Genomic DNA, 72,089 nt, shown 5'->3' on the forward strand with positions numbered 1-72,089 from the left:
CTCAATCTTTTTATTTGCCATAAAAAGAAAAGAAAATCATGCTTTATTTATAGCTATTTTACGAAATGAATTCCGTGTAATATAAGAACAAGTTGTCTACAAGCTAAAAATAGATCAACGCGTACATGCCTTGTCAAGACGTAAATGTACACAATTGTTTACTATATGACCGCTTTCTATTATGTTGGAACTGAAATGTGTAGCCTATGTATTTGCCACTTAAAACCTATCTAATTCATAAGTTACAATATCGCAAATGTGTTGGTTCGATCGCACTGGATTTAAACATTCAACGGCATTGTGGGTAGGGGATCAGCATGGCGGCATTTGTCAACGGACGAAGAATTCTCACTATGTTTGATATCGATTGCGTATACATGTAGACGTGCATTATTCAATCCTCAAATGGCTTATAAGGAGATTAACATTTCTGATTACGTATATGGAGCATTAGCGTAAAGAAGGATTTATTCTGAGTTTTAAACCAAAGATCTTGTGTGCAATTGCGAGGAAATTCTGACGGCAGAGTATTTGTGTAACGGGTGAGAAAAGAGTTATTAGTGATGTGTTAGTGTCAATGTCATTCCTGTGAAGTATGAACGATTCAAAAAAATTAAGGTTAGATTTTTTGTACATAATTAAATTATTTGGAATATACACAGATTGATAAAATTTGCCAGCTCCCTCATGACATATTACACTGATCAGCTGATGTTATATATCTTTTTTATTGTACAGACTCAAACTGTAAACAGTTTGACATTATCATACTTTTACTACAATAGCTTGTAATGCTTATGAATACTTTATTAGTATTTATTTCACAAAGAATTTGAAATAATTCATGTAAAGTTGTAAAAAGCAGATGGTACAGTTCAGCTGCAATGATAAGATATTAAGAATAAAATAGTGTATGTTACATAGAATATCAAACTTCATTTTCTTTGTGGAGTGTGGTTATGAAATTTATTTTGAGCACAATGTAACGGTATGTTGGGTAGCTAGTACATGAAAAAAATGTAAGTTTGTTAATTGATAGTTTTCACAGGCTGTGTAAATTTCAGTCAATTGGCAGTGAATACTTTGATAACTATAATTGATGATGTCTTAACTATTTGGCAGTGATTTAATAGTTTGCATAACATTTGGTGTTATACGTACCAGCTTGTTAACAGCGAATGACATAATCATGATAATTTTTATAGTATGTGTAAACTACATTAAATTATTTGTTTGTTAGTTGTTTAATGTCCTTCTCAAGAATTTTTCACTTATATGGAAACACCACCGCTTGTCGGTGGAGAGCTGCAGGTTTTGACCTATGCTCGGCACCTAGGGCCATTGAGCATTGAGGCTTTTTTTTCTTTCCAGCACCTACTGGGACACGGGACCTCGGTTTATACGATCTCATCCAAAGGACCTGTTTCCATGTCCCACAATGGCGTTGGAACCTGCGACGTAAGGATCAAGTCCTTACTCTGCGACTCTAAAGCAGACGCTCTTACCACTGCACTAAGCAGGGGACTTACATTGAATTAAGGATACAACAAAAGTTTTTTTCATGATTTTCAACAATTTTGAGATTTTTTTTTGTTTATAAAAGGATTAAGTCACAGCTATATAATGCATTGAAAATTTCTACAAAATGTGTAATGGTTTTCTAATTATTTTACATTATTGAAACATAAACACACACACATGTGAAAGTGCCGTTATTGAAGCTTCTGATTTGGTCTGCGACTACTTGCTGATAAAAGGAGCAATAAATCACTGTGACCACTAGGGGAATTGGGGGTCAATTAATCTGCAGTTAATGCTGCCTGTATAAAGATTAGCATCAGTGGGAGATTGTTAGCACATCAGAAAATTTTCAAGACACCATGTATAATTTTCAAAGTAATGCTGCAACTGAAACAATACCAAGTCCTAATGAATTATGATATTAATATCTGCAGTTAATGCGGCCTTTATAAAGATTAGAGTCATTAATAAATTATTATTTTCTTTAACAAGACACCGTGTATAATTTTCAAAGAAAAGCTGAAAATTGATACAGGATTAATTCCTTATGAATTGTAAGGACTCATCCTTATGATATCATTCTTGTAAAATATTTCACTCTATCAACATTACTACCGTGTACATAATGCCGAAAAATAAGAAACGCAAGAGACCCATGCCTGATGATGCCAGACATTATTTGAAAGCATCTATGAAGGGATCATGGTATAATCAAGAACACAGACAGGAACAGCAAGGAACCAGTGTTTCATCCAGAAAAATTCAAAATGAATCTGAACACTTGAAAGAGGAAAACAAGGGCAGCATCATTGTGGACTTGGACATTTTGAATTCTCAAATAAGTGAGAATACCTGCTGTTCAAAATGTTATGGGAAAATGACCCTTTCTGCAATTCCAAGCAAGCAAAATGGACTGTGTTCAAGTCTTTTGCTGAAGTGTCAAAATGGCCAGTGTAACCAAACCTCTGAGTTTTTCACTTCAAAATTGTGCACAAACAGTTCTCATTCATTTGAAGTAAATAGAAGTGTTGTACTTGGAATGCGGATAATTGGCAAGGGAAGAAATGCTGCATCAAAATTTTGTGCAACTATGAACTTACCACAACCAGTGTCGGCAACACCATACAGTGACCACACAAAGCACATCACAGAAAAAACAAAAACAGTACTTCTGCAGGAATTAGTGAATGCAGCAAAACGGGTACATGCCCTAAAGGAAATTGAAGATGAGAACTTGGGCCCTGAAAGTGTAGTTGACTGTGGAGTGACAATTGATGGATCATGGCTGAATCGTGGTCTATCGTCACGTCATGGATTTGTAACCGTAATATCCATTGATACAGGGGAAGTCTTGGATGTGCATTACATGTGTTCTGTGTGTCCCGAGTGCTCGAAATGGGAGGATAAGACATCTTCCGAGTACCTCGACTGGTTTCTAGGCCATGAACCTGAATGCATTTTTAACCATGATGGCAGTGCTCAGAGCATGGAAACAGAAGGAACCTCCATTCTATTCAATAGGTCAGTCCAGAAGTACAATCTTCGGTACAATCCTTTTATCGGGGATGGGGACAGTAAAGCCTTTCTACGGGTACTGAGGGACAAACCCTATGGAGACATACAGATCCAGAAGGAGGAATGTGTGGGCCACATTCAAAAGAGAATGGGGACCCGACTAAGGAATTTAATTACCAAGTACAAAGGTAACTTTTCTTATTCAGAAAATTATTTTTCAATTATCAAATAAATTTTCTAAAGTTAATTGACAAATACTAAATTTTATACCATATTTTTTAAATATAATTTTTAATATCTTATTATTCATGTACAGAATCCTAAAATTATTCACTATTTTTAGGGCAGAAATTGATGGATGGAAAACCCCTCTCTGGACCAGGCAGACTGACTCTGGCCATGGTAGATTCTTTTCAGGTGTGGTATGGCCAAGCTCTGAGGAAGAATAAAGGTGACACTAGCAGGATGTCTACGGAGACTATGGCCATTCTGCATCATTACTCTGAGGACGCAGATCATTCCTATTGTCCCGAAGGAGTCAACAGTTGGTGCAAATGGAAGATGGATCAAGAAACTTGGGATAATACATATACACCAGTAAGTAATCCACTATCTGCTGCGGTTGTGCAAATTCTAAAACCCAGTGTTTGATTCCCTTTCGGATCCTAATCTGTTACAAGGATGTAAAAACTGTCTGACTCAGAATCAAAATGAAAGTCTTCATCATGTTGTCTGGGGATTTGCTCCAAAGGATCAGTATCATTCTGCACACGAGGTAGACCTTGCCATAACTTTGGGTGTCTTAACATTTAATAGAGGAATTTCGAAATGAATGAATATTATCCTTCCTTCCAGTGGATTGCGTTTCACTGAAAAAATGCAAACCGTGTTCGGAAAAATTGACTGTGTTAGAATTTATGAGGCCAATAGAAGCATCACCGCTGAGCAAAAAGAAAAACGGAAAATTAACCGCTATAAAAAAAGAAGGAAATTAGATGCATTCCGACACAGTGAGGGTACCCTTTATAAATCAGGAAAATTCCATAGCAGCGCAAAATCATCAAGTTCTGTGAGGAAGTGTTCCAAGTGTGGAAAACCTCGTAAAGGGCAGACACGAGGAAAATGTTCTTAAATTGTCTTCACCTTGACATTAAATCAAAGCATATTCATTTATCAACAAGGTATCCATCCATTCATTCAGATTGTGAAATATGGAGAGACACAAATATCATACAGAGATGGATTTATGTTTTATTATTTTACAGGTACATTCTACTGGAGAACAGCAGAGCAGAACTCCTCCATTGGAACTCTGTAAGCATCCTGAAATGTAAAAGAAAAATGTATTTAATATTTAAAAGGGTGTGTAAAACTTCTTAAATACAATTATGTTGATTTTTGATTTCGTTTCTACATAAATCATATTTTAAAACTTACCTCTCTTATTTCTCCCTTGATGTCACAAGGACACAGCATTCTGATTAAGGACAGGACTGAATCTGGGTACTGGTACACATCAGTCACAGATCCAATGTTTTTTCTCTGTGAATAGATTTTTTTTTTGTTTACAATTTATGAAACATGATTAATTAATAAAAAAATTAAATGTATGAAACCAAATTAAATGTTAAAAAAATATACGTTTATATACACGCCTTTAGTGCATGTGCCCAGTGACAGTAGTGAATGTAGCGATTTCTTCTGTCACAAATCCCTTTCCTCTTTCTGCTTTCCACAGATGTTTTCAAGTTTGCAATAAAATTGTTTCCATCATACCTATAAGCAATTATAAGGTATTTATAATACATGCCTTGATTTATTTAGCTGGGACAAGAAACTTTTAAGAATATTTTAATATACTATTCACAGTGTACATGAATGCACATATTCTAGTATATATGCAACTATGTAAGGAGTGTGCTATATTTTTATTTTGCATCTTTAGTAATTATTCTTCTGAATATTACATACACATAATATCTTTAGTAATTATCCATGCATAAGTTGCCAAAATGTAGTATATTAAAATTACCCAGCATCTTGGATTTCTTTTCTAAGCTGCTCTTCCATTGTTCACACTTCTCACAGATGTTATCAGCAATCAAACTACGGGGTTCTGGTTTAGAGAGGGAGACCTAACGGATCACCGATGACCATAAAATAGGGGGCGGAGCTTAACTCATGCCATTTTGCCGGGAAATCTTTCTGAATCAGAACTCAACACGTTTTTCTTAATTAAAAGCATTGAAATACAGAAAAGAACCTCCCATTTTTGTGAATATGCATAGGGAATGTGGTTAAGTGACATGTATCCAAAGCTGGATCTCCAAGGTGTCATATATTCCTAGCTTTGGCAGATTTTGTTGTGTAATGGATTTTTGCCCTCTGCTGTAAAGTAAGAACAGACAGTTGGTGGTATTATTTCAAAGGATTCAGCTCCCTTATTTATTGACCAATTTCTTTGAAAATTGGATGGGTTGCTTCTCAAATGTGTGTTCACAAAACCGCATCTCAGATTTTTGATATCTTGCTTAGTTTGGGAATTATTGAGGGAAATGTTAAATTAGGATACTAAGTTGGTAACTTTGAAGTGCAAATGGGTGTAACTTTTAAATTAAGAGATTTATAAAAAAAAATCTGAGATACGGTTTTTAAGTTCAATCTTTAATCAACCATGAGGCAAAATGACCACTTTCAGGGATGAAATACAAAAAAGTTGATTTATAAAATATTAATGCATTAAAATTTCCATAAAAAATTCAATAATTTTTTAATAAGTTAACAATTAAAGTTTAAGTTAGAATAATTAGATAGTATATTTAACAAGCTTTCAAATGATATATACTTCTATTATGTTATCTTTGATAATGAAAGAATTACATGCAAATTAAATTTTGACATTTGGAAACCTTTGGTGTATCCTTAAGTTAACTAATAAGTTATCCAGATTTATTTTTATAGTTGTTTGTTTTCTTGAAATCTTAGAAATTTTCACTCGTGGTTTCACACTTCCGAGCACCTATGCCAGCACCTACTGAAACATGAGACCTAGTTTTATATGGATTTATCCATAGGATCTGTATCTTTGTCACTCAATGGATTTGAATCCATGAACTGGAAGTATAAAGGGTTATGTCCATTCAGACTAATTATAGCCACAGATTTTATTAGTCAGAATGATGATGTATTAGCCTGAAACTAACGGACTAATGTAAGTGTCGAACCTTGCGCATTAAGGATCAGCTCCTTTTTTCACAACTCCTAGGAATAAAACGAGAAAATACTCTTAACAATTATGCCACTTTATTCTAGAAAACAAAAAGGCATAGGTTCCATAATACACTAGCCAAAATACTTTTAAATATTGCTATATGTCAGAAATTGATATTGTGTAACACATGTAAAAAGTCAGCTTAATTAAATTTCTCAGGTATATTTCATGATTAGTGTATATAAACAGCAAAAAATTGGAAATGTTTTATTTGAAAGTTTGAAATAAATTTTAGGGATGGCAACTCGGGTTAGTCCGAAATTTTTATCACCATGTAACAGGTTATAATCAAACAGACAGGACTTGTTAGAAATTTTGTTATTATTTTTTTTTTTCAGTTCATTTTCTTACATGTATAAAACAATTTGTTTACAAACAATTATAATAATCAGAATTCTTTACTTTCGATCTCTAATAAGCTGTAATATTAGTTATTTGCTTTGTAGCTTGTAGCACGAGCTTTGACTGGTTACAAAGTTGGGTGTAAATTTCCGTACACCCGACTTAATGCAAAGTTTCTCTATGATAAAAAGCAAATAACATGTCACGATCGATGCATTGTAGGAGGTAGTAAATCATATCGATAGCTTGAAACGCAGTTGTTTGGACTTGTTTACAAAGAATTTATTTGGGTACATAGGAAATAAATTTGTTATCCTGGTCCAATCAAGGGTGTATGGGGATTTACCGCGGGTTTTATTCCAGACACCCTGAGGCCGAAGTATCCAGGTCCAATCAGTAGTATCCAGGTCCAATCAGAGGATTTACCCCGGGTTGTATTCCATACACCCTTTGGCCTTCGGCCTCAGAGTGTCTGGAATAAAACCCGGGGTAAATCCCCATACACCTTGATTGGACCTGGATAACTAATATTATCTAGGTTCAATAAAGCGTGTATGTGGATTTCACCCCGGGTTTTATACCATACACTCGAAGGCCATACACCCTATACAAGTTATTTGCTTTTCATGCTAGAGTGTTAAACAATACATTATGACGTCACATTATTTACCCAAGCTGGAGGTGTACAGAAATTTACACTTGGCTTGCTAACCAATTAGAACTTGTATTACAATCTAGATAGGAATAATGAAAGAGATTGATTGTTTGCTGTTTTACATTCCATCGAGAATTTTTTTCACTGATGTAGAGACATCATCACATACCATGAAGGGTTTCACATTTAGACCTCACTTGGCACTCAGGCCATTGAGCAGTGAGGGTTCTTTATCGTGCCAACATCTACTGTGATATGAGGCCTCAGTTCTTCTAATCTGAAAAGCCTGTAAATTTTACTTCTAATACTGGATGTTTGGTGAAGGAACAGTCACTATCGTCTTAGGTTTGATGCAGTGAACGAGAATAAAACCCGGTACTTCCAGATCATGAATTGAACGCCTTACCACTTAAGCTACCATGACAGGCAATGAACTAGAATAAATACCATGTAAAACATTGCTTAGTAGAAAATTAGTTGTTGTTTTAAACTCATCAATTGAAACAGAAAATAAAGGTCATTTTTTTATGACGGGGGTTAATTTGTAAACTTTTGATTAATAATTGGATTATAATGACTAAATAAATGGGACTTGTTTTCACAGTCATATTTGAAAAATATATATGAGGATCGTAACAGGTTACCATCTTTCTTAAGAAATAAATAACAAGTTTAAAAACTTCTCTGGGAAATGAAGTGGGTCGGTCACGTGATCAAATCCTGTGAAGGCCGAAGGCCTTCTCAGAAGATTTGATCACGTACCGACCCACTTCATTTCCCAGTGAAGTTTTTGAACTTGTTATTTATTACTTATATATACATTTGAGACGGAAAATCGAATATAATCGAATATAATTATTGCACTAACTGTTCGTCGATTGCACTAACTGTTCGTCGTAGATTTGGACAAATTACGCAAGGTGTAAATCGCCTTGAAGAGCGGATACGCTTCAAATTCATCTGACAAAGGATTTTGTTTTGAAAGGAATATTCTGTGAAAGGATACTTGTGATCAATGATAGTGAGCATATTGGTGTCTGGAAATTTTTGTATTCAAGAGAATCCATAAAAAAAAAAAAAAAAAAAAAAAAAAAAAAAAAAAAAAACACAAGAAACACGTGCGATGTTTGATAATAAAAAGTTGAAGGAATTTCGGTTGGAAAGGGATGGATGGAGACTCATGTCCGGACCAGTTAACTTGAAATCAAGTATAAAATTTGACCAAAAACATAAAATCTATGATTTCAGGAAGGCATATTTATTATGATGTTGACACGGAGACACTGGCGACAGCTTACATTGTTAACAGACAACGATCTCAATGTTGGAGGTGTGCCTACCGAACTTCCAAAGTGCAGTGTTTGTTAGCTGTTTGTGGCGTGATTGCATTACACTGATATTTTCCAACATATTTTCAAATTTATTGTGAGTAAAGTATAATGAAAAAAATTATATCATTCAGATGCCTACAAGAAAAATAGAGTAACGTTGAGACTATGCAGCTCAGACATGAAACTTATAACACGTAGTTTTCTATTCTCTATGTAAAATCGATCAAGAACTGTATTAATTATTCCTTTACATTGTAAATAAAATGATTATTACTTTACTTTCGTATTTTGTACATTTTTATGCATGAAAAACATGCTATATTGCTAAGTAGAGCAGAAGAGTAAGTATTTTTAGCTCAAGTGAGCTTTTCTGATCACTTTTTGTCCGGCGTCCGTCTGTCTGTCTGTCCGTCTAGCTGTCTGTCTGTCCGTCTGTCTGTCTGCCTCTCTGTAAACTTTTAACATTTTCGACTTCTTCTCAAGAACCACTTGGCCAATTTCAACCAAACTTGCCACAAAGTATCCTTAGGTGAAGGGGAGTCAAATTTGTTCAAATGAAGGGCCACGCCCTCTTTGAAGGGGAGATAATAAAGAATTAGTGAAAAATTAATAGCATCTTTCAAAAATCTTCTTCTCAGGAACCACAGGGTCAGGACAGATGAAACTCATGTGGAAGCATCCTCAGGTAGTGTAGATTCAAATTGGTTCAAATCATGACCCCCGGGGTAGGGCGGGGCCACAGTGGAGGATCAAAGTTTTACATAGAAATACATAGGAAAAATCTTTAAAAATCTTCTTCTCAGGAACAGCAAAGCCATGATAAGTCATATTTATACTGAAGCATCCTCAGATAGTGTAGATTCAAGTTTGTTCAAATCATGACCCCCGGGGGTAGGGCGAGGCCACAATGGAGGATGAAAGTTTTACCTAGAAATATAAAGGAAAAATCTTTAAAAATCTTCTTCTCAAGAACAGCAAAGCCATGATGAGTCATATTTATAAGAAAGCATCTTCAGGTAGTGTAGATTCAAATTTGTTCATCTCATGACCCCTGGGGGCAGGGCGGGGCCACAATGGACTATCAAATCTAACATAGAAATATATAGGAAAAATCTTCTTCTCAAGAACAGCAAAACCATGTGTAATATTTATATGGAAGCATCCTCAGGTAGTGGATTTAAATTTATTCAAATCATGACCCCCGGGGATAGGGCGGGGCCACAATGGAGGAAAGTTTTACATAGAAATATATAGGAAAAATTTTAAAAATCTTCTTCCAAGGAACAGCAAAGCCCTGATTGATCATATTTATGTGGAAGCATCCTCAGGTAGTGTAGATTCTTTTTTTTTTGTTCAAATCATGACCCCCCGGGGGAAGGGTGGGGCTACAAATGAGGATCAAAGTCTTAGATAGAAATATATAGGAACATATCTTCTGAAGAAGAACTGCAAAGCCATGATTAGTCATTTTGATACGGAAGCATCCTCAGGTAGTGTAGATTCATGTTTGTTCAAATGATGACCCCTGGGATTGGGAGGAGCCAGAATGGGGGATTAAATTTTTACAAAAGAATAAATGGGAAAAATTATTTAAAATCTTCTCAAGTACAACAAAGACATTTGTTATATTGACATAGAAGCATCATCATGTAGTTTAAAATTCAAGAACCCCCCCCCCCCTCTTGTGATTTTTTCAATACTGAACTGATTTGTGTTTTTGTCTAGCCAATGTGCTCAGGTGAGCGATGTGCCTATGGGCCTCTTGTTATGTAGATATCACTGCGCTGTGTGATTAGGTCACGTAATGACCTATGTCCTTCGAAAAACTTCATACAGGTATGAAGATATTTCCTCTCGGTATGTTTATATAATAGAGAGATACCACAAATGTATATATTAACCAATTAGTCTATTAACCATTGCATTCACCAATAAATTTTATACATGTACTGCATGTTACATTACATACGTGCATTTCTTCATGTGAAATTATGAAAAAAAAAATTTACATTCGTCCTTTTATTTTTTATTTATTACCATGATTACATCCTCATATGACTGCATGTAAGAACAGTACTTTACCAAATAATGCACAGAAAATGTGACAGGATCTTTGTACTCAAAATGATGGTTTATTATTTATATGTTACACAATATTAATTTCTTCTTTTTTAACTTAAATGATAAATTTCAAATTCCTTTTACATAGGTGTGACTGTCATCTGAAAACTGAATGTGATACCAAGCATGGTCATGATTTGCCAGAAGTGTTGGGAGAGGAAACAGAACATGCAGAATAAGCAGCATAGTAAAATCTAAACAGTCACACAAGGATAAAAGTCCATCTAGGATTTATCATGGACACATTAGACCTTAAATCAATTCATTAAGAACTTGTAATATGTGTAATTTTACAGCTTAATTTAGGGAGAGCTATTTTGACATGTACAATTACAATCGAACCTCATTATCTTGAATTAAATGAGAACAAGAATAAACTTTGAGATATCCGAGGATTCGAGATATCCAGGGTAAAATTCTTAAAGAATAAGTGGTTGGGCCCCCAAATTCACTTCGACATATCCATGGTATTCGAGATATTGATGTTCAAGATACTGAAGTTCAACTGCTGTACTACAAGTGGAAACCTTCTTGCATGTTTTGAATTATTCCAGGACACAGGACATGTACATGTATAAAGTGCAGCTTTCTAGTATAAGACTGAAGAGATGTTCAATCACATTTAAAAGACAACAAAACACTAAATTCTACAAAACTATTAGAGCTGTTGTATACTGTTTAGCTCACCTGAGCAAAAGGCTCACTTGAACTTTTCTGATTGCAGGGTGCCCAGTGTCCGTCTGCCTTATGTCCTTTGTAAACTTTTCAATTTTTAGCTAACCTGAGCCAGTAACTGAACAAAATTTACCCATTATTATCATTGTCTTAAACTTTAAAAATCACAATTTCACAATTTCATTTTCTTCTCAGAACCACTGGGCAAATGTAAATGAAACTTGGCACAGTATATTGATGACTGAAGGGGATTCAAATTTGTTATAATCACTGGAGGGCAACTCTTTCAAGGGGATATAATTAAGAATTATTGAAAACCTAAAGGCATCCTTTAAAAATCTTCTTAAGAACCACTGGCCAGGAAAGATAAAACTTACACATGTGAAAGCTTTATTACAGTGTAGATTCAAGTTTGTTTAAATCATAACCCCTAAGGTTAGGATTGGGCCATGGCAGCAGATCAAGTTTTTTTGTGGCAATATGTAGGAAAAATCTTTAAATATCTTTTTCTCATAAAATACCAAATCCATGAATAAAAGCATACTCAGATAGTGTAGATGCATGACCTCATAGGGTAGAACAGGGCCATTATAGAACATAAAAGTTTTACTGTAAGAAAGGCTTGTAGTGAACATGCTTAATGAATTGATGCTAATTACATTGAAGTGATTTTCATTCCCTGTGACTGAAATATACTGTAAACCTAATAGATCATAATCAATTAGGCTTATATCAAAGCTAAATAGTCCATCCCTGATGCTTTGTTATAAGCAATCCATGTTTTACTATATACATGTATGGATTTAATGAACAGTATTCAGGCCCAAAAGTTTATTCAATATGTAGGAATTATCTTAAGAATTCTTCGGTATCTTTGGTAAAGGGGATTCAAATTTCTACGAATGAAGGGTCACGCCTTCTTTCAAGGGGGAAATAATTACAAATTATTAAGTAATTAATAGCATCTTTTAAACATCTTCATACCAAAAACCTCTGGGCCAGGAAACATGAAACTTTTGTGAAAACATACCCATTGCAGATTCAAATTTGTTTAAATCAGGACTGATGGAGTAGGGTGGGGCCTAATGGACTATAAAAGTTTTACATAGGAATACATATTAAAAATCTTTAAGAATCTGCTTCTCAAGAACATCAAAGTCTTAATTGGTCATATCTGTATTAAAGCATTCTCAGATAGTGTAGATTCAATTTTGTTCAAATCATGACCCCGGGGATAGGGTGGGGCCACAATGGACTATCAAAGTTTTACTGTGGAATCATTTTGATTCGTGGAAATCAATGTTCGTGGACAAGCAAAATTTTATTTGTTCGAGGGGACGTAATTTCGTGGGTTACTCGTTTATACGGTAGATTCAATTAATCAATATGTTTACAAAATAAACGTTCGTTGGGATGTAATTTCGTGGGTAATGGTAACCCACGAAATCCACGAACATTGGTCCCCCAAGAACAAGGATGATTCTACAGTATATAGGAGTCCATAGGAGAAAAAAATCATTAAAAAATTCTTCTCAAGAACAGCAAAGCAATGATTGGGTATACCTATATGGAAGCATCTTCAGATAGTGTAGATTCAAATGGTAAAATGGTTTTAAGTGTGTTCAATTTGAGGACCAAGCCCTTTTTAGCTCACCTGAGCTGAAAGCTTAAGTGAGCTTTTCTGATCACCTGTTGTCAGTCGTCTGTCTGTCTGTCCGTCTCTAAACTTTTCACATTATCAACTTCTTCTCAAGAACCACTGAGCCAATTTCAACTAAAGTTGGAACAGAGCATCTTTGGGTAAAGGGGAGTTTAAATTGTTAAAATGAAGGGCCAATCCCCCTTATAAGGGGAGATAATCAAGAAAAGACAAAAATAGGGTGGGGTCATAAAAAATCTTCTTCTCAAGAACCACTGGGCCAGAAAAGCTGAAACTTATGTGGAAGCATCCTTGGGTAGTGTAGATTCTAAATTGTTCAACTCATGGCCTCCAGGGGTAGGGCAGGGCCACTATAGGGAATCAATGTTTTACATTGAAATACATGTATATAGGAAAATCTTTAAAAATATTCTTCTCAAGAACCACTGGGCCAGAAAAGCTGACACTTATGTGAAAGCATCCTTGGGTAGTGAAGATTCTTAATTGTTCAAATCATAGCCCCCAGGGGTAGGGCGGGGCCACACACACACAACAGGGAATCAAAGTTTTACATTGAAATATATAGGCAACATTTTTGAAAAAAATTCTTCTTAAGAACCACTGGGCCAGAAAAACTGAAACTTATGTTGAAGTTCCTTGGGTAGTGAGATTCTAAATTGTTCAAATCATGGCCCCCAGGGATAGGGTGGGGCCACAAAAGGGAATCAAAGTTTTACATTGATATATATAGGAAAATCTTTGAAAATCTTCTTCTCAAGAACCACTGGGCCAGAAAAGCTGAAACTTATGTTGAATTATCCTTGGGTAGTGAGATTCTAAATTGTTCAAATCATGGCCCCCAGGGGTAGGGCGGGGCCACAAAAGGGAATCAAAGTTTAACATTGAAATAATAGGCAAAATCTTTGAAAATCTTCTCAAGAACCACTGGGCCAGAAAAGCTGACACTTATGTGGAAGCATCCTTGGGTAGTATAGATCTAAATTGGTCAAATCATTCCCATGGGGATAGGACCGGGCTGCAATAAGTATTACAGGGGGGGGGGTGAAAAACAGTAGGGCCAAAGTAATTCAGGTGAGCATTGTGGCACATGGGCCTCTGGTTTCAAATGGAGATAATAAAGAAATAATGTAAAATTAATGTGGTCATTTCATAATCTTCTTAAAAGCTAATGGGCCAGAAAAAAAGAAACTTGAGTGAAAGTTTCCTGACAAATTTTAAAATCAATGTTTGTTAAAATCATAGCCTCTAAGGTAGGGTGGGGCCCCAAAAGGGGATCAAAGCTTCAGGGGAATGTATTAGAAATATGTTTAAAAATCTTCTTCTTAGGAACAGCAGGGCTTTGTTAATGATATTGATATCAAGGTATGATTATGATTTTTTATCCCAGTGACCTTGAAGTTTGACCTACTTTTCAAATAAAGTTTAATATTGGTGGTAATTATGGAATGAGAGAAGCTAGAGTGTTCTCATAAACTACATGTGACAACTTGTTTCACATGGATCTATCATTTTTTGACTTCATGATCTTGAACAAGAGTTTTTACCTTGGTTAAGAGACACTTTAATTTTGGCTATAATTTTTGCTCCAGAAGAGTCGGGGCTTTCATATTTTTTTCACGTGCACTATTTTTGTGCCTTTTGGATTGTATTATGAAATTTGACTTCATGACCTTGATCTTGAAGTCTGATGCAGTTTTCAGAAACTTCAGTCTTGGTCAGAACTTTTATTAAAATTTATATTTTTTGTACAATAGACAGAAAGGACAGGACACATGGACAAGACAGGTAAAATATGCCATAGATAGTTGTATGTCAAACACTTAGTCTCCAAAAGAATGAGACGAGAATTCTTTGAATTTTGTTACTGTTTCTTAGGTTCACTTGTTCCTTCATGTTATACTGTACTGTATCCACTGCAGTAAACTTCAATGGATTGAGATATTTTAAGTGAATTTTGATAAATTATTTACTTGAATATATTTGTAATATGCATGTGAAAATTATTTAAACATGTTGCAAAATTTAAATATGTATGTTTTTTTCCTTGTAAATTTGAATAAATGAACCCAAGATGTACAGTCAAACCTCATTATCTCGACCTCAACAGAACCAAGATTAAACTTAAAGATATCTGTCGAGTGTTGATTCAAGATAAACAGCAAGGGTAAGAAAAACATGATAAGTGATTGGGACAACAAACTCAGTTTGACATATCCCTGGAATTGAGATATCGGTATTCGAGATAATGAAGTTCAACTGTATGTAAAATGCTAAGAAAGAGGTTGTGTTAAAACATCCACAAGTAACACTGCCTCATACTGATACTTTGGTTTTGTGACTTTGCCTTCTTAATCTTTACTGATTTCCCCCTCTGGTAAAACTACAAATCACCCCTGTGGATTCCTTATAAGAGTATTCTCCACTTGCTGATTTTCAGCACTGGAAATCATCAATCAGTAACACATTTGGATTACTTACTATCTATTAAATATTTTTAAAGCAATTTTTATGACAATGATGTAGCAAAGCACTGATCATGCCATAGTATGTCATTAATCATTTTAGTAACATAATTGCTTCAAGGATGCTACGCAGCTAAGTTAAGGACGCCCATGAAATATACGCCTTGATATATTTAGGGAAAATGAATACAATTTTAATATTTGTTTTAACAGCATTAATTTTAATAAATGTGAATTGTGGTGTTTGCACTTGTATATATCAGGTCTCTGCTAAGTTTGGCCAAAGCGACATTGCTTACATCAGCTGTTTGTCACGTGACAGGTTTGAATTAGAACATATATGTACTACTAAAAAGATCGTAAAAGTTCAACGATATACGGGCATCTTTCCGCTATAAAATTTATTCTGTTTTCTTTGAGACAAATTCCTTAACATGAAAAGTGCTGGGAGCAACTTCCTCATGCTCGGGAAGTGTTTAAAATTTAGCCGTCTTTCTATAAACTCAAGACTAAAATGTAATACGCATTGTAATAATGTTACATTACGGAATAAATAAACAATGCACAACCAGCTCCCAGCATTTTTCAGAATAGTAAGAATAATAGCTATACGTGTTTAAAAATTCAGACTTTATAGTGAAGCGGATATCGTTGAACTTTTGGTATTTTCGAGGGGCTGGACCTGTCATTCTAGCACATTACTGTACAAATGTGCTCCCTACGGCTTCATATAAAAGTCTACACATTATCAGTTTAGTTTGACAATAAAATGTGGATTAATATATTTCAGAATATGTCTTTCATTTGGTCCGACTATGTGTGTTTTGTATTTATTTTTATTTTTACAAGCTACGATAAAAGCTTGATCCACGCCTCAAGTACAGAGAAACTGCGTGTCAAACTGAGAAATGACGTCATCTCAGTAAGTACAGCGAGATCAAGCTGATTTTCATTCTGCATACGTTAAGTGATATTATGGCAAGATAAGTTGCATATCCATTTATCTTTATAATATTTATGAGGAACGAAAGTATTTAGTATGTTTTAATAAGAACATATAGTATTTATTCATCGAGATTCATTTGTATTGCTTTAATGTGACGTAATAATAGCTTTCCCGAACCTCTGCATAGGCTGACGTATATATGGGAGTCCTTAACCTAGCTGCGTAGATTAATTTAGAGAGAAGTCTAGGGATTAAAAATCAGAAGTCCGAAGGTTGAGATATTAAGGATTATAAGTGTTGTGTGTACAATTTACAGATAACTGTTGCAGAGACTACTGTTGGACTATGTAGGCTCATGACCACTTCAGATTCAGAGTTCCTGAAAGGAGGTCGATATTTGGTTAAAGTTTCAAAGGTCAAAGGAGAAAAGAATGTTAGAAAAGTTGACAATGTAAACAGAAACATTTGACCTTTAGAGCTAAAATAAACTAAAAATTAAATAATTTATTTCATCAATTTACAACTAATCGCTAAAAAGGAAGACCCATTCGTTGCTTTGCAAAGAGCTTTGCTCTAGTTATTATTATTATTTTTCCGCCCACCTAATTTTGTGCACGCGATTTCTCAAAGACTACTGGATGGATTTACATGAAATTTGCAGGAACAATATGTTGTAAACTGAAATTATTTCATCCGAGAGGAAATTTGGAAATTTACTTCCGGTGCCAAGTTACGGACCATTTTCTGAATTTAAAAATGACGATTTGTCCGCGGATAATCTCAAGAACGGTAAAAGATATCAATGTGAAACTTTCAGGGATTATAGATCGTGATAAATACTAGCCAGGACGTGACCTTTCGATCGTCGTCAATACTCCCGGTCGTTACCGGATGCAAATTTAAAAAGTCGATTTTTTAAACTTTTTTTGTTTTTCAATATTTTTCCTTGATATCGATTACGTTTATAAAGACACTTTTGAAAGGCTCAATATATAATTTGTTTTGAAATTGATAAATCCAAACTATAGATACTCACATTTTAAAATTTGAACGGGTACCAAAATGGCGGCCGTCTCCGTAAACGCCAACGAGCAGGTCGGAGTTTACGGAGAAAGCCTAGCGTCTGGTTGCATAAGGATCAATGAAATGAAAGGGCATTGTTGGATAAACAACCAATATTTTAAGAAATTATTACGTAGCAAATGCGTGCAGGGCTTGTGTCATATAACATAAATAGAAAGCGACAAAATTAGAAAAATTAGGAAGATTGTTTAATGAAGTTGGTATTAATATTCCTTTCTAGATGCAAGTTACTGAACATAAAAGATTTCAGATTCCTTGACCGTCGTAGGATACGTGTTTTGTAGCGAAACATTCCAGTCTTTTCATGAATGTGTTACTAATTGGAATAGTCCACTTTTGGGGTAAACAGGAATATAAAACATTTAGGAAAAATTACCGAATTCACTGCTTTAGTGTTACTTGCCCATATCGCATATGTTACATGTACAGTATCATGTTGTAAATTTTGAATTTACTAGGGGGAGGTAAATGCAAAATTTACAATTTACATTTACCTCCCCCTAGTAAATTCAAAATTTACAACATGATAACAGTGTGATTAATATACATTCTTAAGCTCGGAAATCAGGCTATAAGAACACATTTTTAAAAATTTCATTGAAGCTATCACATACACTCGCATTCCAAAGATTTACTCATGAAGTTTGGCGTGAAATAATGTATCGTGACCATGCACCTTTTACAATAGACAAATGGACTGATGCAGTAGTGTAGAAGTACAGAAAAAGATTACACGGACATGTCTGTATTTAGAATTGCATGGAATAAAAAGTTGAAAGCATAAAGAATAAAGGAAGTAAACACAATAGTTTTCATCAGTAACAGACTATTTCTTCTGCTAATTGTTATTTTTAAAACTCAAGTAACAAATTCCTATGTGAATATGCTTGAACAAAATTTAGCTGGCTAGCTTCCATCCTAAATTTTCGCACTATGAGAAAAAAAAAGGGAAAAAAAACTTCAATGAATGTAAGGTAAACATTGATGATGTCTTGTATACATTGCGCTAGTGTATAGTGGTTTCAATATTATATTTTCACGCAGGCGATCTGGGTATAATCCCCCCCCCCCCCACTAAATCTTTTTTTTTAAATAAATGGTTCAGTCAAGCCGTAAGCATGGTAAGCGTATTCTAAAGTTTTTAATTTTATTCGATGAGAAACGCTGCCTTATCATGGAACAACATACAAAATACAATAGAGGGAATATGTACATGCCTTCATATAAAGCTTCAACACTTATAGAATGACCATTTGATTCTGAAAGTGGGTGGCAAACTTTTTTCCGAGTCTGATTATTTATTTTCATCCCAATAATAAAGGGATATATTATTTATTTCCAAGTAAAACGATGATAAATTATTTTTCTTCCTCACCAAAAAATAATTACAAGCAAAAACACAACTACACACATACAACAGAACTGTCCAAATGCCAAAACTATTTCGTTAATGTTTGCAGGGGGGGGGGGGGGGGATACAGCAGGCAGGATAAGTTATATTTACATATTTTCTTGTAAGCTGAGGACATATTTTTTATTTTCAACATTTCCGAGGGGAGATTATTTGTTTCAAAATCTGGCAGCACCCCTCTCCTTAATGAAATGGTAGTGCCCTTATCCTGCTCCTTGGACAGAGTGTTTTCTGGTGTTATAACACTTGATCCGATGAAAATATGGAAAGAAAAGAAATCAAATTATTATTATTATTTTTTATTTCTATGAAAATGATACAATGATATTTCAATGTCATCTTGTTCTTCCAGTGCTGAAAAACACGAAGATATGTCTGAAAAATTTAAATGAAAGAAAAATTGTACATGAGAATAATGTCAAGATTTTATGCTCACATTTAGATCGAGCTCGGGATTCAAAAATGATTAGATTGGAATGGCGCCGAAATGTTTATAAATTAAGATAGGGTTTGTTTAGTTGTTACTGTTTTATAGTAAGTACACATAAGAAAAGGTTACCCATTCTGAACTGACCCATCAGATTACGTTTACAGTAAAGTTAAATTCTACTGGAAATTTAGCTTGTGGCAAGAAACAAATATACTCTCGGAATTTACTGTCGAAAACGTGTGAACGTTAGACTCTAACAGGGCCTGTGGCACAGGCACTTGTTTCTGTAATAAATTTTGTAACCCATAGTATAATAATAACACAAGGTATCCAACTCCGAATTACACTGAGTACCCCCTCCCTCAGAATCGCACTCTTTTACAATTTCAGAAGACATGCACTGGCAAACTGTTTATACCTATGTCTTCTACGATAATTTATCTACACAACCATATATGGCAAGCTTGTCTTTATTTTCTTTCATCTCCATAAACAGCGTCAAAACTCTGCTCGCCGAGCGAAAAGTCGAATTCACCCATGGAATGGTATGTGCTAGTCCCGGGCAGAATGCAAAAATTGAAATCAATGAGTAGAGAAATTTAATAATACTTCCCAGATTTTTAGATAAATAAAAGAAATATACTACAAGAAAAATATCGTGAAACTAAAGCTTTGTAACATTTAAAAACAGTCTGAACTCAGCCACTGTAATGTGCTATTTTTATCTGCTCAAAAATCCAAGATTTTTCGTACTTCTCGGGATTTGTCGTGACTTTATAAGATAACCGCTAAAACATACCGGTTGTTGGAATTCACAAACATACTTGGCGGCTTAATTTGAAATTTGTTTAAAAATGGAGCAGCAACAAATTGAGAAAAGATTTTGCTCATGGTATGCATAAATTAACATGATGATAACAATATTTAAATATCAATTATAATAAAAAGGAATTCTTTCAAAGTGCATTGTATGTAAGCACAGAGAATTCATAAATTTCGCAAGCACATGTTCCACCCCCCCCCCCCCCAAAAAAATCGTTTGTACAAACAATAAATAAATTTAAGAAAAAAGAATATAATGTGATAAGAAGTACATGAATTTTTTAAGGGTTATGAATAAAACTAGTAAATTTTAATTCCTCTCTAATGAAAGTAAAGTGTTACAGACATGTAAAAGGGAATTATGGAGCAACGAAACATAAATTCCATGGCAACAAGTTTGTTCAAATCATGACCCCTGGAGTTAGGGTGGGGCCACAATGGGGGATCAAAGTTTCTATAGGAATATATAGGAAAATATCTTAAAAATCTTCTTCTCAAGAACAACAAAGCCATGTTTAGTCACATTGATATGGAAGCATTCTCAGATATTATAGATTCAAGTTTGTTCAAATCATGACCCTCGGGGGTAGGGTGGGGTCATAATGTGGGATCAAAGTTTTACAAAAGAATATAAAGGAAAAAATCTTTCTCTCAAGAACAGCAAAGCCATGTTTAGTCATATTGATATGGAAGCATCCTCGGGTAGTGTAGATTAAAGTTTGTTCAAATGATTACCCCTGGGGGTAGGGAGGGGCCACAATGGGGTATCAAATTTTTGCAAAGGAATATAAATATAGGAAAAAATCTTTAAAAATCTTCTACTCAAGAACATCAAAGACATTTGTTATATTGATATGCAAGCATCCTCAGGTGTTTAAAATTCAACCCCCCCCCCTGTAAATTTTTCAATACTGAATTGATTTGTGCTTTTTCTTAGCCATTATGCTCAGATGAGTGATGCAACCCATGGGCCTTTTGGTTGATTTTGTAGGCTAGCTGAAAATTTGACAGAGGATAAAAGCAAAGTACTGAATTTAAACAACATGTCAATGGACAAAATATTTAATGAAGCATTTCATGTGTTTCCAAACATTAAAGACACATGCAGTTATGACCATTTGTTTAAAATGTTAAAAAAAATGTTTCCCACAATAAAAAAGTCTTCTGTGTGGGAAAACGGAATTAATGGAACAAAAAGAAAACCTGGTGTTAGAGGCTTAGTATTTGAAGTTCTACCTGAAAAAGCTCTCACCTTTGCAGATATATCAACATTTGTTCCAAAGCAGTGGAATGTATTGGAAAGAACAGATGAAAATCTAAAATTAGGATTATTGTCCATTGAAAAATTTAATGGAAATTCTGTCCTCACTGAACTAATAATTAAAAATACAGGTTTTATTGAACTGTTAGTTGCTGGTACATCAGTAGATCTATCCATGTATCTCATTTCCAATTACACAGAGTTTAATGAAACTGCGATTTCAGGCTTGTTCAAAACTTTGCAGACAGTTTCTCTTTGTAATGGAGTCACCTTACAACCTGGTGAAGCTGACTTCTTCTCCAGTGGAAAAAAAACTGTAAAAGAGATTTATGTTTTTAATAAAACAACAAAAACTGTAATCAGGCATGTGGACTGTGTTAGGGTTGTCCCATTAAATTCCAAGTTAGAAAAATGTGCAAAATGTTCAAATTACATAAAATATAAGAAAATATGGCATTCAAGTAAAAAAATTCTAACAGTACCAAGGAAAACATTGATCCAAATTTACACTTACCAACAATTATTCAAGAATTGCAGAAACTGGCACCAAATTTAAGTCAAAACCAACTAATGTTGATAGCTACTCAAATTAAATCATCTGAAAGTAAAAACTCCAGGGGAATGAGATGGCCTAAAGAAATAATTAGTATGTCTCTAACCTTGTACAATAGGAATCCATCTGCTTACAGAGACATTATCAAGAATGGGTGGGTGAATCTTCCATCAGAGAGTATACTGTATCTTTACAAGTCTGCAATTAAACAAAGACCTGGAGTAATTCCTGAGATGATGGAATGGATGAGAAAAGAAGCCATTGACTCAAATATCAGCAAAGAAGGACTGTATGGGGGTATAATTCTTGATGAAATGTCCATTCAAGAGGATCTCCAAATTGTAAATGAAGGCAAAAAGAGTTCCTTGTATGGACTTGTTGAATGTGAACCTGATGTAATGTTAATGCATAATATAAATGAAGGAAAAGTTGAAAATAAACTTGCTAATCATGTTATGCAATATCTGTTTCATGGGGTTACTGGTTTCCGTTGGCCTTTTGCAAACTATCCAACTACACAATCTTCTCCAGTTGATATATTTGTTTCTACATGGAAATGTATTGATGCTTTGTATGAATGGGGATTCAAACCAATATACTGTTGTATGGATGGGTCCAGCAACAATCGCACATTTCTTAAAATGCACTTCCCTGAAAATGACCCTTTGTCTACTGAAATGATTGCTGTGCATTACAAGAACCCTTCAAGGAAAATGATATTTATTATGGATCCATGCCATCTAATCAAAAAACTGCGTAACAGCATACTTAGTAGTGGTATTCAAGAACATCACCAAAGGCTATTAACTGTTGATGGCAAAACAATTCAATGGCAGATGTGGATTGATGCCTTTAACTGGGACCAAGATAATCATACATTTAAAATTCATTACAAGTTATCTCAGGAGCATATTTATCCAAACAATGCACAAAAGATGAGAAATAAATTGGCATTTGAAACCCTGGACTCTGAAATGTTACATTTAATGAAAACTTACAGTAACACTCTTGGTGAAGCTGGGAAAGCTGCACTGTGTGGTGCCATAGAATTTGTGGAGCATACTAGTACACTGGTTTCCTTTTTCCAGGATCAGCGACCTGTTAAGGACATGAGTGATACAAGATTACTACAGCTAATGGAATCATACAACTGGTTTAAGTCATGGGAGAAAGAAGTTTGTCAGAGTGACACAACTGCCAAGCGTTATAAGAGTTTAATCACTATGGAAACCAGAGAGGATCTTGACTTCATGTATTATGGGACCATGTCGCTTATTAAATTCTGTATTGAAAACATTCACACTGAAATTGTCCCTGCAAGATTAAATAGTGACATAATTGAAAATATTTTCTGTCAACAAAGATCTCTATATCATGGACCTACAACAAATCCTACTTACAATTCCTATAGAACTGGTATAAACAGTGTTATAATTGGAGAGACAGTGGTGTCCAGGAAGTCAAATTCTGGGGGAAAACGTGCATCTTCGTTTGTTGCTGAAATGCCCTCAAAAAGAATTAGACTGTAAACGAAGAAGAAATATTGATTGTTAAACATGTCATTTGCTAAATTTGACAGATTAAATGATACATATATTTATTTAGACTAGTAATTAAATATAATAATAATTAGTTGTTATTAATTCTAGGAAGAACTCCAAGGCACTGAAAAAAGAAATCACTTGCATGCACATATAACAGTCCAATAGCAGGAACACTTATAGTGGGGGGGGGGGGTACTTTAAAAATTTTATATTTGGTCAAAAGAGAATTGTGAAAAGGAGTGGATATTATTCAATTTTTTTCTAATAAAAATAAAATTCAAAAGGGGAAATTATAATAAAGCCATTTCTTTAAGGACCCTCTTTACACTGCACACTAAAGAGTTCCAATTCCATGGTATTTTTGCCCAGTAGTTCCTACCACATCCCCCTGTTTTCCAAGGGTCTAAATTATCTAGGTATTAACTTGTTTCATATGTGTTTCTCTTCGGATTTACCTGGTAAGTTTTTTCACAGGATCATTGATCAAATAAACTCCAAACATCACAAGATCAGATATGATGGAAGGTAACATTTATTAGTGGCCATGGAGTGTCAAAAATATCAGACACACCTTCCTGTTTGTCCTAGGAAAAACAGAAAAAAAATTAATGGTGAAATGTACAAAGCTAAAATTAAGAATTGATTGTCAATCAATTATAAACATGTAAACTGCATAAAGAAACTGCAGGGATCTTTCTTATATATAAGTGACATAACTGGAATGTATTTCTATATATATATATATATATATATATATATATATATATATATATATATATATATATATATATATATAGAAATTATAATTATATATTCAGTGCATACTTACTTTTCATTTCATTGAGTCCTGACCTTTATTCACAACACTTCTTACAATACCAGTCTTCATGATCTTTGATTGTTTTAATAGTTTCATCATCTATATTCTGACAAAGTCTATCATACCACTGATCACACTCTAGGTCACACTGAAGCCATTCAACTTCATCATTTCTCACACAGCCACAACTGGAACACACAATTTCATCACCTTTAAGTTCTGCTCCCATAGAATGTGTTTGTTTTTTCTTCTTATTGTAAACTTGCTTGATTTTTCTTTTCCTCCCGGTGGTTTTCCTCTCTGACTGGGTTGGAGCTCTACTAGATGAAACATTTGAAGTATCTTCTTCTACAGGCAAATCTGGTTCTGGGTTGGCACATGTTTCTTCACACTTTGTAAGAGCAGTAACGTTAGGAATACACAGACAGTTAGGAATATGACGAATAAGGCTGTCAATTATTGAAGATTTTGTACTTTTCATTGACTGTGTTAAGTCATAGGCTTTAGCAATATCAAGTAGTTGTTTTTTAGTGAAACTTCTGAAAGTTAAAGCTCCTCTATCAAGTAGTGATGATTGAATTTTCAAATGGGAATGGTGTTTACCTTCAGAGTCATCATTGATCATTTGGGTCATGGAGATTTTGGTACCAGTACTGTCTTTTGATGTACTTGATCCCTCTATCACCCGCTTTCTCAAAGTGTCTGTTTTTTGTTTTTTTAAAGCTCTTAGCACATCTTTCCGAAACTGGTTATCAGCAACACGACAAAATCTCCATATCAAGTCAAAATAAAGTTCTTTTAAACTACTCAGTGCCATATTTTTATCACATTTCAAAAAAGTTTCATTGAATTCAAAGTTTTGTAACAAATGTTCAAACTTGTTGATTAAAGCCTCATTCTTGGAAAGCTCATCTTGTACAGAATTTAAAACATTAGAACCTTCTATATGAAATATCTTTTCATAAAGTTCATGCCTAATCTTGTCCACTTCTATAAAAAAATCTAAAACATTGTCCTTCACATTTGTTAGACTCTGAGAAATGTTTTGGAGTCTTCTCGTCTCTTCAAGAGTTTCTTTATACATACTGTTTTGTGCCAACTCGTCGTATGTAGATGTTAAAAAATCCAACATTTTAACTTTTACAAAACAGGAAGTAACATTCATTAATTTGTCTTTCTTATACATGTTATTTCTCCCTAATTTGATGTAATGATGCTTTGATTTGGCAACACATCTCCCACAGATATATATTTATTATCTCAATTTGCCTACACTTGCCGAGTCAACTTTCAGATAAAGTTGTTTTTGAACTGGTGCAGGAGTAGCTTTTAATGATTTTGCCTTTTCCCCCAAAATAAAGTTTGAAACAATATCAAATACTTTGCTAAAAATCACAAAATCATACTGTTCTGCATTGTGATGAATACATTCTTCAATTAATGCTTTGTACTCACCAGAACTTGTAAACTTATACAATTCACAGTAATATTTGGTCCACATTTTAGAATCAGGATTTTTTCCCTCACTTGCTACACAGTTTTCAAGATATATTACTGTGAGTTTCTCATAAAGTTTCTTCAAAAAAATTTTTGTTCCACTTTCATTTCTTTCAAGAAGATCAGTCAGTCCTGCATGTGTAATTCTCTGTTCATCAGTCTGTACATGCATATTTTGTATACATGATCTTATCTTGTTCATGTCTATGGGACATTCTGTGTGATACTCCTCTGAGGAATCTTCTGGAGTAACATGAAAGGGAACATTTTCTGATGATGGTAGAGTACACATTCTATCAATTTTGCGTATTTCTTCTGCATCAAAGTCTGACATTTCCGACTCAGAATTTAGGAATGGGCTGTCAAATTCAGTATTTAATTCTTCTTCCAGTGAAAATGAAATATTACAACATGCCAGTTGTGGAAGGAAGGGAAATGTTGCTTTATCATAGAAACCAAAAATAGCTGCATCTGGTTTTAGAACATTGCAAGGCTGGAAGTTTATTAATCTCAGACCTTTCTTTTTTCTTGCACGCCCAATTGCAACTCCTAACATGCCCGCTTTGAATATATGTGAACAATCTACTTCCACTCTGTCCAGAGATAATCCTTGAGCTTTGTGTATTGTTATTCCAAAGGACAAAACCAATGGAATCTGTAATCTACTAGCTACAACCTTGTCATCTACAGAACTATAAACAGTGAAAATTTCTTTTCTTATTTCTGTCACAGTGTTATTAAATTTTACAGTCACAGCATTATCTGACATACTTAGAACTCTTCCTTGAAGACCATTGACCAATGTACTGCTCAAATTCTTGACAAGCATAACAGGGCAATTTTTTTTAAGATACAAAATTTTTGGTGCAGGGAGTTTTTCTAGCAAATTAGTGTTACCCTCATCTGTTACTTTAAATATATGCATATCTCCTGGTAGGTCAATTAACAGTGAGGAATTATATATTTCTTTGTCAAAATTTCTAGCGAAAAGTCTTATGGGATATCTTCTCCAGGGGGAAGAGATCTTTGCAGACGCGTAAGTAGATTCAAAGTGTCAATTGGTATCTTGCCTTTAGAAACATCGTTTATGGCTTTGACAAAATCTTGTTCATCTTGTCTAATTACTTTGTCCAAAATAATTTTATGTCTAAATACACTTGAAAAAATGCTGGATTTAAAGCAAAAATCACCAAAGTCTTGTTTTAACACGTCGGGAACAGGGGGGTAACTGGAAAAAGTCGCCACATCCTACAACTTGAATTCCTCCAAAATAATTATCATTTCCTCTCGTCATTCTGCATATATATTCTAATTGGTTGAACAGTTTTAAAGAAAGCATTGAAATTTCATCAATCACTAAAATGTCAGTTTTTAGTATGTTTTCTTTGTACTTGGCAAAATGTTCATCATTGAATATTTTAGTTTGAAGTTTTTCATTAGAAAACCGCCCATCTCCAATGCCTGCATGACCATGAGTGAATAGTCACCCCACCGATGTGCAGCGATGCCACTCCTGTAGTCCCCGTTATTGCAACGAGTTTAGCAGAGTTCTTGAACTTTTCTCTAATTTTCTCGATTAAAAAGCTCTTTCCAGTTCCACTCTGTCCCAGAATTAAAAGATTGTGTCCGTTATTGATGGCGTTAAACGCGTCTTCTTGCTTTGGATCCATTTTGACTTGTTTACTTTCTGTTTGCTATAAATAACCATAAATTTTCCAATGCTATTTAAGAAACATCCTCATAGCCAATCAAAACCGACATTGCATTCTGCCCGGGACTAGCACATACCATTCCATGGGTGAATTCGACTTTTCGCTCGGCGAGCAGAGTTTTGACGCTGTTTATGGAGATGAAAGAAAATAAAGACAAGCTTGCCATATATGGTTGTGTAGATAAATTATCGTAGAAGACATAGGTATAAACAGTTTGCCAGTGCATGTCTTCTGAAATTGTAAAAGAGTGCGATTCTGAGGGAGGGGGGTACTCAGTGTAATTCGGAGTTGGATACCTTGTGTTATTATTATACTATGGGTTAAAAAATTTATTACAGAAACAAGTGCCTGTGGCCTGTGGTTAGAAATATATACCTAGCGTACAGCTATGATGATAAACCATACGAAACGTATACACTCTTAATCAAGTTAATGGGACAATTAAGTAGGTAAAGAATGTGACGTAAACGACTTGTGTTTATAATAAAAATTTTCACAACTTCGTCTTAAAATTAACGACTATTGTCACAACACACCCGTGGGTGAAAGGGATTTAAGTGACTGAGATAATAAACAAATTTATAGTAAATATTAAACGGCATCTTTCGAAAATCTTTTTCTCGAGAATCAAAGTTGAAACATGTGAAAGCTTCGCAATCAGGTCAAGGCAGCCTTTATTTTTGAAGGAGATTATAAGAAAGCGGTCTTGCCACCTACCGGTCTTTTCAAAACAAAGGGCATTTAACTCTTAACCAAACAAAGAACAGAAACTCTTTCATTCAATTATATATATATATATATATATATATATATATATATATATATATATATATATATATATATATATATATATATATATATATATATATATATATATATATATATATATATATAATTCTTTATTTTTGTTGTACACATTCTGCTATTTCATACAAGTTAAACATATATTTAAAAGAATATACAGAATGTGTAGTTTTTTTTTTATTTTAGAGAGAGAGAGAGAGAGAAAGAGAGAGAGAGAGAGAGAGAGTTGGAGGAGGAGAAAAAAAGGGTTGCATGCATTCATAAAATATAAACAAATATATATTTGTATGAGTCATTGAAATAATTGATTCCAACAGTTCCAGCAGGTGTCAAACATATCCTTTCATCTTTGTTATAAGCAATATATTTTTGTGTTTCATAAAATGTATTCATAAGCGATATCGCAGCAGTTACTACATTAAGTGTCTTTCCTGTGCATTCAATTTCTTATGTATCTCAATTCTTGCATAAAGAGCTAAATCAACGAAGGGGCTAAATCGGCCTATTTTTTCAAGAAAATTAAATTGTTTGGAGGAAGAAAATTAACAATTGAAATATTATCCTTGGGTATCAAACTTAAGTACCAGTCCATAGAAAAATCAGACAAAAGGTGATACATGAAGATTCTCAGAATCTGATGATTTTCCACACATAGATTTCTCATGCAATATGATCCATGTATGTAAAATAAAAATATTTTGGTTCATGGTTACTGTGGAAACCTGGCCAAAGAAATTTCCCTGGCAACCAGCCACTTTTTCCAAGTGGTAGGACGAAAAGTCACTTATATTTTAAAACTTGAAATGAAATGTAAATATGAATAAAATTATTCCTCTTTACTGGTATAATAAAGATACACATTTTAAGTGTTTTAACAACCCAACACATAGATATCAGATTAAAAAATAGTTTTGTGATAGACATTGGAAGATATACATGTTTTGCATTTTTTGCTGATTCAGCATTTTTCTTGATTGTGGCAATATTCAAGACCAAATTAAAATTTGCATCTAAAAATTACAGCTTTTGCATGCATTTCACGTAAAAGTAAAGGAATTTCCCTGTTGAAATCCGAATTCAAACACGTGGGTTTTTTGAAAATATGTGCCCGTTGCCTAGCAACAAAAATGGATGTTTTGATAAATAAACAGTGAATAATTGTAAAGTGTTACAAAGAAATATTGCATAAATTGATATCTTAGAGTACCAGAAATAAATTTTAAAGTGACAGAATATAAATCAGACTTCTTAGCAAACTAACGACTATTGTGTAATTACTTATCTCCATGGCAACAGCAAATTCCCCATAGCAACAAGGCGGCAAAGCTTACTTTTGGTAGATGTTCATGTACAGTAGGAAGAAATGTTTCAAATTTAGTCTTAAAATTGCAATTTAGCAAAATTAAAAATGCATTATGGACCTCATTAAAATATTTTTGTTACATAAATTTCCCCATGGAAACGATTTTGAGCACATAACAACCACTTACACTGAGTGTTTGAAAGATTCATTTTCTGTAATTACTTCGACTCTTCTATGTGAGCGGGGAAATACATAGTCACGGAATTTCTTCAAACTTGCTATATGTGTTGTAAAATAATTTAATACCATTAACTCATATAAGGCAAAAACGTGTTGCTATGTAACATGGTTACCATGGCAACGTGCCCTGAATTTTGAAAAATAAAATTTATAAACATGTTCAGAGTTCCATTACATGTATTAACGTGTACAGTAATTCAGAAAAGTGGCAATGACTGTGTCCAAACGTAAAAAAAAAACTTAACTGCTGCCTTGTATGAATAATGAAAAAAAATTGTTAGGAAAACAACTACATTGTATTACAAATATTACCCTGGAAAGAAAGTATGAAAAGCAATAATTTCTTAATATTTCTTTGTTTGGTTAAATTTAACAAATAAAAGCAATTATGATTTGGATTTTGGAAGAAAAAATAAGAAAAAAACTTTGATTAACAGGGTTGCTTTGGCAATAATACTGAAAAACAATTCCTTATTAACTCTGTGCAAGTTTTTATCTGTTGATAATCGCTTCCTGATCGGGAGGCCTGGGTTGGATTCTCGATCGCCGCACCGCGTCAATCCTAAGACATAAACATAGGTAGTGACTGTTCCTTAGCCAAGCGCCCGGCACCAGAAGTGAAAGACAAGGGTCTTTCGGATGAGACCCTAAAAACCGAGGTCCCGTGTCAGGGTAGGCGTTGGCATGGTCAAGAACCCTCACTGCTCAATGACCCTGAGTGCCAAATACAGGTCTTAATTTGAAGCCCTTCAGCGGTATATGGTGACTTCTCTATATGAGTGAAAAAATTCTAGAGTGGGGCGTAAAAAATATACAATCAATTAATCTGTTGATATTCCTTTAATAATGCTCAATTCTATGTAGAAATTCATTTCAATTCATTAAACTACATATAGAAATCATTAACAATAACCCTAGCTTTCAGTTCTGACCCCACACAAGCTAATAATAATTAATTTGTTTTGTTTTGTTGTTTAACGTCCCTCTCGAGAATTTTTCACTCATATGAAGACGCCACCACTTGACGGTGGAGAGCTGCAAATTTTGGCCTATGCTCAGCACTCGGGGCCATTGAGTATTGAGGGATCTTTTTCGTGCCAGCACCTAATGCGACATGGAACCTCGGTTTACGGTCTCACCCGAAGGACCGGTCTCCGAGTCCCACAGTGGGATTCGAACCTGCGACGTATGGATCAACTCCTTACTCAGCAACTCAAGAGCAGACGATCTACCAGTGGGCCACGCTGGCGACTTAATAATAACTAATAAACTATAACATGCGGTAAAATACTACTACTACATGCGGTACTTATACTACTATACGTACATGTATTAGGAAAATTGAACATTTTTCCTTTTCAGTAATCATATCCAATATATGTCCTATTTTTGTGCTCTTTGTGTGAACAGGGTCTAAAAGACTTATTTTTGTAGTTTCAATTCTCCATATCTAATCACTAGATGAATTTTTTTTTTTTATCAAAATCATACCTAGGCAATGAAAATTTGTGCCACTTTGCCATGTTACCATGGCAAAAGAGCATTTACTTTAAGAATGATATTGCTATAATAATAACCTATTTATGTAAAGTGAGCTTTTTTGTTGTTGTTTCTCTTGCCATTAGAAATTGAATTTTGTCATGTAACTCATACGTGATGTAATTATAGTTAACACTGGGCGTTTTAGCAAATGAAATGTATTCCAAGTGTAGGCATGACTACTACCTGATGTAGAGATAAAGTCTAAAATATAGTCTTACATCATAAGTGGCAACTATGTGTAATGTTCTTGTTAAGTTGTCAATTTGGTTCATTTAGTCTTTTTAGGTTTAATCAAAGTAGTTAATAAATCTGAATCCAGTCATCATTAAAAGGAAGACAGCGCTGCATTGGGGGATCTTTTTTCAGTCATTCTACGATAAATAGGACCAATTCAGGGTAAAGAACATGAAAAAAAATTGTTTCTAATAGAAATATGAATATCACAATTCTCTAAAGGACATACATGTATCAGTGAACTTGAAAAAAAAAAGAATTGTCCTCAAATCTGGTATAGTTAAACTTTTTACAACAATTTTAATATACCACTGATTTAAAGGTAATGTTACGGAAGTTAATGCTTGAACAAGTCTTATTATTTTTGAACAAAGCTGAATTTGACCAATTTTTCGTTTCTGATGTTCAGTATAGAACGCTAGAGTATGATTCATGAAATCTCGTATGAATCTGATATTAAGTTAAAATTTCGCGAAAAATATTGTTACGGAAGTTAATTGTTACGGAAGTTAATTCCCAGCAATAAAAGTTATAATTCTCGGCAATAGTTAAAATTAAAGTTTGTTTAAGGATATTGAACAAAAGTATGAAGCATTTCGCTCCCAAAATAATAAAAATCTTTATACCTTTACATGTAATACAAAAACTTTACCAAATTTCGTTACGGAAGTTAAATTTTTAAAAGAGACAACTGTTTTTGTCGAATTAATTTTGTTATGTCGAAAATGTAATCGTCTAAAATAGCTGAGTCGCAACTAGAATCGATGATATTAGGTTTCATGGTCACTTTCAGATAAGTTTCAGTTCTTTTTGAAATCTGCATTCTGTGTATTTTTAGCGATATGCTATAATTTCACATGAAAGAGGATCCATGCATTTCTTTGCGAGAAGTGGTTTGTTTTCTTTTTATATAGGATAAAAACTTTTTTTTTACATTCATTACAATCTATAGGAACGCTTTTACGGCTGAAAATTCCATCTTGAAATTTGTAAATAAATGAATCGACATTGAGCTTTGCAGTGGAATACCTGTTTCAACATTACATTATGTTCATATCAAAACTGTAACTGCATATATATCGGTAAATATTTACAAAACCATGTGTGTATGTTAAGTCTTAGAGTTGAAATCGATCTTTAAATTTATAGTTTAGATATTACAACGTTAAATTTGCAAGCGACTTAAAAAAATCTTAATTGGTCATGTTTTTGTAGAATGGCTGTTTTGCCTGAATGCCTATCATGACATGCGAGCTCTGTCTTGAAGATCTTATCCAAAATATCCATGACTTTTAACTTGTATGCTGGGCTTGTCAAGGGAACTGTCACTGTACCTATGTTAAGGTATGTCACTCGTCAGCTTTTTAGAAAAGTTCAGGCAGAACCTCTTACTTCAAAACTAGTTATCAAAATTCAATTTTTATAACATATTTAAATGAAACAATCTAAATTGTTCAACATTCAATAAAAAAAACTGCTCAAAAATTCATAAAGAAGTAAGATTTATGAGGGACTATTTCTTGTGGTGGAGGGATATTTAGCAGAAAATTCTGCAAATCTGCACATTTATTTAACTTAATATCTTGGAACTTTAGCCTCACATACTTTTATTTAGAGAATATTTTCCGTTATGATATGCTAGGAATATTAAATATAGGTCTCAATTTATATTTTTATAACAAATTTTACACCTTCCCTCAACAAACTTTGCCGAGAAATGAAGATATATTAAAGAAGTCAAGATAAAATTTACACCGTTTTTTGCTTGAAAGTCGCATATTTTGACCAATATTTCCAAATTTACGTCACTGACCCCAACTTTTTCTTTCATTATTTTAAATTACTCGATACTTTAGACTGATCAGCACTTAAGTCGTAAAAAGTTTGATACAAGAAAATATTTTATTGCCTATTTAGATTTTTAATGCCCCAAATATGTTACTTTTTTAGTGCAAAAAGGTCACACAATAATTTATGCGTATTAATTTACAAGATTTGTTCAATGATAAATATTAATCAAACTAATATACGTAAAATAAGATTATATTTATTGCCATGGTTACATCTAATAAAATATGATAAAGGTTAAAGTGATTAACCAAAGAGTTAAAATTTAAGTGCAAAGAGTCAACTTAATTGTACCGTAGCTCAGTAAAATGCACACTGACTCCCTGTTTTCTCTGCGATTTTCAGTCATACTATATGAGTACTTATCCAAAATATACTTCTCAAAAAATCCTTGATATAAGAAATTTCACGAGTGACATACCTTAACGTCTTAGGTTTGACGCGGCGCGACGCGATTTGACGGGACAAGATTCGAACCAAGGGTGAGGGAGAGTATTGGAATACGCTATATTCCAACAGGATTTAAACCCCTCTAGTAAATATATGGGCAAGCAAACAAATTTATACCCCTTATACTTAGTACTTGATAAAAACTCCTTACCCCTGGTAATAGATCTTGTAAAAAAAAAAAAAAAAAAAAAAAAAAAAACACCGGTCACCAGATTATATCATAATCAAGGTCGTAACAACCATTGAGGCAAGTCAAGAAAATACCTACCTCACTAAAAATTTTGCGTATTTGTTTTGAAAAGCATTACTTTGAACTTATATAATTTGTGTCATGCACTTGATGAATACTTTTAACATTATTTCTATTTTTCGGAAATCATACATGTATACGTAAGTGTCATTTCTTCGTAATGATACTATGAGGGTGTGAATGGCAGCAATGCGAGTTTTTGAGTTGTTGGTAAAAAAAAATGATTTGCTGTATGTTGGCTTTTCTGGGGTGAGGGATGTATTTCTATTTGTTTGGTGTATACTTTGACAAGTCGTATACACGTGCATGATTAGAAAGGGATGGGAATACAAAGCATTGGGAAACAATAAATATTCTCTCCACGACCATATTGTTTTATTACATTTTTCAGACCCTATTGGAAAGAAGAGTACCTCAAGGGAGATAAATTCATGTGTCATATTCATTAAATTTTTTAAAACAAACAACAGCTAAAAAAAACAAAACAAAATAACAAAACAAAACAAAACAAGAGGCCCAAGGGCCTGAAAGGTCACCTGAGTATAATACAACAATTTAGAGGATCCATAGAGTATAAAATGAACTGAAAGGTGAAATTTTGTTGCCCAAAAGCAAGAAAAATAGGGTGATCAGGATCAACAAAATAATTAGTCTAGTGTTCATTAACAGTTTATAAATTAGGTTCTGATCTGTTCCCCATTTATCACTTACACCATACAGTATATTAACAAACTATCAGTGCTTCTGTGCTATTTTAATTCCTTGTTGAAATCTCTTACATTGGACTCTCTCGGTCTTTAATGAGCATTGAATATGACAAGTTATTTTTGCCTCATTTTTCTTTAAGAAATAAGGTATCATTTTTAAACATCTATCGGGATATAAATACGGGTTGGTCACGAGATCAAATTCCATAAAGCCCGAAGGGCTTTATGGTAAATTTGATCTCGTACCAACCCGTATTTATATTCCGATAGATGTTTTAAAATGATACCTTATTACTTATATTTACATTTGTGACTTATTCATATTATATATTAGCCTGATTATAACCTTTAACGTGTGAAATGTTTTATTTTTTCAAACTCAACGGCACAACTTTGATCTATTGATTGTGCATCGACCCTTTATGACGTCACTGAGAAATTACGTCAAACGTTTATGATGCGAGGAACCCATGTTTATACGGATATAGATTCGCGTTGCTTTTAATAGTCTTATATAAAAGAAAACATTTGCAAATGTAAATATTTATCTATTACTTACAAGTCTACCTGATCATAAAAAAAAACTATGAAAGTATTTTTTTTATTAAACAATAAAAAATCTTGCATAATCCTCTTATTCTATTAACCTTTCAAGTACATTATTTACAGTGACTAATTATCAAAAGTAAATGGCAAATGGGAATAACTCCTCTCAGTAGAATACAAATTAATAGAGCCTTGGCCAGGACCAGAACACTTGACAAAATTGTCCAGATGTTCAGAAATCTATATAAAACTTTTACTCTTTTTGCCTCTGATATGCCCAGGTGCAGAGAAGATTTTCAAAGAAATAATGCATTTTTCACTACAGATTCACTATATTATCAATAGAGCCCCCCCCCCCCCCCCCGTCCCCACCAAGAAACACCAGAGCCTCTCACCCTGGGACCAGAAGTTTGCTAATCAAACATGTAAGTAATCACTTTGTTTATTTGATTAACACTAAGGAGCAGACAGGATTATTTAACAGAATTAATACATTTTCACTATATAATCAACAGAGCCCCCCCCCCAACACCAGAACCCCTGACCCTGGGGCCATGAAATTCACAATTTTAGAAGAGGCACTCTTGCTCATTATAACTATTTACTTACTTAGTTTATTTAATACACAGGAACAGAGAAGAAGATTTTCAAATAATTAATGCATTTTCACTATATAATTAATAGAACCCCCCCCCCCCCTTCATCAGAACCCTTGACCCTGGGGCCATGAAAATCACAATTTTGAAAGAGGCAATCTTTCGCATCATAACAATGTACTTAGTTTGTTTAAATAATACCCAGGAGCAGAGAAAAAAGATTTTCAAAGAATTAATGCATTTTCACTATATAATCAATAGAGCCCAAGCCTAACACCAGAACCCCTGACCCTGGGGCCATGAAATTCAAAATTTTAGAAGAGGCACTCTTGCTCATTATAACTATGTACTTACTTAGTTTATTTAATACACAGGAGCAGAGAAAAAGATTTTCAAAGAATTAATGCATTTTCACTATATAAACAATAGAGCCCCCCCCCCCCCTTCACCAGAACCCCTGACCCTGGGGCCATGAAATTCACAATTTTGGAAGAGGCACTCTTGCTCATTATAACTATGTACTTAGTTACTTTATTTAATACCCAGGAGCAGAAAAGAAGATTTTCAAAGAATTAATGCACTTTCACTATATGATCTATATAGCCCTGCCCTAGCACCAGAACCCCTCGACCCTGGGGCCATGAATTTCACAATTTTGGTAGAGGGCTCAATGCTTATTACAATTTTGCAAACAGTTTGACTGCTTGATGTCCAGGAGTAAAGAAGATTTTTAAAGATTGCATTAATTTTGGTGGTTTAGCCCCACCCCTCAGGCCCCGGGGGGCAGGGACCCTGAAATTCACAATTTTTGTTCCCCTTCACCCATAGATGCTATATGCCAAATTTGGTTGAAATTGGTTAAGCGGTTTCAGAGAAGAAGCTAAAAATGTTCAAATGTTAACGCACGACGACGGACGAAAACGGATAGCTTAGTGACTCAGGTGACCTAATAACTGTTTTGGAATAAATAAAAAAAGTTTTCTTAAAGTCTGTTCATCTAGTCTCCTTGCACAACAAAATATGCTCTAAATACACCATACAAATACACATATGTACATGTATCTTTGCCCTCAGAGAAATGTCCTGCCCTTGTATTTAAATGTAGTTAATTTGACTAATATCTAGATATGTCTGTACTGTACATACTGTCCTATTACTTTCAAGACTCTCTATATTCACAAGACTCAGTCTGTTGCCTGTATCTAAACATTCAACTGCTTTACATGTCAAGTACTACCTGATGGATACTGTCTAATTAGTGTACATATTGTGTCATAGTCCTTTATCAACAAAAAACTGTTTTCACTTTTACCATGGTCTGTTAATGTTATACACCTTTTCTCAATACTTTCTGTTTAATTATACCTGTCTTTGTCCATAGAGAACTACCTGAATTCTTGCTGTAGTTTTGATCTCTGTTTAGTTATAAGACATACAGTACAGGCAACGCGGCGGTGTGTTAATCCTTTCCGCGTTACACCGTCACAGGTTTCGATCGCGGTACTACCTGCGACCATGTTTACACTGCGGCGGGGCCAGCTACCGTTTTTCTTTAGCTTAGAGTTACCTGTAAAGTGTTTTCGATTTTTAATCGCAACGGAAAAGGGGGGGGGGGGTGTTATTTATCAAAGATCATGGCCTTCATTTTATCAAGAATACCATTAAATGATTTTTAGATTTAATTTTAAGTATTATCAAATTGTATAATAATTATTAATTTCCTATGTTTTTTTTTATCAATAGTCACTCAAAATTAGTTATTTCTCAAATGAAAAAAAAAACGTATATAGCTAGTACGTGCGGTAAAATTGGATAAAATATCGTCAGCTCATTTACCGTATATATTTATTTATAATTTTTTTTTTCTTTATTTACCTCAGATATGCCCAGGTGCGGAGAAGATTTTTAAAGAAATAATGCATTTTTACTACAGATTCACTATATTATCAATAGAGCCCCCCCCCCCAAAAAAAAAAAAAAACACCAGAGCTTCTGACCCTGGGACCATAAGTTTGCTCATCATAACTAATCACTTTGTTTATCTGCTTAACACAAAGGAGCAAACAGGATTATTTAATAGAATTAATGCATTTTCACTATATTATCAAGAGCCCCACCCTCACACCAGCACATCTGACGCAGGGGTCATCAAATTCACTACTCTGAAAGAAGCACTCTTGCTCATCATATCTATACACTTAGCTTCTTTGCTTTTTTAACCAGAAGCAAAAAAGATTATTTTCAAAGAAATTTTGCTTTTTCACTTTATAATCGATAGAAGCCCCCCCCCCCCCCCCCCACCAGAACCCTTTAAACCTGGGGTCATAAAATTCACAATTTTGGAAGAGGCATCCTTGCGTATCATAACAATGTACGTAGTCTGTTTAAACAATACCCAGGGGCAGAAGAAGATTTTCAAAGAAATAATTCACCTTGACTATAGGATTTATATAGCCCCGCCCTAGCACCAGAATTCCTGTCCCCGGGGCCATGAATTTCACAATTTTGGAAGAGACATCCTTGCTTATCATAACAATGTACTTAGTTTGTTTAAATAATACCCAGGTGCAGAGAAAAAGATTTTTAAAGAATTAAAACATTTTCACTTTATAATCAATAGAGCCCCATCCTAACACCAGAACCTCTGATCCAGGGGCCACGAATTTCAAATTTTGGAAAAGGCATCCTTGATTATCATAACTATGTATTTAATGTGTTTCAATAATACCCAGGAGCAGAAAAGAAGATTTTCAAAGAATTAATGCATTTTCACTATATAATCTATAGAGCCCAGCCCTAACACCAGAACCCCTGACCCAGGGGCAATGAAATTCACAATTTTGGAAGAGGCACTCTTGCTCATCCTAACTATGTACTTAGTTGGTTTATTTAATACCCAGGAGCAGAGGAGAAGATTTTCAATGAATTAATGCATTTTCACTATATAATCAATAGAGCCCCGCCCTTACACCAGAACCCCTGCCCCTGGGGCCATAAATTTCACAATTTTGGTAGAGGACTCAATGCTCATTACAAAGTTGCAAACAGTTTGACTGCTTGATGTCCAGGAGTAAAGAAGAAGACTTTTAAAGATTGCATTAATTTTGGTGGTTTTAGCCCCATCCCTCAGGCCCCAGGGGGGCAGGGACCATGAAATTCATAATTTCTGTTCCCCTTCACCCATAGATGCTATATGTCAAATTTGGTTGAAATTGGTTAAGCGGTTTCAGAGAAGAAGCTAAAAATGTTCAAATGTTAACGCACATCGCACGACGCACGCCGACGGACAAAAACGGATAGCAATAGGTCACCTGAGTGACTCAGGTAACCTAACAAAAAACAAAAAACAAAAAAAACAAAAAAAACAAACAAACAAACAAACAAACAAAAACAAAAAACCAAAACAATTTAACCCCCCACCCACCCTAACTTCCGAAAAAATACATAATTAATTTCCAAAAAAGTTTTATTCCGTATTTTGAATACTTTTGATATGAATCAATTTAAATTTATTATACCCGCACTTTCTAAAGAAAGTTTGGGTATATTGTTGTTACTCATGTCTGTCCGTCCGCCCGTCCGTCCGTCCGTCTGTCCGTCCATCCGTCCGTCCGTCTGTCACACTCTTATTTCTCAAACTCCTCTTACATTTTACACAGTAGCCTAATCATCTTTTGGGGGATGTTTGGTGGTGTCATGTAGATGTGCAGTAAAGTTTCGGAATTTTCATTTTCACCCTGGGGGTCAAATGGGGGTCGAAAAATGACGTTTTTTATGCAAAAAGCCCCTGGTTCCCTGAACTCCTCTTACATTTTACACAGTAGCCTAATCATCTTTTGGGAGATGGTTAGTGCTGTCCTGTAGATGTGCAGTAAGGTTTCGGAATTTTCATTTTCACCCTGGGGGTCAAATGGGGGTCGAAAAATGACGTTTTTTATGCAAAAAGCCCCTGGTTCCCTGAACACCTCTTACATTTTACACAGTAGCCTAATCATCTTTTGGGAGATGGTTGGTGGTGTTATGTAGATGTGCAGTAAGGTTTCGGAATTTTCATTTTCACCCTGGGGGTCAAATGGGGGTCGAAAAATGAGGTTTTTTATGCAAAAAGCCCCTGGTTCCCTGAACTCCTCTTACATTTTACACAGTAGCCTAATCATCTTTTGGAGGATGGTTAGTGCTGTCCTGCAGATGTGCAGTAAGGTTTCGGAATTTTCATTTTCACCCTGGGGGTCAAATGGGGGTCGAAAAATGACGTTTTTTATGCAAAAAGCCCCTGGTTCCCTGAACTCCTCTTACATTTTACACAGTAGCCTAATCATCTTGTGGGAGATGGTTGGTGGTGTCATGTAGATGTGCAGTAAGGTTTCGGAATTTTCATTTTCACCCTGGGGGTCAAATGGGGGTCGAAAAATGACGTTTTTTATGCAAAAAGCCCCTGGTTCCCTGAACTCCTCTTACATTTTACACAGTAGCATAATCGTCTTTTGGGAGATGGTTGGTGGTGTCAAGTTGATGTGCAGTAAGGTCTCGGAATTTTCATTTTCACAATGGGGTCAAATAGGGGTCGAAAAATGAGGCTTTTTATGCAAAAAGCCCCTGGTTCCCAGAACTCCTCTTACATTTTACACAGTAGCCTAATCATCTTTTGGGAGATGGTTGGTGGTGTCCTATAGATGTGCAGTAAGGTTTCGGAATTCTTATTTTCCCCCTGGGGGTCAAATGGGGGTCAATTTTTTAAAAAAAAATATTTAACATGTTTAAACATCCTGGTTCCCAGAACTTCCCTTATATTTTATGCACTAGCCTTAAATCATGATCATTTGGAAGATGATTGATTTTGTCCTGTGGATGTGTAAAATGGTTTTAAAATTTGCATTTCCATGTGGATAGCAAATAGGGGCAGGAAAAAAATGGCCCCTCCCTAACCCATGGGGTCATGATTTGTACAAACTTGAATCTACACTTCTTGGGAATGTTTCCATATTAATCATGCTTTTGTTGTTCTTAAAAAAAAGAATTTTGAAGATTTTTTTTCCTTTTAAATCTCTATAAAACTTTGATCCCTTATTGTGGCCTGACCCTATCCTCGGAGGTCATGATTTGAAAACTAGAAATATGTCCATAGGACATAAATGCCCCGCCGAATGTATATTACTAATGCAACATGAAAATTTGTATGAGTGAATGAAGTTTGATGAGAATATCTTGAACAGTTTCTCTAAAATTGAAACTAAAATCTAAAAAAAAAAAATGGGATATAGATGATAAATTCTCACAAAATTATGTATAAGTGCATGCTTACATAAAAATATCTTAGATTGTTTCTTTAAAACTAAGCAAAATACAAATTAAAGAGAAGGGAGGTCAAGGTCACAGGAAAGTGCAAGGTGAAAAGTTTTTGATGCAGTTGTATAGCTCTCACTAATACATATCAGCATATTAGGTTTGATAAAAATATCTTGAATGATTTATTTAAAACTGAGCTTAACACTTATTTGAGAAAAGAGAGGTCAAGGTCAAAGGAAAGGTTGAGGTCAAAATGCTGATGCAGTTGAAAAGCTTATATCAGTATGTATTTACTATTAGCATAGAAGTTCAATAAAAATATCAGAAATGGTTTATTTAAAACGTAGATAAACATTAATTTAAAAAAGTGAGGTCAAGGTCAAAGGAAAAGTCAAGGTCAAAAAAGTTGATGCAATTGATATCTCTCAGCAGTATATATCAGCATACGAAGTTTGATAAATATATCTTGAATTGTTTATTCAAAACTGATCTAGACACTAATTTAAGAAAAGTAAGGTCAAGGTCAAAGGAAAAGTCAAGGTCAAAAATTTTGATGCAGTTGAAAAGCTTACATCAGTATGTATCAGCATATGACGTTTTATTGAAGTCGGACATGACAAACACTATATGCCTCGGCCATATTCATGGCAGGGCATAAAAAACTTGAATCTACACTATATGAGGATGCTTCCATATCAAAATGACTAACAAGCAAATTCAAAGAATTGTGGTCCCCTGCTTTCCGTGTCCTAGTGGATGGGATGCCATTATTTATGACATATTGTTTCAAATATGCAGGCCTTATCATATGTCATTCAAAAGTAATCACCAAAGTTAAAGTTTTTGAAAATTAGGTAAAACATCAAGATCAAGGGGTAAAAAAATCATAGCATGCTTGGAAACATCTTGTTACAGGTAATGTACATGTCAAATATAAAAGTCCTATCTCTTCTCAATCAAAAGTTATAAGGAAATATAACATTTTTGAAAAGTAGGTTAAACTTCAAGGTCAATGTCACAGAGTCAAAAGTCATGATATATTTAGAAAGGTCTTGTCACAGGTAATATACATGTATAATATGAACGCCCTATCTTTTCTCTTTCAAAATGATCATTTAAAATAATGTTAAATTTTTGGAAAAGTAGGTCAAACTTCAAGGTCAAGGTCATGGGTTCAAAAATCATGGTATGTTTAGAAAGTTCTTGTAGGTAATGTACATGTGAAATATGAAAGCACTATCTCTTATTATTCAGAAGTTATGACCAAGGTTAAATTTATTGTGACAGACGGACAGACTGACAAACGGACAGACTAACAGATAAATGAGATTTAATGTCCCCTAGGTCCCTTTTGTGAAAACAGATGACAATAATGCCCTTGCTGTTCATGAGAAGAAGATTTATGATGGAAAAAATCCCCTGCATTTTTCTATGTAAATCATTGGATCCCCATATGTGGCCCCACCCTACCCCAGTGGGTCATAATTTTAACAAATTTGAAGCTACACTAAGTCTATGTAAAGAAAGTTTCAACTTTTTGGGCCCAGTCAGTGGTTCTTGATATTAGACTTTTTTTAAAATGATACCACCAAATTTTCACTAATTCTTGATTATCCCCCCTTGAAAGAGGGTGTGACCCTTCACTTGAACAAACTTGAATCCCCTTTCCCCGACGATGCTTTGTGGCAGGGTTGGTTGAAATTGCCCAGCGGTTCTAGTGAAGAAGACAAAAATGTGAAAAGTTTACAGGCGGACAGATGGATGACAAACAAAATGTGATCAGAAAACCAGAAAAACTCAAGTGAGCTAAAAACTGATGATCACAAGTACTTGGAAAGAGTTACAGTATTTGAAAAGCAGTTTTGTTTTCAGAAGCTGAAAATGTATGACTTGTATCCATGTTGAAAAAATTTCACATTTCAGAAAACAGTATGATTAAAAATAGTTAATCAAGGTGCTTTGAGTAGCAAAATAAGCTAAACTGGTATAGCTAATTCAACCACAGAGCTTAGTGAATTTTAAAATGCACAACCTTTTCAACTCTTAATCATTCTTAAAATATTTATATCATCATTTCTGATTCAAGGGAGAACTAGAGATATGATCAGAAGTATATCTGTTGACTAATAAACATGTACATGTATATTGTGTTTTTTAAGTCATTAATGTTTGTTTGTCGTTAAATGTCCCTCTTGGGAATTTTTCACTCATACGGAGACACCACCACTTAAAAATAATGAAGAGTCTGACGTACAAGTCGGATTTGAGGTTAACATTCATTTTAGGAATTTTCAACAATTAAGACATAAAGAGATAACTCCTTCCCCTTGCCCCTTCCCCTTCCCAGACCCCTGTTTGTTCATGTATGCTAACTAGTCTAATACTTTGGTTTGACATAAAAAAAAATGTGAATATATACAAATAGTTTAATGGTCCATCTCTTTGAATGATTTTCATTCCTAATTCTAGGAGGGTACATGGGTTGACCCAAATTCATGAATGAAATGTCAAGTAATCTTATCATTGATGCACTTTTATTTAATTTGATGTAGTCATATTATGAACATTTCCAGTTCATTAAGAGAGTGGGGATGACCTCCAGGGGTTCATAACCTTAAACCATTAGATGTACATAACATAATAACACAAGAAACAAAATTATGTATAATCAAATGGAAAAGTTTTCTACTATTTAGGAGTCACATGATCATTTGTCATTTCAGGGACAGGGAGCGGCTAGGGAGATTGGACCCCCCCCCCTGGAATTTGCAGAGTTATTTAAAAAGGACTATATACTGATTTGCAGAAGCAAATAAAAAATGACTTTGGATGCCCTCCCCCTTTAAAAACATGGACCCCACCATCATTGTTTTTATTTTGTTCGTTTGTTTTTTTTTTTTTTTTTTTTTTTTGCTCCTCAGGAAATTCTGGGCTGGAATTTTTTTGGACAGAGGTGTGGACCCCCCCCCCCCCCCCGGAAAAAAATTCCCGGATCTGTGCCTGTAACTGAATGTAATGTCGACAACGGGAGATAACTCTTCAGAATGTGAAATTCGTCTATTGTGGCATCCGATGATCCACTCTCTACCATCGGCTCATACATTCAGTGTCAGAGAGAAACGAACGACAACTCTGCATGGGAGATTGCCGATGATCTTTGATCCTTTTTAATCTTTAACCTAACCATTTGCATTTCAGTTTATTTTACCCCAATCTATACTTAAACTTGTACTTACCGACTGTCATAGGTCCTGTCAACTTCATGAAATATAATCCAATTAAAACACAAAATGAATTAATTTCCACTGATATACATGTAACACTGCACCATGTCACATGGCATGTGCAATCTAAAAATGATAATGGTAAAACTAGTACTAGTACTGGTAGGGTGACGCAAGCCCAATGTGATGTAGAAATTTTCAAAAAGGTGTTCACATACATGTACAGTACAGGAACAAATTTTAAATTATCATAACAAACGATGTTTTAACATAACTTTGCCATCTAGGCCTATTTCCAAAAACAGGCAAATTGTGTGTGTGTGTTGAGGGGGGGGGGGGGGTGTGACAAAATTGATTGGGTATGGCTTTTCAAGGAGGTTTTTGCCTAATCAAATACTAAAAAAAGTTTGCACATTTTGATAAATTCATCAAAAACGCTTTGTACTAAAATAATATTTGTTGTTGAGAAAATAAATTTAAAAAGTTCCAATTATGGGCCAAAAATTTATACCCCCCCCCCCTTTTATCAAAACCTAATTTACATCATTAATTAAATTCTGTTATTTCAGACTGGTAATGAATTAAGTATATGAAATGCGTATAAGAGGTTCATGGGTCACATTGTCACCTGAGCATTTTATGCTCGATTTGACGAATACATGTACTGTGTAAATCATAGAATTATTTGGACTTTTTCCTTGGTAAGCCCAATATGAAGGAGTGTGCATTAAGAGGCAAACACCTTAGTGCGGGTATTACTGTCTCATGACAGCATCTAGTTTAGATATTGTTTTGACAAAAAGTGAACATGTTTTGTAAAGTCTTTTGAAACTTTACCTCTAGGTTATTGATACAGATAATTTTTCCTGGACATGAACATGGGTGTTTTATCAGCATTGCTAGTTGAAAGAAAAAAAAATTGCAGTCTTTCAGGTAGAAGATAGGCCAGATTTTTTCTCAAATTCAATTTTTAAAAACTTGGATATTTTTTAGTATACAAACTTTTTCTTCGTATGTAAGATGAAAGTAATTCAGCAATTTTCTTTGCCCACATAGTTTAAAATATGGCCTATCTGACCCCTATAAGAAGACTGTGAAATCAGTCATTTGATTTGGAAATGTTCATTGTTTTAAAAATGACCAATCAATCCTTTGCAACTTGTGTGTGATGCTGTTTATAAAGTTAACTTTTTGTTACTAAAATTCAGTAAAATATATTGATACCAGTATATTTTAGTAAATTGTAATGTATAAAATGAACATACATAGCCTGGGAATTGAAAATTCACATGTAAATATGCTACACTTTAAGTTAAGAAAATAAATAACATAATTATTCAATATTTAAGAAAAAAACAATAGAATGATTGAAATGGAATCATGAGTAAAATGTGTCAAAATGAGGGAAATTGAACCAGCGGTTTAAGATATTTTGGCGATTTAAAAAAATCATAAATGCCAAAAAATTAAAATGAAGGCTTTTGAATGAACAGTATATAGGATGTCTCTAATTTTTATTTTTATTTTACAAAATATGGTGAAAACATTTCACAGCTTATAATATTTCTCATAAAGATCATTGATTTTTGACATTAGAGTGACATTCTTTTTTTCCCAACATACATTATAAGAAATGAGTTCAAAGCTTTCATGGATGTTTTCTACTCCCTTAATAAGTTGAAATATAACTTAAAGCTCCATTTATTAAAGATCTCCCTAATTCGATCAAATCTATTAAATCAGCATTAAAGGACATGTTTCCATAGTAACAAAAATTTCCCATAGTAAATATGTGTCATCTAAAAGTTTAAAGTTAAGATTGCAGATTATTCTAGTGAATATTCAAGATGAGTACATCGAATTCTAATTACAATCTGTGTGCCTTTTACTCTTCTTCAAGACAATGGTTAAATAAAAAATTGCTTTAAATCTTTATCTAAGTTGTTACATGTATGTGTTCAAAATTGTTGCCATGGGATATGTTAATATAAAAATACTTTCATAAGATCAAAATTACACTGTTCATTTGCATACAAGACAGCAAGCTTTTGACTTTTGGACACAGTCATTGCCACTTTTCTGAATTGCTGTACACATTAATAATGGAACTCTGAACATGTTTATAGATTTCATTTTTCAAAATTCAGGGCACGTTGCCATGTTAATCATGTTACATAGCAACACGTTTTTGCCTTATATGAGTTAATGGTATTAAATTCTTTGACAACACATATAGCAAGTTTGAAGAAATTCCGTGACTATGTACTTCCCCGCTCATAAATAAGAGTCGAAGTAATTACAGAGAATGAATCTTTCAAACACTCAGTGTAAGTGGTTGTTATGTGCTCAAAATCGTTTCCATGGGGAAATTTATGTAACAAAAATACTTTAATGAGGTCCATAATGCATTTTTAATTTTGCTAACATGCAATTTTAGGACTAAATTTGAAACATTTCTTCCTACTGTACATGAACATCTACCAAAAGTAAGCTTTGCCGCCTTGTTGCTATGGGGAATTTGCTGTTGCCATGGAGATAAGTAATTGTACAATAGTCGTTAGTTTGCTAAGAAGTCTGATTTATATTCTGTCACTTTAAAATTTATTTCTGGTACTCTAAGATATCAATTTATGCAATATTTTTTTGTAACACTTTACAATTATTCACTGTTTATTTATCAAAACATCCATTTTTGTTGCTAGGCAATGGCACATATTTTCAAAAAACCCACGTGTTTGAATTCGGATTTCAACAGGGTAATTCCTTTACTTTTACGTGAAATGCATGCAGAAGCTGTAATTTTTAGATGCAAATTTTAATTTGGCCTTGAATATTGCCACAATCAAGAAAAATGCTGAATCAGCAAAAACTGCAAAACATGTATATCTTCCAATGTCTATCACAAAACTATCTTTATATCTGATATCTATGTGTTGGGTTGTTAAAACACTTAAAATGTGTATCATTATTATACCAGTAAAGAGGAATAATTTTATTCATATTCACATTTCATTTCAAGTCTTAAATGATAAGTGACTTTTCATCCTACCACTTGGAAAAAGTGGCCGGTTGCTAGGGAAATTTCTTTCGCCCGGTTTCCATACTAACCATGAACCAAAACATTTTTTTTATTTTACATACATGGATCATAGTGCAAGAGAAATCTATGTGTGGAAAATCATTAAATTCTGAGAACCTTCATGTATCACCTTTATACCCATTTTGTCTGATTTTTATATGGACTGGTACTTAAATAGTTTATGCATTTTTTTTTTTATTTGATGACGTCATATTTGTACAGAAAACGACTAAACATGTGCACTTTAATAGTTTTTATCAAAATAAAGCATTTTTTCGTCTTTGGTTCAAATTTTTGTTCTGGCCACACCCTTCATACAAAATAAAATTTATACCATTGAAAAAAGTATTAAAATATGAATAAATAAAGTATATTTTTATTTTGTTCGAGAGGTGTGGCCACGTTCCAGTTTAATACAAAACATAACTAAGGTTGCTTTGTGAGGAATCAGCTTCCCTGATGACAGAGGAGGGACGAAAGACCTTCTTGTTGCGATTTTATTTTTTAAAAAAATAATAGAAATAAAAGGTACTCTGAGCTGAGCTCACAAAATCATACCTCTCTCTACCATATGAATATATCTGCAAAGTCAATTTGTTGCTATGGAAAAGAGCAAACATTTGTCCGATCAAAACATGAAGTAGGAGGTACACAATGCCACTATGTAATAAAGATTTTGTGAAAGTATCATTAAATTTTATGTTGTGGTACAGAAGGATTTGCGGATAAAAATGGGTACCCCTGATATTATAGAAAGAATGACAGTTTCTATGTTTTGCTATGGGAGACCAAGATTTGTGCCCAATTAAAAAGTAAAATAAGAGATGTACAATGACACTGTTAAAAGAAATTCTGTGAAAGTCTTATTAAATTTTATTCATTTGTGATGGAGGAGTTGGAAATAAGAGATCGGTATCCCCGATCTCAGAAAAAGGAATATTGAATATTACGTATTGAAAATTTCTCAGAAGTCGCTCATAATCTGAAGGTTCATTTACATAAACTCACATGTCATGACATGACCGAGAGTAAAACACAATAACAGCAACTTCAATGGTTAAATAATTTATTTGAATTCATAAAATAATTCTAATATCGTCCAGGAAAAACTGACTTGTATAGTCAAAAATACTAATATAAAAACCATTAAAATAGATACAGTAAATATGATTGTATATACGATTATATTGCATTCATGTAAATTGTTGTCAACAGATCTTTCAGGATCAAACTCTGATTATTTCAGAAAATAAGTAAAAGCACTCTATTTCAGTCCTCAAAACCTCATATAAGAGGTCAAAAAGTGACCCCACGGACCAATATTTTTACATTGTACTCTTCTCGTTAAATTCAAAACCAAAAACGGATTAAAAAGTGGTTGAGAAATAAAACAGTTACAAGTAAAGGTCTGTTTTCAACTCTGACATCTAGAGATCCCTAATTTATAAATTTTCATTTTCAGAACCATATCATGTTGGGACAGTATCACAAGTCATTCTATAGAAAAAGACGCTTATAGCGAAGTGCCAAGGATAGACAATTTTGCTTCGTTATAAATGCAGTTCGTTATATCCTTTAAGTTCAAATTATATTTTCAAACCATGTGGAATGAAAATAACTTCGCTATTATCGTAAATTCATTATAAGTGTGTTCCCTGTAAGCATGTTTTACTGTACATGTAAAGTTTCACAAGGGCACCTTGTGCACTTTTAAAGAAAACAGGACAGGAGTGATTTTGATTTAAACTTGGGGACTTCCACTGGCAATATTCAAAGAGTAATAAAACCGGAAGTACTTAACAGATTAATAAAATAATTGAGATGTATTAAGAGTATGCATGCCGTTGAACAATTGTGCAAAGAGAGATAACTCTCGCATGATTATTTTGACAGTCTTCCTAAATGTCATCACGGTGTCAAAAGGTGACCCCACTGACCGTACTTTATTAGATTCCACTCTTTAAGCTTTACCTAGAATCGAAAACTATTTGAAATTTCATTGAAAAATAAAAAAAAGAGTTATAGGGAAAGGTCTGTTTTCAGCATTTGCCCTTTGAAAACACCCTCACCCTTTTTTCTAACTTTTACTTTCAAAACCCCTATAAATCGGGAAAAAATGTCACAGTCATTATATACTTTAAATTTCACAGCAATATCTTGTTCACTTTTGAGAGAAAATGTGACATTTAGGGTTTCAATTTAACATAGAAACTTCCATAGTCAAATTTTCGAAGTCACATAAAAGCGGAGTACTGCTCAGATTGATATGAAACATTCAATGCCTTTTCTGCTAATCAGTGTATACCTTAAGTAAATTTTAGAATTACTTCGCAATTTGTTCCATCCTCTCCCTTCTTTTATGTTTTGAGTCCTGTAACACACAAAAGTGTTTGAGGTACAAAAACGCCGCCATAAAAATTTTTGTTGGTTTTCCTTTCAAGAATCGGTTCCTAAGATTTGGGATAATTTGTACGTAAATAAAGAATAATTTAGCTCCTATATAAATTTCAGTCTTTTGCTTATAAAAACCGGAAGTGACACAACCAGAAAAACAAAACCTAACATATACCAGACATTGGCATTTGCTGTTTAATGGCTATGAGGTTTAATCACTATATTTAAAGGTTTCAGTTAAATCCCCCCCCCCCCCCAAAAAAAAAGCTAAGACAAAAAATAATAATAAAACAAGACGAAAACATTAGGGATTTTTGCCTGGAAACGAAAAGCCCTATTTATAATATTAAAATGTAGCAGTGCCACATGTAAGCACAAAATTATACGCATAAATTAGGACATGAAAAAAGGCTCAAAATAAAATCTACGCCCTAAAATTAATTTCCGGGAAATATCCATACACGCTAAATATATATTTACAGTATCGTTATGGTTTATTACATGATTTAAAATAAGACAAGGTGAAACATTTAAAAAATCTAGGTTCTATTCACATGAAACGGACTAATATGATAAAATAAAAAAAAATATACATGTAACAGTAACAAAAATATTGGAGAAGCAGTAACACAAGTATGTACCTTTTGCCAACATTTAAATTAAAAGGATAGTACTGCACTCAGTGCTTGAAATCATACCTTAAAAAGAGATCTGCATAATGTCTAATTTGGCATTTGTTCCATACAGGACAGAAGTAGGCGTAGATGTTTTACTCTCGGTTAGAAAGATTTTTTTTTTTTTTGTGGGGGAGGGCATGTATTTCAATTTTAAACATATTTTAAAAAACATAGTTCTGAAAAGAACAGAGAAAAGAAAGCAGAATGTGTTAATTGTTCTCTTTGCCTCTTAACAGTTTTTTTTTGTGTTGGTATCATAAGCATCAAATGAACATTCCGAGGTCAGGAAATCATATTTGGAAATTTCTTAACGATAAAACGTTAGCAAGGAGTTTAAAAGCCTGAAACGTCTCGTTAAAAACAATATCCAATTACGAATAACAGTTTCCAACTTATATATAAATCAGTCATCCAGTATGATGAAATAAATAATGCATTTTTTATGGGTAGCAGTTGAAATTGACACCCTTTAAACAACACTGTTGTCCATGGTTTTCTCTCGAGGTGTCAATTGTAACTTACCCTCCGAAATAATCACTACATATAATTATATAGTAAACATATATAATCTACATACATGCATTAATTAAATCAGGCAGAAAGAAAAAAATAGGATCTTTATCTCTAAAACAAACAGCGAAAGTGATGATCTGAAAGTATAAATTAAATAATCAGAATCATAAAATGCATATCCTTACACTAAAAAAATTAACAAAATGTAAATAATCCGGTTTATGTGAAGAAAAAGAAATGATAAATATCATTCATATCCCACCTGATCCTTGTAATGTGCATACTTTCAGAGCTAGAAGTCTGAGGAGTGGAGGTCAAGGAAGGTGTTTTAGGTATATCTAAACACTCTGGATCTGAAGTGGAAATAAAAGGAATCTTTAGAAGTTCATTTACGCGTTTATAGACTATAAATAGGTTTCAATTATAAATATATTTATTATGCATTAGAATTCCTGGTTTTTGCACCATGATAAGTAGATCGTATAGAAAACTTCAGCTTTTTAAGTGTCAGGGTAAATACTTTCATTTAATGTAGGGTATAGTATTGAATTTTGGGTATAGTAGGGTAGAGTGTTACGGGGTTCGTTTTGCTCTCTTAATTCTTGGAAATAAAAGATGTAGTAGTTTTTATATAATTTATTTGAAGTCTATCATTCATCAAAATATGGCATACGCACTGCACGGTATTAGTAACCTTATTCAGGTTGATAATTGTTTTCTTTCATTATTCAGGAATGTTGCCTTATTCAGGACTTTCTTGGCACTAATTTCCTTATTCAGTAACTATGTTCTTATTCAGAACCAAGCAAGCCAACAGACTGATTAATACAACACAAATCATAATTTATATACATGTAACGAAGATCACGTGTTTAAAATCAAAAGAAAGCGGATTCTATACATTCTAACAAAGAACGATAATCGTAGCACAAAAAAACATTAAAGTACAAAATAAACATCAAAGTTATCAAATTAAAAGTCACTGCTTTGAAAGTCCATAACACAACCCACGCCTCCTAGAGATTCGTCCCGAATCGCGAAAATAAATAAAAATATTTGCACATTTTAAAAAAGTTAATGAAATGTTCACATTGTCACTGAATGTTCCATAAAGTCAATCGAATTCGGTCCATTCAGTCTCCGAAATTCGCCTTTTCCTAACGACAACTCCATTGCACTGGGTAAACGCATCACACACGTTCGGTGTCTCTCGGCGGCATCGTTATGTAGGAATCCTGTCCCCGCTTGACAACTTACAGATGTCTGTCCATGGCTGTGTGTCGCTGGTTTGTCTCTCTTAGGGTTAAAGACAGGCATCGGCTGAGTGCGGCGCCGGGTTGTACAGTCCTCCTCAGGATTCTGCTTCGGTTTCTCCTGGTCGGCGTGTGCAGAATGTCGGCGGTTATAATGTATCTTCATATCAGCAGTTCTCTCTGAGGTATACTCACAGTGGTCACATTTGTTTCTTTTGTCGTGCTTTTGGCCAATATGCTCTAAAACTTCTTGTGGACATTTATGCATAACGGTTACTTTTCTTACTGTATTCTTTGTCCTCGCCATCCGATTGCAAGACTGCAAATGAGAAGGAGCGGACTGCTCTTTCTTTGATGTTTTGTCTAATTCTGTCACATGATACAGTTGAAAATTTTCAAAGTGCCTGGGCTGTCGGCAACGCCTTTTAGATCGGGTGGTCGTTTCGCGGTGTATCTTTTGATCTTCCGAAACTGCAGCGTCGTTGCCGTTGACGGTCCCTGTGTTGTACTCAATGAACGGAGCAGTAATAGGGTCAATAATATTGTCTGAAACGTATGGTGTGACAGTAGCCTCTTATTTCACGTACTTTTGACGTGTAGCTTCTTGACTCTCAAGAATTTCCTCACGACTAGTGTAAGGCTTTAACCTGTCGACATGAACAACGAGATACTCTTTGCCCTTGACTATCTGATATGTAACATCGCTGAATTTCTTTAGAACTATGTATGGCCCTGTCCACCACATCTGAAACTTCGGTGAAATACTTTTAATTCGTCTTGGTGTATACAACCATATTTTGCTGCCAACGTCAAACTTCTTCCAAGAGAGCATAGAATCATATCTGAGTTTCTGTCGTTTCAAACTGTCACCCAAATTCTTTCTAGCTATTTCATGTGCCAATGCCAGTGAATGTTCAAGATGATTTATATATTGCTCCGTTGATTTCTTCTTAGCTGGCAGTCCAGCCAGGAGTTCCACAGGAAGTACAATTTCTCGACCAAACGTTAAATAGTTTGGTGTAAATCCGGAACTTTCGTGTTCTGCAGCCCTATATGCCATGTAAACTAATTGCAGATGATCATCCCAGTTTTTCTGATTGGAGTCGACGTACGCAGCAATCATATTCTCAAGTGTACGATTCATGCGTTCGACCATACCATCTGATTGTGGATGGTATGGGGTCGATCGTGTCTTGTTGATTTCAAGTACTTCACACAGTTGTTGGAATAATCTCGAGTTGACGTCCTTGGTTGGTATGTAGCGTTCTAAGTACACCAAATTTAGTGACAAAGTTGTCAATGAAGGCTCGAGCTACACTCTGTGCATCCATATCCAGAAGTGGGACAGCTTCTGCCCATTTGGTGAAGTAATCTTCAACCACCAAAATGTATTTATTTCCTTTGATTGATGTGGGCACAGGCCCTAAAATATCCATGGCAACTCTTTCTCAAGGCTCACCGACTCCTGTTATTTTCATTGGTGCAAGCGGCGTTTTACCATATTTCTTTCTCTTAGCACATTTGAAGCAGGATGCACACCATTTTCTTACATCCCTGTCCATGTCTGGCCAGTAAAATTTTTGTTTAATTTTTGAGAGATTCTTCTGCCTTCAGAGATGCCCACCTGATGGTGCATCATGACAATGCTTCATAATCGTTGGTCTGAGGGAATGTGGCTTTACAGCTTGCTCTTTTTGAACTTTCCCTTTATTAGTGTACCAATTTCTATACAAAATACCGTCCATAACTAATAACTGGTCGAACTGAGCCCAATATGCTTTCAAGCTTATGCTACATGTTGATATTTTGTCCCAGTCTGGCTTTTTATTATTTTTGACCCACTTCTTTACTTCAGCTATTTCTGAATCGTCTGCCTGTTGTTGTTTCATATCATGCTCTGGCGTTTCCAGGTTGATTGCTGCAACCCTAGTGTTCCATTTGTTCGTCAACATGGCCCGTGATCTATTCTTGAAAGTGCGTCAGCATTTCCATGCAATCTACCAGCTCGATGACAAATCTCAAAGTCATACTCTGATAACGTATCCAGCCATCTGACTAACTGTCCTTCTGGTTCTTTGAAGCTCAACATCCATTTCAAGGCGCTGTGATTTGTACGTAGCACAAAATGTCTGCCATATAGGTAGGGTCTATATGCCTTGATAAAATGCACAATTCTTTTCGCATGATACTGTACTTTTTTCTCTGATTTGGTTAAGGATCTGCTTCCATAAGAGATTACTCGTTCAGCTCCGTCTTTTGATTGACTTAAAACGGCGCCAATACCAGCGCCGCATGCATCCGTGTCTAAAATAAATGTTTCAGAAAAGTCTGGCAGTACAAGAACAGGAGCTGTGATAAGTGCTCTTTTAAGGTCCAGGAAAGCTGTTTCACACTCTGTAGTCCATAAGAATTTCTTATTTTTGTGCATTAGATTATGTAATGGGCTGGCAATGGTGGCAAATCCTTTCACAAACCTTCTGTAGTAAGAGCATAAGCCGAGGAAACTGCGTAAATTTCCCACGTTGTTTGGTGTTGGCCTGGTTTTTATGCTCTTTACCTTCCCTGGGTCAGTTTCTATGCTTTGTTCTGTTATGATATGACCCAAGTACGATACTCTGTGTTTGAACAAACTGCATTTTTTACTTCTCAGTCTAAGTCGTGCTGCATAGAGTCTTTTAAATACCGTGTCAAGTCCTTCTAAATGTTGATCAAATGTAGAAATGAATAAGATTATATCGTCTAGATAAATCAAACAGATATCCCATCTCAGACCAGCGCAGACAGTCTGCATGAGTCGTTTAAATGTTCCTCCTGCCGCATTACATAAGCTAAGAGGCATTACGTTAAACTCGAAAAGTCACCTATGTGAAGTGAAGGCGGTCTTCTGTTTGTCATGCTCGTCGACTTCTATTTGCCAATACCCGCTCATCATATCCAGTGTAGAGAACCACTTTGATCCCCGAATAGCATCTAAAGACTCATCAATCCTCGGTAAAGGGTACGCATCCTTTACTGTTACGTTGTTCAGCCTCCTAAAGTCAATACAGAATCGTAGAGTTCCATCCTTTTTACGTACAGGTACGATTGGTCTAGCCCAAGGACTTGAAGACAGTCTGTTAATATTGTTTGTAAGCATGTTATCAATTTGGTTGTCAATTTCTTTCTTTAGATGAAATGGAACTCGTCTTGGCTGCTGACAAATCGGCTTTTCATTTTCCGTATGGATTTTGTGTGTGATCAAGGTTGTGTGTCCTTGATCAGCGCCCTTTTCAGCAAAAAGCTTACCATGCTTTAACAAGAAAGTTTGGGTCTGCTCTCTTTGGCTTGGCGAATGATTCTCTGCATCGTCTAGCAAGGTTTGAATGTGGCCAGGTAAACTCGTAGCTTGCATTAGCTCTTCACTATTTGATAGTAATGTGGTTCTTATTGGCTCAAATATCCCTGCAATTGTCCCTTTATATACAACTAACGGATCATCATGTAAATTTAGGAGCCTCAATGGAACACCATCGCCAGCGTCTGCGGATACTAGCGATCTACCCATCATGGTTTTTGTCTTCTGACTAAATGACTGACATGGTTCCAATATCCCAAACAATGGTAATGGTCTCTTGATGTCTCGTTTTATCACATTCCCCATAACGATGCATTCGCTCCTGGCCGGTATAACTGAAGTTTCATTAAGAGAAACTCTACAACATTGCAGATTTTGTTCCAGATGTACATTAATCACTTCATATTCGAACTTCATGGTCATTGACTTAAGGTCCAGCATACATTTATGCTCAATCCTGACGTCCAGTCCTAAAATACCAGATCCTCTAATTGCTGCCACGACTGCTTCGTGTTTTATAATCTTCTCTCCTATTCTAAATTCAAAAATTGTCGATCCTTTCGTTTCTAATGTCTTGCCATCTGCTAAAGTGAGTGCATGACGTGTTGCTTGCGGTCGACTCGCCGAGGGAATAGCATCATATATTTTATAAGATACTATTGTAACAGAAGCTCCAGAGTCTACTATAAAATTAGCATCTATTCCATTCACATTGGCCGGGATATAGAGTCCAGAGTCTATTGATGTTAAACAACCGCTCCTTATCTTACAGGTTGGTAGTGGGGACTGGCCAGACTTCGTCTGTTGACTCTTGCTCAGCATAGGTCTTTCTCTGTCTTTCTCTCTGTGGACACTCGCAGCTTATATGCCCCTTTCGATTGCAAGTAAAACAAACGATGTCATTTCTTGATGTTCGTTTGCCACCCCTACTACGTTGTACTTGACCACTACCTTGCATCTGCTGTTGCAAAAGCTGCTTCAATTGCTGGAGCTCCGATTTGAGTTTCTTTAGTTCTGTGTCTTTGTCAATGCTTTGCTTACTACAGGCTTCTGTATCTACTTCTCTTACAATCTTGTCCCATTTTCCGGTTCTCTTTTCTTCTGCTCTCATACACGCATCAAGTTCCACAGCAATCTGTAATGTTTCATCTAAGGTCACAGGCCGTGCGCGCAGAATTTTCAAACGGACTTCAGACTCTGTCAGGGAGTTCACAAAGCTGTCTTTTGCCAAGGTATCTAACACCTCTTGTGGTGCCTTTGGGTAAGCCAAGGTGACTAGTCGTCTAATTGATTGCCCCAGCTCCAAAAGTGATTCTCCTGGACTCCTCTGTCTCATTCGCAGCTCAGACTTGTAGTTCTTCAAAATTCGGTGGTGCAAAGCGTTTTTCGAGTGCACTAACAAGCTCTTTGTAATTAGTCTTCTTTTCCGAGCTCAAATTACTTAGGACTTGTTGTGCTGCGCCTCTTAGACTTACTGTTAAGAAAAGACATCTCTCTTTCTCGTTCCATTCGTTTAGTTCTGTGCAGTACTCAAAATGAACCTTGAAATCCATCCAAGGAGATGTACCGTCAAAAATTGATGGTGTTATTTTTGGCCTACGAAATTGGACACCTTTGAACATGCCTGGCGGTGAATCACGATTCTCTTCTGTGTGTTTCAACTGTCGATTGATACCTTGATTACTTTCTACCGTTTTTGCATTTGTCTCAGCAGCAATGCCTTTGCCTGTACACTCTTCACTCGATTTTTCTACCGCTTTGGCGTCTGTCACTCTTGAAATCTTCTTGTAAGCGTATAACTTCATTTAATGTCACTACTAGATCATCTGTAACATATCTTTTGATTGCCTATTCGTCTGTACTGTTACATCATCTTTCTTATTTTGATTACTGGTAGATAATTTAAAAGATGTCATTCATCCTGATTTTGTCTCTGACTTTGCTGAGATTGGATATTCATTATCCCCGTATGTAGTTGGACCCAGGTATGATCCATCCATTACCGGCGTACGTCCTCCCGATCGATATCTCTCGGCGTCCGACTATCTTGTGGCATGCGCAACATGCTCGCGCTCTTTGCAAACGCATTTCTCCAGCCAAACGAGCACCTTCATATGGTCTCTTGTCCGAAAAATAAAGATTCTCATAATCCCATGACAACTTTGGAGGACTCTCTTCTTCCACCATCCTAACATCAGAGGTAATTTCGATGCCAGAGTCGCGCACTGGTTTTCTTCTTGTGCGCCGCTTCGCAATGTCTCCCCAATTCTGTTTTTCTTTGTCTTCGCCTCTTGATGCCATTTTATATGAAGCCTGATAGTTACCAATCCAACCACTGCCACCAATTTGTTACGGGGTTCGTTTTGCTATCTTTGCTATCTTAATTCTTGGAAATAAAAGATGTAGTAGTTTTTATTTATTCATCAAAATATGGCATACACACTGCACGGTATTAGTAACCTTATTCAGATTGATAATTCTTTTCTTACCTTATTCAGGAATGTTGCCTTATTCAGGACTTTCTTGGCACTAATTTCCTTATTCAGTAACTATGTTCTTATTCAGAACCAAGCAAGCCAACAGACTGACTAATACAACACAAATCATGATTTATATACATGTCATGAAGATCATGTGATTAAAATCAAAAGAAAGCGACATCTATATATTGTAACAAAGAACGATAATCGTAGCACAAAAAAAAAAAAAAACAAACAAACAAAAACATTAAAGTACAAAATAAACATTAAAGTTATCAAATTAAAAGTCACTGCTTTGAAAGTCCATGACAATAGTATTGAATTTTGAGTGAATATAAAATAAATGCACTTTTTGCAACTTTCATTGTTTATAGTAAAAATTAATATTAAATCTTTGATAAATCATAGTCTGTTGAATACAAAGTAATCAGTATTATTGTAAAAACTATTCAAGTTGAATTAATAATAGATAATACTTCAATTTTAAAATTTAGAAAACTTTTTGTTTTCTATAATAGTGATCTCTATATGGACCTTTGATGTACTTTGCAAAAAAAACATTGATACATTAAAGTTTGCTTTCTATAATAAACGATGGTTAACTTTAATATACTGTATTTTTTTGTGAGAAAAGAACTCCTGGCAAAAGATACATAGGTTTAAAACTGCATCGAATTATTTCAAATATTCCCACAGCGCTAATTTGACTCACACTTCTAGGATAAATTAAAAATTCCAAAATTTTAACGAAAATTATTAGTGATCATACGAAGATATGCATTAAAAATAAAGAGGTCTCCCGCTTGGCACAGTGCTTAGAGCGTTTGCTTTGGAATCGCGGTGTAAGAAGTTGGTCCATACGTCGCGGGTTCGAATACTACTGCGGGACTTGGAGACCGGTCCATCGGATGAGACCGTATAAACCGAGGTCCTGTGTCGCTGTAAATTGCTGGCATGAAAAAGATCCCCTATTGCTCAATGTCCATGAGTGCCGAACATAGGTCTAAATTTGCATCCCTCCACCGGGAAGTAGTGGCGTCTCCATATGAGTGAAAAATTCTCGAAAGGAACGTTCAACAACAAACAAACGAACAAAACAAACAAAGAAAGGAAGGGCTTTGAAGGAATTCATTATAAATGGTTCAATGTTTTGCATACTTAGAAAGAACTCTTGCTTTTCTATTGCATCGCCGATCGATTTCAATTTATCTAAAATCAGTTTGTTCCGTTTATGAGATCTTTACAAGGTAAAAAAAAAGTGTTGACAAAGTAATTTATCAAAACATATGAAGAAGTGTTACATGTGAACTCTGTGATTCTAGCATTGAAATGTTTATACAATTGCTCTATTTATTTAAACACCTGTCTTTGGAAAAATGTGAATTCTATAATGCATACTATTTTTTCTTTCAAATATATCATTAAATTTTGATTTTGCTTAAACTTGCAAGTGCGATATGACAAAATTAAGTCAAAATGATATATCATATGTCATTTTTACAAAAACTAAAAATTGAAAATAATCTAGGTTCATAAGAAAGAGAAACAGCAATCACTATATATAATTTGTCATCTCGTTACACAAGATTTGAATACATCTGTCTTGATGCCTAACCCACCCAAAAGCAATGTATTCACGAATCAAAAATAATACTGACAAATATAACCATGAACTTTGAAAAAAAAAACCTGTAAATTAATGAAAATATAGTGAACAATAACCCCACCCATCCCCCACCCCCAAAACAATTAAAGCTGTATGATTGTGTTTGTAAATAAATAGACGGGGCCTATGAGCTATAGAATTAGCAAAGTGAGATATAAAAGATGCATAAAATCAAAAATATGAGTCGAGATGAAAAAAAGGTTTGCAAATAAAATTTCTAGATTAAATGCGCCTGCATCATTCCCAATTAAAATGTTTGTAAACAAAGCAATGATTCATTGGTAAAGGCACAGATAATTAACTACGTGCACCGGGGATCCCCATGGAGTTTATATAATCAAAAGACAATACAAGTTAACCAATGTTTTGGAGGACAGTTTGGTCATACTCTCAAAGCTAGTGTTTTGAGAATTTTATGCAGTACACGCAGTGCATTTAAAACTAAAACAGTTTATGCAATGTCTGGCAAAGATACTCGTTCATTCATAGACTGTTCCTTATACCATTAAAAAAAAAATGTGGATTTACTTACATTTATAAAGATGGTTTGATTCAAAATCCTCTGGGCAAGGTTTTGAAAGTTGTTTGCACTCACGCGCATAATTATGAAGAATCCTTGCACCAATTATTGTAAATACCGGACAATATCCTGTAAAACAAATCACTTTTATATACGTGTGTATTAATCAAAAACAAAACATTTCGAGCCTGATAACTGTATCTTATCTCCATATATTATGTACACCTTTTAAATGATATCACATTATACAATAAAGAATTTTGGATATGTATGAAAATTGTTACAAACATGTATTCAGCGAAGTTAAACAAAACATTTTTTCAAGTAGAGAAGCCTTGTTTGAAAGTGTCAGAATTGTAATTTTTCACAAAAAATATGCCGATTGGCGCGCATATAAATCGAATAAAACCGGCATGTGAAAAGACATGTCCGAATGTGTTGTTTTTAACAGATGGCATTTCTATTTTTATTGCTCCTTAACATAAAACTGACTTGTGACCTAACATGTAATTCATTTTATACTAAATCATATGCAATTATGACTAGCTCATGCACTATATAAGAGAAGTCCACCAAATTCTCCATCTAGAGCTTTGTACTTTTCAGCAACAGCAGTGTTACAACATGTACAATGCAAATTGTAATGACAACACAAAATGTAATTAAGCGGGATCATTATATTTTGTGTTATAACTTTTGGCGTCGAAAATAACGGAGAATGTTATAAACCAAAATGTAACAAGGTTTTTTTTTTTATAATTACAATTACCGTTATTACATTTAGCGTCGATCTTGACGCAAATTACAAAGACACTAAATATAACAACACATTTTGGGGATAGATACATTTTGCGTCGAGATTAATGCAAACTAAATTAAAATACTATTTGGATTTATTGAATTATTGCTGATCAAATATGAGGCCATTGCTCTTGTTTTGTAAGCTGGCTGACAACGCTCTAACAACGCCGTGAAAGCGCATTGTGATCGTCAACGGACGCTGTAGAAACGCCAAGGGAGCGCAATGATCGCAGTGACAACTCTTTGTGGCCGCTGTGTTATCGCAGTCAAAAAAATCACATGACGATTAATCTCATAAGAAGCGCCGAGAAAGCGCGATAGAAACGCAGTGACATCTTCAAGGACTCCGCGAGGTCTCCATGGAAGCGCAGTTTACTATCACTGCATGTGTTTATGCTGCGATCATGTATGTCTTCACGGCCTGCGTATGGAGCTTCTACTGCTTTTTTGCACGTCTCACCGCGCTACTACGGCGATCACACTACGTTTCTACTGCGTTCTTATCAGACTGCGATCACACGGCGCATACTTTGTGCATGCCCAAAGTGCGCTCCGTTCCCTGGCGTTCTTGGAGATTCAAGACGACCCTACCGCGTTCAGTGGAGATCTCGCCGCGTCGTCACGGCGCTGTAGGAGACCTCGACGTTTTGCATTTTTCTATGAACGCTGTGCGATCGCAGTGAGGACGCAGTCCCGGTGTGACAGGGGTTTAATATAGTAACTTTATAAAAATAACTTCAGTTTAAAAAGGTATGTATATATGCACGTTTATATTCAATTGATTGCTTCGTAGTACGCCTTAACAGTGCTACGAAACCTCCCTTACGTACAAACTGTTTAATTTTTAATCCAAGACTTTGGGCTGATATTGATTTGGTAATCATGCTGCAAATAAACACGATCTGAATAAAAGAAAATCATGAATTATACGCTTATTCGATTTTTTATTTCTTACACAGTGAAAAGCGAATGTTTTGTTTTTGTGCGACGTAGAATAATTGCAAACATTTACAAAGCATGAATTCAAAGAAAAGTCTTATTGCATTTTTTTTTTTAATTAACGAATTTCCATCGAATTCAATTTGCACTCTGGGAACCATTTTTGTCATGTGTATATAAGACCTGCAGAGCATCCATGGGGTATAAACTTTAAATCCTTAAGCTATTTTAAATGCTGTACTTCAGGGGGTTTGTGCAAACACTGTGTAAAACATTCAAATTTCTTAATCTATCATGGGCGCACTTCAACATTCTACCTTTGCCATTGCTATTAACTGTTTATGCAACGAAGAAATCGAAAAGAGAGGAAGTAGAAAAAAATGTGAATAGTCATCCAACAGGGTATAAATATACTGGGTGCATTTGTATTATAAACTGTTTATTATATGATATTGAATTGTAAAACTGTATATTTTTTTAGCATAAAAGAGTAAAAAAAAAATAAAATAACAGGAATAAAGAAGAAACTTATCTTTATCCCCAAAATAATTAGTACTCTTGTATTAAAAAAAAAAAATCCCCAGTGTTTTATAAATGTGCAATATATTTTATAGCTTCTTTAAATTTCAAAAATTATAAAAGTAGAATTGTGTTACAGTTTTCTTTATTTGGAGGACTATTAAAATTCGATGAATAATCAACATTTATTACATTTTCAACAGTGAAATACTGTGATTTATTTATTGAATAAAAGTGATATTCTCTCACAGTGTGAAAGGATACCAAAAATTATATTCTCTCACAGTGTGAAAGGATATCAAAGTAAGTAAAAAATAATTTCTGGCCTGTCATAAGATAGAGATAGTAACTAAGCATCTTTATAGAGCTAAAACTGCAAATTTCTTCCCAAATGTGTTGCTAAAATCCATGCTGTGTAATGTTTTCAGTCACACAACTTCTAAGCTATGACGTCTCAACTGCTCAACTATGACGTCAAGCCTATGACACTGTGTTAAGAAAAGACAGAGGCAAAGGGAAAATAAAAGAAAATGTAATAAACAGAAAATTCAATGTTTTGTAGATGAATATGGAATTTATTTCACTCGTGAGACAGGATTTTTTGATATTTTCACTCGTGCTTTGCACTCGTGAAAATATAAAAAAAAAAATCCTGTCCCACTCGTGAAATAAATTCCATATTCATCTACAAAACATTGAATATCCTCTATATAATAAACATAACCTGAAGATTGAGCTTATGTACCTGGTATAGAAGAACTATGAAATGAATACTATATAAAAACCTTATGTACTTTTGATTTATTTCTCGAAGCGATACACATAATTTGATAGTCTTGAACGTAAACTGATTTGGGTGACAGGGGGTTTTGATAATTAAGTCGATACTAGAGCCTTACCCGAAGAACTAAACTACTCAACAATATACAATTATTGATTGTGTAGAAGGGAGACATCACAAATTATTTGATCTGAGTAGGGTTGTCACCCGAGGGCATTTGAATAGTTTTGTTGTCCTGAAGAATCTAAAGAGAAAGAGCCACGAACCATCAAAAATGGCCCTGTCTAAAAAATTAACAGTTTTTTGTCAATTGATAGTGAAGACCTTTAGCTTTGCTTTGTCGTTTTTCTTTTTTCGATATCGATTATATTTTTTGAAAAAGAAAGTTTGAAGTATGGTGGTGTTTTAAAAGAAAAATGCTAGTAGAACGTCATTTTCTGTAAGGTAACGTCGTAGGGCGGAAAAATTACCTTGATCGATTATGCATAAATGAATATGTGACTTTGAATAAAAACTAGTATTAATAGAAGAAACATCCTAATTAATGTAAGACAATTAAAAGCATTTGGAACTTGATTTTACATTGCCGTCTTTATGGTAACCTTGTGTTTAACTGATTGAATTATATAGATACATGTAGTAAAATCTAGAGGTAATGTGAGCACTGAGCTCACAAAATGATACCCCGCCTATCATATGTTTATAATGGCAAAGTCCATGTTTTTCTACGGGGAGACCCGAAATATGTGTCTGATCAAAAGTGAAATAGGAGGTGCGCAATGGCACTATGTAAAAAAGATTCTGTGAAAGTATCATTATATCTTTAATTTATCCAGGTGTATAAGAGGAGTTGCGGATAAGAGATTTGTGCCCCTAAATATTCTGGAAAGAATGGCAGTGTCTATGTTTTGCTATTGGAAACCCGAAATATGTGTCCGATCAAAAAATGAAATAGGAGGTGCACAATGGCAATATGTAACAAAGATTCTGCGAAAGTATCATTAAATTTTATTGAGTGGTATAAGAGGAGTTGCGGATAAGAGATGTGTACCCCAAAGCGTAATAGACTGACGTGCAGACGGACGGCCGGACACCCCCATCACTATATATCCCCACTTTTCAAGCGGAAGTATAATAATCTATGTGACTGTCTTGGAATATTTTCATTCTATCTGGTTCCTATGATCATATTAAAAAAGTAACAATTCTGTTTGTATCCCTTTAACACATTTTCGCTCTTAGTTAAGTATTGATCATCATAAACAATATACGACATGCTTGAAATGCCGATAGTCTAACTTTCTTTTCCGGATTTTTCCTACAGGCCTGCTGATATTAAGCTGATCTTTGACATGTGTGTCCAGGCTCGTGGTATCGTTTTTCAAAGTTGGGAAGGGGGCAGTCAGTAAAAAATAATTGACAAAATACCTGAAATGATCTTGAAACGAATGTTTCTAAACTGAAGAGCTAATTCTATAACTGGATATAAATTTAATTGCAAAAAAAGTTTTGTTTAAATTGAAAGAGACTTTCATTGCGAAATTCTTAGATCCTGATATTGCAAGTATTTTAACATATAAAAGATCTAAATTATTTGGAAAAGAGGAGGAAGAAAAAAGTTGGAAGGACTTGTTTCTAATCCATCCATTCATTTGTAACAATAATTTGAACGTTGTTTTCGATACAGAAACAGGGAAAATTTTAGATTAATTGGAAAGGGATTTAAGGTTTAACTAGTAAAAAGAACTCATCAAAACATTCCAACCCTAAATGTGAGTTTCTTTGGAGTAATATGGAATACAGTAGAGTACACTTAAAAAAAAATATTCTTAGGAATAATAAATATGTTAAAAAATCACTTGTCACTGTCCATTATTATATATTTAACAGTATTTGATGGAACCCCCCCCCCCCCCAAATTTTTTTGCAAAATATTCGAATACTTTTCTCCCAAATACCTTATCTGCAAGGAATTTGTAAAGGTAGAAGTCTGCGAAAATTCTATGATTATTTTCCATGTAAATGTACCAAACAATTAAGCATGAGGAATTTTTCGTTATTATTATACGTAATCATTGTGTAAAATCCACACTTTCGACTTCATTTGCACATTATGGTTTTTATGGTTTACAAAAAGAGTAAAGCCGCATCGATATTGCTGATATCTGTGGGTCATATCATAAGTGAAAAACATGTACAGGTGTTCATTTATCCTTGTTTTATTGTCTCACAATCAGCGCAAGATTGATTTTATTCAGCAAAAGCTTGCTTAAAAATGCTTTACTCAGAGAAGCAATAGGAGTTTCCGTACATATTTTTTTTTTCAATTTTCTTTATGATTTTTTTTTTTCGTGAACAGTGTCGCCGCCACACCAGCCCCCCCCCCCCCCCTCCTTCTCATTGAGGAGCAGGAAAGTCTTTAACAATTTTCAATTTCTAGATTGATTTCTTAAATTAGCCATAAAGAAAGTTAAATTCAAGACAACTTATGAGAATAAGCTGAAAATAACTACTTTAGATGCAAATTTTGTTGCCATTAGTTTGTAACACCCCCCACTTTTTTTCAATCTCAGCTGGAAGTCTTGGATCTACCATTCTACATATCATGATCCTAATACATGTAGTTTATACTGAGGGAGAAGGTACAAGTGTACTAAAAAGAATATGCTGACAATAGATTTAAAAAAAAAGAGTAAAAATTATTATCCAAAAAAAAAAAAAATCTACTTCGTTGGGTTTTTAAAAAAAAAATAGCTATAAACAACTTACAACCATACGTTTTGAAGTTCATATTCCCGGTTTATTGATTTGTTTTTTAAAAACACATTCTAGGGACTCTGTGTGTGTGTGTGTGTGTGTGTGTGTGTGTGTGTGTGTCCGTGTGTTTTCACATCGCTGAATTCTTAGATAAAACAAAACCGTATACTATTAGTAATAAAGTCGCAATGAAGAGATGATGACAGATTAAAACTATAGGGTAAATTATATGTATCATACTTATTATTTAATTTATGTTTTGTCTAAATAGATTTATAATCACTACCCTTCCACTGACTGAAGCATAACTTTACTTAATTAAATTATGTTAGTTGCAATGAAATATTTGGAGCACAGTACAAAAATGCATGAACGTTTTATACTGATTTCTAAGAATACGACATGCATTTAATGCAATTTTTCTCACTTGGGGTATAATAGAATTATGTTTCACAAATGATGACAAGATCAGATATATGTTATATGTATACATGCATCAATATCCTCACTTCGATTTTAATAATTACAGACATATTAAAAATATACCGGTATGTTCTTTTGTTGTAGATCACGGGCGCGGGTTCGTCAAGCGCAAGTGTTTTGACGATAGCCGATATCGGTGCACACATAACTGTAGGCTATACTATAACTATACATTATTTTGTATCAGCATGTATTTATAAGCCATCGATATACATGTAACTAACTTTTGTAAATCCATTGAGATGATTCTTCTGCATGTACATAAAAAATGTGGATTTCAGTGCTGAAATTAGATGATTATCTTAATGCGTATTTTTTTTTCATTCCTTTTTTTCATTTTTTTTTTTTTAATTTTCACTTTGGACAGCAACCTATATCATTATTATTTCGCTTGTTTTAAAAAGCGTGGTATCCTTGCTACATTCTCTATTAATTTGTTTTCAATTTAAGTCATGCCTGTTAACACTGTTAACAACAGGCCCGTAGGAAGCAAATTCAGTTGGGGGGGGGGGGGCTTAGCCATACATTTTCAGTTGACAGTTGAGGGGCACTACCAAAACTTTCCTGAGAAGCAAAAAAAAAAAGAAAAAAAAAAGGTCATCAGATGTTTTTATTGAGGGGGCACAAGCATATGGTATCTATGTTTACTATAGTAATCTATATATCGGCAAAATTATTGGGGGGGGGGGGGGGGGGCACGGCTCCCCGTGCCCCCCCCCTCCCGGTTCCTACGGCAATGAACAACAGTATTTTTGAATTATTTCTGGGAGGGGGTAGGTGTAGTAATGAAAATCACCTTGGAGGGAATTTCTGATAACTTATAATTTGATGGTATCATCCAGTTGTGTTTAATTAAATCATATACATGAAAATAGGGACAGTATCTTAATTTCATTATATTCGAGAGCGTTTAAATTAAAAAAACACTTTTTAGTAACATCCAAAATAATTTACAGCCTTTATGACGTCACAACTGACGTATTACTAGTAACATCATATATAATGACCTAGCCATAGTAAAAACCACTAAGTTTTTCCAGATAATTATTTCAGAACATGTATATAGTTGACTCTTTTTCACATTTAGCGTTTTAAATGAACAATAGACTGATTTTCTAGCAAATTTTGTGAAATTTATAATTTTTTATTATTACCTTTATTGAATGTAAACGATTGATCCACAAATTAGTGATTATTTGATCCATCAAAATTTAATTATAAAATAAAATTTCATATTGGCCACAGCCACGAACAACAACGATAATAAACATGAAGATTTGCATCGGCAATATCTATATCTATGGGAAGTATAAAAGTTGTTCTTGGCTGTGGCCACATCTAACTTTGGGAAAATCTGTCGAAAAAACGGCATTTTTTTAACGTTTTTATGAAATCGTCGCATTTTCCAACCTTCGCACGTGTTTAATGGCGCATTATATAACGAAATGAGTTATGTATGGAAAAGAGGAATGTTGTCCTCTAACATTTGACGTATAGTACTCTTCTTGAACCGAAACTTTATTTTTGTGAAAAACACAGTGCCAAATATGATGGTTCGTGGCTTTAGCTCTTTAATAAGATGGAGTAGAAAATATCAGTCAAAACTCTTGTGTTGTCCTACCCATTGCTTTCAAAGAAGTCAACAGACAACTTTGACGTCACAGATGGAATTTATTTTTTACTGATCCCGCATATATACCAATTACAAAATTAAATTCTTGTAGTAACTCGTCATTTGATTGGATAATAAAAAAAATGTTTATATCGTAAAACCTATATTGCCGACGTTACAATTAAAAACATATCAATCCGCTTGACGTTACATTTAAAATTTGTAGAATTTGGAAACCTTTTTGAAAGGAAAACTTTTTTTTTTTTTTTTTTTTTTTTTTTTTTTTTACATTTGATCATAGAAAATTAAATTATAAGGAATAAATTTAGTAGCTACCCTAATTATACTGTCTTGTAGAACCTGGGTTAGAATTTATGCTTCGCGGTTTTTAAAGCGTAAACTTCCCAACCCAGGTAATATAATATAATTTGGGTAGCTATTTAATTCATTCCATAAATAATATTATAGAAGTTATCTCGCTTACGACATTTTCTTTTAATCTAAAGGGAGACAACACACTTGTCACCCTGCATGCGCGCTTGCTTTATTTCATTGTCATCTGAAGTGAGACAGCACAGTTATCACCCTGCGCGTGAGGGAGACATCACGGATTGTCTCCCTGCACGTGACATGCTTTAAACCAATCAGATTAACTGTATAATTCTGAAGGATAATAATATATTTAAACCAAAGGCGCTGAAAAGTAGATTAAACTAAACACATATATCTTAAAGTATCCTAGGAGGAAAATTTCAGTTTCTTAGCCACTGGAAATATAAGAAAGGCTACAACAAAGAAAAATTCAATAGATGCATGTATTGACCCATTTTCTTTTTCTGAACTTTTTGTCATTTATTTCTGAAAACTTTATTAACAAAGGAAATTAATACTCGCCTTGCCTCTCCTGCCACCCCCAATAATATTACCGACATAAAGTATAGTATAGAAATTTTTGTTCTATTTAGTAAAGAATAGCCTCTTTATTCTCTTTATGTAGAGAAACAGGCACTAATTGATATTGCCTCTTCCGAAAAATATAGACGGTCATTCCATTTTTACGACAACTAGAATGCATGCTGTCAGTAGATGTTTCAGGGATACAAATTGTTTATTTCCAGTGAGTTGTTAAAAGCTTATAATGCTATTTATTGATTGCGTCAGGCAATATCTTTTCGGGGCTATCATAATCAATATTGCCAATGCTTGTATAATGTTACCTTATGCTTGTGCCTCATCATTAAAACGCCTGACGACCTTGTTAAGGTCTTCCGTCTTCACGGAAGACCTTATAGTGATTCTACTGTTTCTTCTTCTTCGTCTTCTTCTTCTTCTTTTTTTTCCCTAAAATTTTGTGCAGGCGATTTCTCAAAAACTGTTCAGTGGTTTTAAATGAGACTTTCAGGAATTATGCGTCGTCAAATGGACTTTGTTCATCAGAAGGAAAATTTGGTAAACTCGCTTCCGGTGCCAAGTTATTGACAGTTTTCTGATTTTAAAATGAGATTTTGTCCCCCCTTTTTTCAAAAATGGTTTAAGATATGAACTGGAGACTTGTTAGAGATGATAGGTTATGTCTTCTAGATGAGGGGAATCACCTTTTTGTGCGTCGTCAGTACTTCCGGTCGTTACCGGATGCGAATTTAAAAAAGTCGAATTTTTAAACTTTTTTGTTTTTCTATATTTTTCTTTCATTTTAATAAGGTTAATAGAGGCTCTTCTGAAAATGCTTAATATATAATTTATTTTAGAATTGATCAATCCAAACTCTAGATATTCGCATTTCTAAATTTGAAGCGGGTCCAAAATGGCGGCTATCTCTGTAAACTCCGATAAGTAGGTCGGAATTTACGGAGTCAGCCGAGCGTTTGTTTGAATGAAAGTACCATAAGGATCAAAGAAATGTGAAGGAATTGTTGGATTGTCACATCACAATTACGTTGCAATTCTGTTTCGAACTAGAGTTTTAATCCGGGGTTTCCTCAAACGTCTACTTTAATTGTTCTTGTCTGTATCTCAAAGTAGAAAAACGACATGACTACAAGTAGAAATACGATAACTACAACCTTTTGTTTTACACCACGGAAAAACTGATCCTAAACCATGGTTATAAGTAATAGCCTTTCAAGAAACTTGCCTGACTAAAGCAATCAATATATAGTAATTATTACGTGGCCATAGTTTTTCCCCATGCAGGCTTGTGTCATATTAAATGAACAGAAAAGACAAAAATAAAGATTGTTTAATGAAGTTAATATAAATATTTTTTTTTTCTAAAAGATGTTGTTATTGAACATAAATGGTATCAGATTCCTTGACCGTCGCAGGACGAGACATGTTTTTGGGCGAAACATTCCAGTCTTTTCATGAATGTGTAACTAATAGGGATAGTCCACTTGGGGGGTAAACAGGAAAATAAAACTTGTACAAAATCTTACCTAAATCACTGCTTTAGTGTTACTTATCCATACGATATATAATAAGTACAATATGATAAATATACTTTCTCAAGCTCGATATTCAGGTTATAAGAACATTTTGAAATTTCATTGAAGCTATCACCATTCAATAGAAAATACATTCAAAAGGAAATGCGCGAATATTTACCCGTGACGTTTCGCGCGAAATAATGTACCGTGAACAACCTTTCGTAGTAGACAAATGGTCTGATGCAGAAGTATATAGAAGTGCAGAAAAAGATTACATGGACATGCCTGTATATGGAATTACATGAAATAAAAAGTTGAATACATAAAGAATAAAAGAAAGTAAACAGTATCATCAGAGAATGGCTAAAGATATGAATATGAAACTTGCTGAGGTGATAGAGCATCAAATGTAGATATGGTGATTAACCATTATTTTTCGTCGTTCTTACTTCCGGTCGCAAACGGAAGTGAATTCAAAAATGTTAAATTTGCAATTTTTGTTTTTCAATATTTTTCTCTGGGATTTACAGGGTGAATAGAGAGTCTTCAAGGAGTTTTATGTATGTTTTCATCTTTTTGATTGAAAAAGTTTGCAGAGATTTTTATAGAATTCACTTCCGGTCAAAATTAGAATTTGTTCTCACAATATTGCTCGGCAACAGTAAACGACTGAAGTCTAAAACTTTCAGGTCTGATAGTCTGTCATCAGTTTATTTGAATCGTGAGAAAATCTTGTATCACCGTTACTTCCGGTCGTGACAGGAAGTGATGCACAAAAGTGAATGGTTAATGGTTAGCTTTCTTGGATTTTCACGCTGAATTTCTTTTATCACTTTTTCAGCGTGAATTTTTGTTTTTATTTTCAGAATCGGACGGAAGACCTCTCATTGCTCGCAATGAGTTTCTAGTTATTATTATTTTTTTTTTTGGCTTGTCAAATAATTTTTGCGCTAATTCGGGTCCCCCAAACTGAAAATGCTTCCTATACGGATCTGGTCCTAACAATAAAAGCGCTATACACTTGTTGTCAAATCTTCATCTTCCGATTTAAACTTTATTATAGACTTTATAGAATTTTTATTCATAAATTCAATTATATGATCTTTATCAAAAATATTACTAGAAAATAGAAATTAAGATTGTTCAATTATGATGAATATGATATAATAATGCAATAGTTGAATTTGTCTGCC

The 72,089-nt window shown here is 34.4% G+C and overlaps 1 protein-coding gene, 1 long non-coding RNA gene and 1 pseudogene across 2 annotated transcripts in view; all 3 read right to left on the minus strand.

The window, feature by feature from the left end:
- Positions 1-23,113: 23,113 nt before the first annotated feature.
- LOC133176216 (uncharacterized) lies at positions 23,114-24,128 on the minus strand. Its single transcript, XR_009719409.1, has 3 exons — positions 24,059-24,128; positions 23,460-23,582; positions 23,114-23,157 (listed from the first exon to the last, which is right to left on the minus strand). It is a non-coding gene; the product is annotated as an uncharacterized LOC133176216 (long non-coding RNA).
- A 3-nt stretch (positions 24,129-24,131) lies between these two features.
- LOC133176240 (uncharacterized) lies at positions 24,132-27,590 on the minus strand (annotated as a pseudogene).
- Positions 27,591-51,544: 23,954 nt separating this feature from the next.
- The window catches only part of LOC133176241 (uncharacterized), a 41,560-nt gene continuing 21,015 nt past the window's right edge, over positions 51,545-72,089 (minus strand). Inside the window, exons 4-5 of the mRNA XM_061311393.1 lie at positions 60,591-60,707; positions 51,545-51,678 (exon numbers count right to left, since the gene is read on the minus strand). Of these exons, the coding sequence (XP_061167377.1) occupies positions 51,545-51,678; positions 60,591-60,707 (251 nt within the window). The remainder of the gene's footprint in view (positions 51,679-60,590; positions 60,708-72,089) is intronic.

This window comes from Saccostrea echinata, unplaced genomic scaffold, assembly GCF_033153115.1.
Source record: "Saccostrea echinata isolate AGI-Se365-2 ecotype Australia unplaced genomic scaffold, CSIRO_AGI_Sech_v1 ptg000072l, whole genome shotgun sequence".
Classification (NCBI taxonomy): domain Eukaryota; kingdom Metazoa; phylum Mollusca; class Bivalvia; order Ostreida; family Ostreidae; genus Saccostrea; species Saccostrea echinata.